This window comes from Crinia signifera, chromosome 1, assembly GCF_055691185.1.
Source record: "Crinia signifera chromosome 1, ASM5569118v1, whole genome shotgun sequence".
Taxonomy (NCBI): Eukaryota; Metazoa; Chordata; class Amphibia; order Anura; family Myobatrachidae; genus Crinia; species Crinia signifera.
In genome coordinates, this window is record NC_139217.1 from 429084153 (window position 1) to 429143983 (window position 59831).

Sequence of the window (59831 nt, forward strand, 5' to 3'; positions counted from 1 at the left end):
GGGGGTGCTCCATCTGATGAGGCTGCTCTCGCACCTGTCACCTGGGAGAGGAGAGGGGGGAGAATACAGCCTCACCGCATGGTCCGGGGGTGTAATAAAAACTGGAACGTTCCAGACCACACGGGGAGGCTGTAATCTCCCCTTCCCCATGTCCCTGGTGTGAGCAATCACAGGCATCCCCCCGGACAAGACACCCCCCGCATGGGACACCCCTCGGACCAGACACTATAAGCTCCGGAATGCAGAGTTTGATGTCTGGTCCGGCGTTCCGGTGTCTTATCCGGGTCCGGTTTTTACTTAGTCCCCCCGCAAGGAGGTTAGTGACTGCACGTTACCATATCCCTCCATCTAGGCTAGCACACGTTACATATATTGCTTGGCACTGGAACCTGCGCTTAAGGACACGTGTGTTTGTGCTAGTACAGATAACTGATGATGATGATGTTCTGTGTATCTAGTCTGCAAACATCGGGACAAGGGAAGGTGGGCAGAGAACCCACCAATCACAGAGAAGAAAACAGCCCAATACGGCCACGCCCCCTCCTGCCCATTGATATAAAAGCTGGGGCAGTGATTGGCAGTGAGACACAGCTGCTGCACACATCTCAGCAATGGCACCAGCTAAGAGAGTAAGTGATTCCTTATCTTGTTTGCTATCTAACTTGCATAGAGAGGAGATCCCTTATTATGGTGGGACAGTTACCACTTTCCTGGGAATCAGGCACTGGTGTAATGTGGAGCAGGGGTACTATGCTTTTGTTAGGTTGTGCCTTTTCTAAACTTGGACATGACATCTGATCCAGGGGACTGTACTTAATAGGTTGGGTACTGCTGCTGGTCAATATACTGTACCAGTGATGGGGGAAGATCTGGGGGCGTCCTGGGTGGTGCCCCCATCCTGCTGTCCTTTTACTTTAGGCTGCTTGCCTGTCAACTTGGACTTGCTTTTGTCTGAGCTATTATAGCCAAGTGCTGCATCCCCAGTGCGAACACTGACAGGGGGCACTGACACGTGTAACAGATGCTTCTAGCATTGCCGGCTTGGTGGGGTTAGGTGGCAGATGCATTTAGGCTTCTATAAGCCTTGTAGTTTCTGCATGTCATATAACTACTTGTGAAGAACGCCTACAGTATGTGCAGAAGGGGAGAACATGAAAGCTGCATATACAGTAGATGGGTCTCTGGGTGGGTTTATTCATGTAATCTACTGAGCAGTGCATGTACTGTATGTAGACTATTTGGTTCTTAAAACTTGCAAAAGGCTCACTCCCTACTCTTTCTAGGATCCAGACTTTGGGTTGAGTAAGTAGGTTGATCAAATTTGGACGACATGGTCACTAGGTTGACACAATAGTCAACACAGCACATGGTCAACATGAGTCTTTCACATTTTTTATTTTCTCTACTCAACTGGAAATTTTACTTTAAAAAAAATAGAAATCTCCAAGATGACATTAGTGAAGGTTAAAGACAAATGACACTTTCACATGGTACTGGCACATAACCTGTCATATGCAGTAGAACACAGAAGCCGTCTGTCTGTCTGTTTAAGAGGACTTTAAACCACCACAATTGGTTTAGATCTGGGGTAGCCAACCCTAGTCCTCGAGAGCTACCAACAGTGCATGTTTTGCAGGTCTCCTCACAGAATCACAAGTGAGCTAATTAGCTCCATCTGTGTATCTTTTAAAATGTGTCAGTGATTAATGAGTGCAGCTGTGCAGCAGCTAGGTTGTCTGGAAAATGTGAACTGTTGGTAGCTCTTGAGGGCTAGGGTTGGCTACCACTGGTTTAGATGACTACTGCCCAATAGACCTTGCCTTATTCGGGAGGGGAAGGCCGGGGGGTGGGCATGTCTAACTTTTGGTGTCACCCTATTGACTGTCTGACTAGACTACCTGTCCGCAGCCCAATGTAATGGCGCAACCATTTGCTTCAGCACACAGGAAATATTTTTGGGCAGAACTTATTAGACCTTGACCTAGAAGTTTGGCGCTGTAGAACTAGTTGCCATTCCTTGGCACATCTGGCCAGACAGTGTTAGAGCCTCACAGACAAGACCTACAAAGGTGGACACCTTAGGCAGGAGTTACGCATCTGGGATGGTCAAATCTTGTCTCTGGATGGACAGCGGTGGCCCCCGGAGGGTTTATGTCATGCTCTGAGAAGTGAGGACTGAAGTAAGGCCGTGCTTCAGACATGCGCAGTGAAATCGGACCCTGTGTCATTTCTCCTAGGGCCTACTGGAACGCCTGGATGCCGGAGAGGTTGTTATCGGAGATGGGGGCTTCGTATTTGCCTTGGAGAAAAGGGGTTATGTGAAAGCTGGGCCATGGACACCAGAAGCCGCTGTAGAACATCCAGAGGCAGGTATGGTCATCTGTGTAAGTTCTTATGTACAGTTTGTTTCTTTACACCATATATAAACATTAAAGGTATATTTGTTGGCGTCAGTGGGAGATTTGTGGTGAAGGGATGCCATACATCAAAAGCCACAGACAAGTGTGCGGTGAAATTCCATAGCCGGGGCTATTTTAGCACAAATTCCATGTGAGGAATGCAGCACCGTGTGCCGGCAGCCTGTATGATGAGCTGAACCAATCCAAATCCAGTACCACTGGTGGCTGGAAAGGCACTATAGAGTTTCCCCATTCATCTGCTCTAGTGCCTTAATGACCAAAGGATTATTATATTGTATGAATGTGATCTGCAATGTTGAATAATCCAGCTTTCTTGTCCCCTCACAGTGCGACAGCTACACAGGGAATTCCTTAGAGCTGGGGCCAATGTCATGCAGACGTTTACTTTCTATGCCAGTGATGACAAGCTGGAGAACCGAGGGAACTATGTTGGAGAAAAGATCTCTGTAAGTGTCTGGTAAAGGCGAGTCGCACTAATCACAATCATGCACGAGCACTGAGAACACTTAACCCCCGGTCCTCACACAGCAGGTTTTCAGGATTTCTTTGTTTCTTTTTTTAAATTGTGCCCAGTTGTCTTTCTGTACTAGGGTGGGCCAGTAATTATCCTGCCTGGGTAAGATAAGTAGTTGTGAGTGCATGAGGACTAGAGTTAACCTGTATTAAGATGCATACACACTAGATGACCTTTTTAACTATATACATGATAACAACCTTTTCCTGTTTATAACTTTTGAGTATTAATGTTCACTCCAGGTGCAGGGGGCTGATCAGTAGCCAGCAGCACTGCCCCTGGCTGCACAGGAGATCTGGCCCAATGGGCTTGCCGGGAGTAGAGACACGTGCGGTCCCTACCCAACACATCATACGGGCTGTTTATACATCTACTCCGTAGTGCTTGCTGCTTCAGGTTAGAGGCGAAGCAGGAGTTCTAGAGATGCAATATGTGCCACATAATACATCTGCTCCTCAGTCTGCCTGATGGGCCACAGTCATAGGATGTCCATGCCTGAACTGGTGGCGTAACTAGTCAAGCATGGACATTGTTAGAACCTGTACTATAAGTGTGCCTGAGGACAGAGTTCTGGAACCACTGGCTTATGCACTGAGTACAATGTAACTTATTACATAAAACTATAGTTGCCAATGTTTTTGATCTGATGTAACCTCAGTTCTATATGTAGCATCACATCTTTCTTATACTTTGATACAATTATCTGTATCTAATGGTTGCGCAATACTTTATCTAACAAAAGTATACCAGTCACAATGGGGCAGATGTATTAAGCCTTAACAAGAGATAAATGCAAGGGTGATAGAGAGATAAACGTCCAGCCAATCCGCTCCTTACTGACTTTTTTCAAACACAGTCTGTAACATGGCAGTTAGGATGTGATTGGCTGGACGTTTATCTCTCTTTATCAGCCTTGCATTTATCTCTTGTTAAGGCTTAATACATCTGCCCCATTGTCACATAGCTGTTGGGTCTTTTCTGAACCTCTTAACTGTCTAATATGCTAATGAGTTCAGATTCTGCAATTCTTTTATGGATCCTAGAAAAAAGATTGAGATGTCTACCACTAGATTCTCAAGTCTCAGTATACACATACGCGACATCCGTTATGGTCACGTTTTCTGTGCACAAACTGTCAGTTGTAGGCTGATGCCCAATGAAAAGGATCGCCCTATGTGCACAAGCACCTTTTATACTAAGTTTTGGTTTTATAGTGCAGCCATTTAGACTCCAGTTGATTAGTGTGTCTTTGGCAATGGGTCTGTTCCAAAATGCTCATCCTCCACAATGGAAAGCTCTTATTTAATGTCAATTATACTTCTAATAGAATGCTGCCCCCTTCATTAATCCATCTTAGATAACTTGTGTGTGTTCCATAACTGACATGCATGATACAGTTGAGACTGTGAACCTGACATAATTGTGCATATTTCCAGGGTCAGAGAGTCAATGAGGCTGCATGTGACATCGCCCGGGAGGTGGCCAATGAAGGCGATGCCCTGGTTGCTGGCGGGGTCAGCCAGACTCCATCGTACCTCAGCTGTAAGAGTGAAGTGGAGGTGAAATCTATTTTCCGAAAGCAGCTGGATGTCTTCGTAAAAAAGAATGTGGACTTTCTCATTGCTGAGGTACCAAGAACATAGGGCCTTATTCTGGTTCACTCTCAGACGCAAATTCCTTCTCAAATGGATAAAACCATGTGCACTGCAGGTGGGGCAGAGAGAGTTAGATTTGGGTGGGGTTTTACTTAAAAGTGAGATCTATATTGCAGTGTAAAAATAAAGCAGTTAGTATTTACCCTGCACAGAAACAAAATAAGTCGCCCAAATCTAATTTACCGTTCACCGTTTACCATTCACCAGTACATTGGTGCTTCATATTCATATTGACAAATTGTAGTGTCCTCCTTAGGGTCAAGTATTCTCCCAATAATTGTCATGGGAGTCCCACGCAGTGTTCATGGGGAAAATCTACTAAAGCTTCTAAAAAAATAGAGCTGATGTTTCCCATAGCAACCAATCAAATTCTGCCTATCATTTTCTAGGATGTAATAGAGAAATTATAGACCGACTCTGATTGGTTGCTATATGCAAATATCATTTAATTTTTAGAATCTTTAGTAAACTTACCTCATAGGGGATGATTCAATGGGGGGAATTTACTAAGATGTGTATTCTACTTCACATGTAATGTTGCTATGGGCAACCAATCAGATCCTGTCTATCTTCTAAAGGGTGCTAAATAAGTAGATTCTGATTGGTTGCCCATAGCAACATAACACCACATTCCCCCAATGTGTGCCGCAATTTCCTACAGCCAGAAATATGGGCACACATCTATTCAATCTCAGCTCTCTTTCCCACATGCAGATTCGGCTCTTTAAAAAGTGGAATCTACATAAAATACTTTTAAATATTTAAAAATATATTTTTTAATTCTTTTTTTGGGCGATCCACATGTTTTCCGACTGTCAAAGTTGCCGACAGTCAGAGAGGGAATAGCTTTGGTTGAATTGGATGATATTTCTGACTGTTGGAGATATTCCAACAGTCTGAATACCCCCCCCCCCCCCCCCCAATAGTCTCTCCCAAATGGTGCATGCAGTGTCCTAACACATACGCTACAACGTGTGTTTGGAATCCTTGTCCTTGTACTGGCTCTATTTTATAGTCCTGTGTAAGTAGCTGTTGAAATGGACCGATGTCTGTTTTACTTCCATTATTAATGAAGGTTAAAGCCTACCGGCATACGTCTGTAATAATTGGCTTAGGTAATGGTTTCCCTTGTATGTTTTTCTAATTCCAGTACTTTGAGCATGTGGAGGAGGCTGTGTGGGCTGTGCAGGTGTTGAAAGAGGCTGGAAAACCAATTGCTGCCACCTTATGTATTGGGCCAGAAGGAGACTTAAATGGGGTGTCAGCTGGAGAGTGTGCTGTCCGGTTGGCAAAAGCTGGTGAGTTGTGTATTTATGTGCGCTAAGGGGAACAGTGGTTGAACAATAAATCTATGGTGTGTTCACACTGCGCCATGTGTGATATGAGGGGAAAACAACGCTTGCTACTACACACTTTTTTTTTTTTTTACGCTTTCTACATCTGGCCCAGAGTCCTTGTAGCAGGCACACACATCCCAACAGTATGGGTAGGGACCAAAGTCATGGATAAACACAATACAAAATTGATCTATGTAGGAACATAACAATTCCTCTTCACCTGAACTGTGTTGGCACGCTCAGGGTTAGTGTGTTTTGGTAAAAGGTAGTTCTTTAGGCTAAAACACTACTGGTGTACTTGACACACCTAAAATCATCTAAATCCTCATGCACTGCGATACAAACTCCTTAACACTACATCTAACTCTGCAGAGTATTAGTAAAGACACTGCAAACACTCAGCAGACGACTATGTTGCAACCAGCACAGTGTGTAGGATGTCTTCTAGAATGTAATATTGGCTCTTATTCAGATCGGATCGCAGTACAAACTTGTTCTCAAAATGGGCAAAAGCATGTGCACTGCAGGTGGGGCAGATGTAACATGTATAGAGAGTTAGATTTGTGTGATCTATTTTGTTTATGTGCAGGGTAAATACTGGCTGCATTATTTTTACACTGCAATTTAGATTTCAGTTTCAACACATCCCACCCAAATTTAACTCTCTCTGCACATGTTACATCTGCCCCACCTGCAGTGCACATAGTTTTGCCCATTTTCCCATTTGTACTGCTATCAGATCTGAATAAGGGCCATTGTGCAGCAGGTGTTCCATGCTACCTGTCACATGGGGAGGTATGGCATGGAAAAAGTCTGACACTTAATAATAGGCGTTCTCCTCTTATTGATAAGTGTGAACACTTACCTTAGTGATCAGAGCCCCAGCTGTCCTCTCTACCTAACTTGAACACAGAGCTTGGAATAGAATGAAGTACATAGGATTACACTCTTACTAGTGGCAGACTGTAAACTTGAAATATCTTAGTACTGTCACGTAACACTGTTCATGTCACATCTCCCTTGAACTTATTGTGACACCTGTTTCTAGAGCACTGTGTAGCTCTCTTGGGTCTAACTGCTGTCTTGCTAGATGCTAAAGCGATCTGACTAGGGGCTACTGTATATGTAGGGGTCCTATAAGGAAGTGCAGGGTTATGTATTCCTCTGTGTTCCTGGGTATTCTACTATGGAAAGTTCTGTAAGAACAGGCAGTCACTGGCCTCTGTATTTGCACAACTGGGACATTATTGAGAAACGACTGGGATTGTGGCCAGAGAGTTGTGGTCACTAACTGCGTGGCTGATTGTCGGCTGCATACTGGGACTGAGCCAGTTATTCCAGCGATGACCTTCTAACCAGACTCCCTGTTCCCTGGTGTAGGTGCTTCTGTTGTGGGAGTGAATTGCCATTTTGACCCTATGACCTGTGTGGCAACGGTAAAGCTCATGAAGGAAGGTCTGGCAGCAGCCAATGTGAAGGCGCATCTGATGACACAACCACTTGCGTATCACACGCCTGACTGTGGAAAACAAGGCTTCATTGACCTTCCAGAATTTCCCTTTGGTAAGTCCAAAGGGTAACACTATTACAGAGTTTGATGCTGAAGAATAGCTGGTTCACACTTTCTGCCCAATACACAGAATCGCTGATCAGTTCTGAGATGTCCCTAACAGATGGAGGCTTCTTCAGGCTTTTATTCATGACACTGGCAATGTCCCCATATGAGTTATTGCATTATATCTATTGTGTTCTCCTCTCTAACAGTGATGTTGCTGAGAAGTTTTGTTATGTCACACTCTGCATATTTTAGGTTTGGAACCAAGAATTGTGACCAGATGGGATATTCACAAGTATGCCCGGGAGGCCTATAATCTTGGGGTGAGGTACATTGGTGGCTGCTGTGGGTTTGAGCCGTATCACACCAGAGCGATAGCAGAGGAGCTGGCTCCGGAAAGAGGGTTCTTACCGCAAGGCTCGGAGAAACATGGCAGCTGGGGCTGTGGGCTGGAAATGCACACTAAACCCTGGGTCAGAGCAAGGTACGGTACTAACAGAGCTCTTTGTGCACGCCATCATCTCTTCAATCCTCTGATACCTTAAAAACAGAATACAATATCTATGTTATGTGATTTCGCAGTGGGACCTAAAATACATGTTTTAAAAACCCTTTGAAACAATCCTTATTTAATAGAGGGAGAAAGGTGATCTCGTGGAGCAGAAAAGCTCTGGGGTGAGAATGAGAGATCTTTGTAATGGCTGTGTACACTACAAGCTGGCATGGTACGGGTTGCCATCTTTTCCTTTATCTGCAGACCCCGTGCTGATGGGATATATGGGTGAAATTTAATAGGATGAGAGATTCAGAAATTGAGAGATTTGGTAAGAAATCTCCAGGTGTTTTTTTTTTTTTTTTTTTTTTTTTTTTAAAGTGGCAACCATTTACACGGCAAAACCACTTGGATTTTGAAGTGTAAATGATTGCCGCTTTAAAAACTGGAGATTACTTCCCAAATCTCTTATCCTATTCCATTTCCCCCTATGTCTCTGCTCAGCCATGGGATAGTTTTGCGTCCCCATTGGCTAACAAGGATAAAATCCGCCAACACAGAAGGCAGAGATTTCCACTAGTATCTGAATTTTAACTAATTATAATAAATGAATACTGCTGTATTTCACCACACCTAGAACCTGAAAGCACTAAAAAACAAACACTTTGCAGCAGTTCATTATCTGCATTATGTCTTTGTTGTAATTGTACCCGATACCTCTGTGCAATTGTGGCCAACCAATAGTCATAAGGCTGCCACCTGTATAATTACAGTGCAGTCAGGTCACAATCATGTATCTCTGTTCATGCCGCAGACCTTCTGTGGCTGGTAACAGGGAGGTTTTGCTTGGGAAGGCACCTGCTTTACGTCTGCATCCCATTGGTGTTCTTGTGTTACAGAGCCAGGCGAGACTATTGGGAGAAGCTGCACCCTGCATCTGGAAGACCGTACTGTCCTTCTCTGTCTAAGCCAGATTCCTGGGGAGTGACCAAAGGACACACGGAGCTGATGCAGCAGAAAGAAGCAACTACTGAACAGCAGCTGAGGGAACTATTTTCCAAACAAACCATTTAAGTCAGACTAGTTCTCCACCGTATAGGTGACTTCAGTAGGATGGTGACCTGTGCACACAAGTCCTGTAACCCACTGGCCTTGTCTGACACCGCAATGGATACGCTGGGTTACAGCACACCATGCACATTACACAGGCTAATAAGCAGGCCCCAATGTGTCCCTGACTGTCCTCCTTCTATAACACTGTGTCAAATGATTCCTGTAATGAACTACAAAGAAAACTAAATGCCAGTGATGCTGATGTGTAACAGAATTGCAGCTAAATGCTTACATCAAAAAAATAAACATTTCTTTAAACAACTTTTTTATGGTCTGTGGATTCATTGGTAGGAAAATAACGCGGCCATTGGCCAGAATCACACACTCATGAGTGCTACATTAAAACAACATTGCCACCAAATGGAAATTGTGTGTATTGCAGTACAAAAGCTAACACCAAGACAAAAGAGTATTTAGCATTGTGGCAGGTAAAGTAGTCACATAAATAATAATAAAGCAAAATGCACAATATTAAGTTAAACATTTAATTAAAAAAAATACAGATATCCAGTGCTCCCATGGGTGACACCTGGACCCGTCTCCCTATGCCCCCTCCCCCCCCCCCCCCCTTCCTCCACCCACACTAACAGCCCGGCGACATTGTGAATCGCTGTGGACTTGCACATGTGCACAAAAGACTGTGTGCGTCAACCATCAGAATTACCCACCCCTTCCCTTCTGTGGTTTCAATTAGTATGGGTCCTGGCATTTGCAGTCTACATACTGGTATAGTACAGTGGTTCCTAAACTTTTTTTAATCACAACACCCTAGAGCAGGGCTAGCCAACTCCAGTCCTCGAGAGCTACCAACAGTTAACGTTTTCCAGGTCTCCTCACAGAATCCCAAGTGAAGAAATTAGCTCCACCTGTGGATCTTTTAAAATGTGTCAGTTAGTAATGAGTGCACCTGTGTAACTGTGAGGTGAGCTGGAAAACGTGCACTGTTGGTAGCTCTCGAGGACTGGAGTTGGCTTCCCCTGCCCTAGAGCATAAAAATGTTTTAAAGGCACCCCTAGGCCAAAAGTTTCTTATTGAGAAATTCAGAAAAAATATTAAATTAGGTGCATTGTATTTATATGTCAGTTATGTGGTGAGGGACAGGATTTGGTTTTGGTAACCACCAGCACTGGGTTTGCCTGTTACATTGCCCATGAATAATACTGTAACTTGATCCTGGTCCACCAACCCAAGGCAGCCCTGCAAGTGTCCTGAGGCACTCAGCTTGTCTAGGCACACAGTTTGGGAACTACTGCTATAGGCACTCAGGGGTAGATGTATGGGGATACAGTCACTAGGTCTAAAACCATTAGGTCGACATGACTGAAGGTCAACAGGGTCATAATGTCGACATGGGCAAGGTCGACGTGGGGTTTTTGGTGCCGACAGGCGGTATTTCATGCCCTACCATCCACTAGGGCATGGCGGGAGAACAAAATAGTGTGCCAAGCGTAGCGAGTGCAGTGAGCCATTCGAGGGGACAAGTAGCTACGTTTTGTCGTCCATGTCGACTGTTTTGGTGTTCATGTCGACTGTAGACAATCAGGACAAAATAATTGAAAAAACCCATGTCGAACGAACCACATGTCGGCCTTCAGTCATGTCAACCTTTATGCGTGTTGACCTAGTGGTGTTGACCTAAAGCTTGCCAACCTAGTTGCTCTCTATCCATACCCGATGTATGAAGCAGTGATAAGTGAGAAGTGGCCCCTGGCAACCAATCAGCTGCTCTGTATAATTTTATATTATGCAAATGATAGATATTATGTCAGTGCTGATTGGTTTCCACTTCTCCCTTATCACTGCACATCTACCAAAAGGTAAGCACTAGATACACTTCTCTACTATGTCAGTAATGGGTTTGGGGTTAAAGTGAGGGGGAACGGGGTGGAACTGAGTTCCACCACCTCTAATGGTGAGGTGGAACATTTTAACCTCCACATTGGCCCTGCACAGTAATTCTCACAGAAAACCATTCTAGTTTGCAGGTGCATGCTAAAACCCTACCACTGGTCCTGTCTCTGTCTAATGGGGGGGAGGGGGGTCATTAGGAGGCTTAGAGAACTGAGTTCCCCCACCTATGCATGACCACTTTAAGCCCTGGGTGTAAAGGCCCCCCATACATTAGGCCGACTTGTCCTTAAGACAAGTCGGACCCAATTCTCCTGTGAGCCGCCCGGGAGCTCCCCGGGAGGCTCACACACAATTTGGCACTTGATGAGCCAAATTTGACATGTGATAAATCGCTTGCGATTTATCACATGTCGGGGCCGGCCAGGTCAGCCAGCAGCACTCACGGCACCCGGCACCACGTCCCCTCCCGACTCCCGCAGCGCTGCTGATATATATAAACATCACCGCCCGGCCAGGTCAGCACTCCCCGGCGCTCAGGGACCCGCTGCCCACCCCACTGCTCCCCCGGTGTTTGCATGCATATGCCTGTCAGGTGGGCAGGCATATGCATACAGGGAGGTCGGACGTGATCATATGTACTGACCGTCCGACCTCCCTGATCCGGTCCGATGCGCACGGGACCGCGCATCGGATCAGATATCACACACCTGCGATTTTGGGCCGATTTCACCCAATTATCGGCACAAAGTGCCTTTAGGCCCCCCGATTGGTTATGATTCAGAAGTGCAGGATTCAAATCCATGCACACACACTATGTAGCATTGTGTCATTGTGACATTTGTTGATTTAACTTGTATCAACTCAGATTATGGGTGTCCTATTACATGATCTAGCCAATCCATTAATTCCATTAGTGACACCCAGAGCCACAAGATTTTCCCTAACAGCATAGAAAAATAAGTAAAGAGAGCAGGGCAAAATATTTTTTACCCAAAAACTGATTTCGTCCTATCATCTGTGGGCCAACAACTCCACTGCGTGAACTGTGGAACAGAGTGTTTAAGGACAGCATTAGCAACTTGTGCATTATAGAAACTGTACAGTCATATGTAACTCAAACCATCTTGTGATCATTAAAAAAGTAATAATGGGTACTTATGTATTATCTGGGCTCCCATGTTAAATGCACACCATTTTTTCATACCCCTACTATCCAACTACGCATGGAGTTGATTTTATATAGTGTGGCGAGCGCAGCGAGCCACCGTGCCTGAAGCGTGGCGAGGGGACGCGGTCTCATAAGAAAAACGGGAGCCCAGATATTACATAAGTACCTAATAATGGGATTTGTGTTCTTTCCTAGTTACATTGTTTCCTTTGACTCCTTAGGGGGCACACGGTTACAATGTTTCAGTCTGGTGATGGTAGGAGCAGGCACCATTTTAAGGAACCTCATTCCACGTGGCTGTGAAAAGCCAGGCACAGAGGCCTGAGACAGGGATTAAGCTGTGTACACACGGGGTGATAGGTGCTGAAATCTCTGGAAATATGGTCGCTGGTGGGAGCGCGCACCCGGCGATTTATCGCTGGGGCACACTGCCATCACTGGCAATATGGTCGCCTGCGACCATATTTCCAGCGATTTCAGACCCTATCGCCCCGTGTGTACACAGCTTAAGAAGAAAGTACATTAGTAGAGGGTCAACAGCCAGGTAATATAGGAACACCCCACCTTCCAGGGTGCATAATTCTTTGCAGACGTTGTCAAGCCAACCAAGAATGTCCTAGCACACCAATGAAAGAAACAAAACCTTGGTGTATAGCATATGGGGCCCTTCACTGAATGGTAAAGCACCACAAATAGAGAAATAGGTGAGGCTATAGGGCCACATTTATCAAACAATATTTGCGGCTAATTTCCCGAAAATAGGTATTTTTGGGGGTTAGCCGCAAATATTAAGTACCTTTATCCCCCGAATGTATCAGGAGGGACCGCAGCAGGAATCTCTGATCCCTGCTGTAATGTCTCTTGTACTGTCTGATGTATTAACATCGGGCAGCAGCACATCGCATTCCCGGGCTACCGCCATTCTGAGATAGCGGTAGCCCATTGTAGTCTATGGGCTACACACAGCACTGCCGGGACAGCGTGGTCAGAGCTAACCACGCATGCGCAGACCCACTGGCTTCTGGCTCAGCACATCGCAGGGACCGGCTCCTTTCGGAGTCCTGTCCCTGCCAGCGGGGAATGATACATTTTACAATAAGGTAATATTCCATCCAGATCACATTGCAAATGGATCAATGATAGATGGGCCACTAAATACCCAGGTCACGGGTATTTAGCTTTGTATGATTGGCATATAACATACCCTCCAACATCCGCTGCAAGTAATGCACAGGCTTTATGCACACATTGCTGCAACTGGGACACACTGCAGCCAGCATGTGTCAGCCCAGCAGTCTCCATGGGAACGGGATGCCGATGCCTTGGCCGCGGAAATGTGGCTATCCCCGCAGCAGCAGGACATGGCATATGCTGGCTGCTGCAAGGACGCTGGGCTATGGTGCATTTTAGGGGCCGCTGCCATCCCGCTCCCCTAGACCCGCAGCCAGCAGGGAGCATTCAGCCCGCGGATACTCAGCAGCATGGACACAGGACACAGACATCAGCTGTGAAGGGAGGAGCCGCCTGTGAAGCGCTGAGCTGCAGCTAAATCCAGCACAATTGGTACAGGAATGTTTAGTCAGTACAGACCATTAAAAAAGGTACTATACCAGCTATATCAATACAGTTGGAGTCTGTGATATAATATCTGCTTTTAAGATGGGAATTTCATTGCTTTCTAGTTTTAGTGGTACAAATTAAGTCGTTTTGTGAATTTTCAGATGATGCCTAAGTAGCCTTAATTTGACATGTGAAACCGTAAGGTTTATGTCTATGTTTTTACATCTATAATAGGACATAGATCTTTAGGTATACATAGGTATTATTGTTTTCTTTCTGGTAGTGCTGCGCTTTGCTCCTTGGGGTTGTGTGGGTGATAATGAATGGATGATTGCTAAGTGGTTATGAATTACGTTTTATTTGATCAAAGTGCAGGTTTATACAGGGTGCATACAATGTGGATACAAAGTATCGGTTTACCTGTTACATAACGTGCAGTTGTAATTATATAATAAAAAAAAAAAAGGGTAAATACAATCAATGCGTATTATGGGCTTAAATAATGCGGGTTTGGCAGTGGTGACTGTTGTTTTATGTCACCTGCCGGTGGGTCAGGTAGCGGCGTCCCGCTGGCCTGTGCCCTGAGTATCCTCGATATCCTTCATGCGGTGGTGGTAAGTGGCAAAAAAGTTTCTGAGTCTTTGAGTGCCCAGGTGTGCTTTTGTAGGTGGGGGTACAGTTGTGGTTGGGGGTACAGTCAAGGAGGAGCCGGCGATGTTCTTATACCTCCTCGTATGTTCTCCTGACAGGTGTTTTGGGGTCAGGGCTTTCAGTTGATGGTTGCGGACGGGCAGGGCGGTTTGCTATGGCCGGTCTGGATTTACCGTGTGCTGTTTCCCCGCGGGTGGGTCTCCCCGTTGAAGGCTGGATGGTGTCCTGCCTCCCCCGGTGTAACTCGCTGCGTGCCGGACGCAGCAAGCCACACACGCCGAACCCGAAGACGGATCCAGGGGAGGTGAGTATTGACAGGTCCGTCGGCGGGAAACTACGGGCGGCGGGCTGCGATCACAAGCATCACCCGCCCGCGACCCCCGCCAGACACGCCACGCTAGCGGTACCCACGGCGAGTTACACCGGGGGAAGCAGGACACCATCCAGCCTTCAACGGGGAGACCCACCCGCGGGGAAACAGCACACGGTGAGTCCAGACCGGCCATAGCAAACCTCCCTGCCCGTCCGCAACCATCAACTGAAAGCCCTGACCCCAAAACACCCGTCAGGAGAACATACGAGGAGGTATAAGAACATCGCCGACTCCTCCTTGACTGTACCCCCAACCACAACTGTACCCCCACCTACAAAAGCACACCTGGGCACTCAAAGACTCAGAAACTTTTTTGCCACTTACCACCACCGCACGAAGGATATCGAGGACACTCAGGGTACAGGCCAGCGGGACGCCGCTACCTGACCCACCGGCAGGTGACATAAAACAACAGTCACCACTGCCAAACCCGCATCATTTAAGCCCACAATACGCATTGATTGTATTTACCCTTTTTTTTTTTATTATATAATTACAACTGCACGTTATGTAACAGGTAAACCGATACTTTGTATCCACATTGTATGCACCCTGTATAAACCTGCACTTTGTTCAAATAAAACGTAATTCATAACCACTTAGCAATCATCCATTCATTATCACCCACACAACCCCAAGGAGCAAAGCGCAGCACTACCAGAAAGAAAACAATTTGCCAAACCATCCGGAACGGTCACCAGATAAGTGCAGCAGCTAGCACCGCGCCCCCCCCCCCCCCCCCCAGGAAAAGCCCAGTGCGCAGGACCCACCCCAAGAAAACCATACATAGGTATTAACTATATGCGCACAGAACATGGAAAGGGTAGACACACGTGAAATCTGTCAATATGGACCCCGATTAGTGTAACATGTAGCCTCACATGGCTCACTGCCAGGCTTGCCTACCCTCCCGGAATGGCCGGGAGCCTCCCGGAAATCGGGTCCGCCTCCCGCCCCCCCGGAAGGTGGGCAAGTCTCCCACATTCTGGTAATTGCCCCTGCTCCCTCCTTGCCCGCTGGTTTAATTACCTGAAATCGCAGGTCCACAGAGAGGGGGCTGGGCTAAAATGACGCAATTGCGGCATTTCGCATCATTTAAGCTCCGCCCCCTCTTTGCGGCCCGCAAATCACTGAGTTTTCCGGGATGAGGGGGGGGGGGGCAAGTGATGTCACCCTTGCTCCCGCCCCCCTGCCGTGTTGCCAGGGGGGCAGGAGCAAGTATGATTGCTGCCTGCGCACTATTATATTATCCCTCTATGCCGACATGGATGGTGAAGCAAGAACAAGCCAGTTAAATGTTATGTAGACACTGTAGATCTATCAAACAGAACCATGGGGAGGCACTAACATGATGTACCTGCCTCCCTCTCTTGTGAAGACCCTCAGGGGTATAGTTGTCACCGCTAATTGCAGTGTCCTGTTTTGAGGTGCCGCTGGGGGTCCACAGGCGCTGGATGTTGGAGCACCTGTGAGGACATTCTATAGGACGTCTTACACAGATCACTAGGACAAATTAATGAAAGCTAATAAAATTAATTAGAAGTAACACCGGTACTTATGTACTAACTGGGCTGCCGATTTTGAAATCGGGTCCATCGCATCGCATCCGACCATATCGCATGCGATGCGATGGACCCGATTTTTCCATAGGATTCAATGTTAAAATGAACTGAGTCCATTTTAACATGGAATTCAATGGGAAAAAGAGGTCCTTTTCATACCCCTACTATCCAAGTGGGCATGGAGTTGGATATAAACCTGTGGCGAGCGTAGCGAGCCACCGAGCCCGAAGCGTGGCGAGCGTAGCGAGCCCCGCGAGGGGACACAGAATACAGTCCGCTCGCCACGCTTCGGGCTCGGTGGCTCGCTACGCTCGCCACAGGTTTATATCCAACTCCATGCCCACTTGGATAGTAGGGGTATGAAAAGGACCCCTTTTTACCATTGAATTCCATGTTAAAATGGACTCAGTCCATTTTAACATTGAATCCTATGGAAAAATCGGGTCATCGCATCGCATGCGATATGGTCGTATGCGATGCGATATTGCATCGCATCGCATCTGATTGTATGCCTTAAGTTAAGGCATACAATCAAAAAATCGGCAGCCCAGATAATACATAAGTACCGTAACACCACTTAATAACTAAAATCCTATAGATTGTAAGCTTGCAGCAGGGCCCTCTTACTTTCAAGTCTGTCTGTTGTTACCCAGTTTGTTTTATCTCTGTCTACAATTGTAAAGGGCAATAGAATCTGCTGCGCTATATAAGAAACTGTAAATAAAGAACTAAAATGGTTCCCGGCAATTGCTTCTGCCAAAACAAAACTGAAAGATTGTATCCCTGTGCCCCCTGGTGGTAGAAGAAGAAAACTACATTTTATTTTGTTTGGAGTACAGTGTGTAATTACATTGTACAGTATGCATATCATGAGTATTCAGATAGGCGGCCGGCCCATCATGTTATTCATGTGTCACCATCGCATCGCTGCAGAATTCCAGATCATTCCAAACTGAAACTAAGGTTTAATTTGGCATCTTGGCACCCATGTCATTTTGCCAGCCTAGACACTAGATAATTTTATTAAATATACCCATTTTGTATCTTCATGAAAGAAAAATATGTTCTATAGATGTCAAAATTGTATTGTATAAAATAACATGCTTTACACAAAAATGGCAGTCCCCACAATACTTTCTCTCAATCCCACAATACAGCTTATTCTTAGCAGTATAGCTTAAACTAATTCCACTTTCAGACATAAGAGCCCCAACTACATGGGTACGATCAGGGTCTATCAACCTGGGAATTTCCCGGGTCCCAGTCCGAGACCCCCATTCACACTAGACCAGAAACCCAGTAAATTCCCAAATCAGAACTGTGTCTGCCTCGGAATTTGTGGTACATTCAGGGCAGCCATCGGGGTGGTGGTGGTGGTAGTGTGTGGGGGGGGGGGGAGGGAGTCTCCAGTCATGGGCACAGATAGAAAGGGCGTCCAGGATTAGAGTTTATAAAGTATAATTAGTCATAAACAAGTTCATATTTCCCTTGAAGTAATGTAGAGGTTGAGTAGTGCGGCCAGTGCTGCAGACACAGGTCTCACCAGGTATCCCAGGTGTTCGGAAAAGGGAAGGGGGGGCCCTGCCTATTTTGTTAGGGGACCACAATTTCTGATGGCAGCCCTGGGTACATTTTAAGGGGACATATACTCAGCCTTTGATATTTGTTAATGCAAATCTGTAGTTTTATTTCCTATTTAAATACATTTTGCTTAAGAACTGTGCTATTTACTAGATAATTATTTTTTATTTTCTCTATCTAAGGTGCTCCCACTCACATTCACCCTCCCACATGCAGCTATCAGCCAGTATTACCATTCCTCAATTTCAGATATACCCTTCTTGTGTGTGAATTTCCTGTAAGTATACAGCATCTGCTGTGTAAGGGGTCATTTACTAAAGCTTCTAAAAATCAAAAGTGGTGATGTTGCTGCTTACACATAGGGCCTTATTATAGTTCACTCTTTCTGACAAAATCCTTCTTAGATGGACAAAACCATGGCCCTTATTCTGATCGTTGCGTATATTCCCGAATTGTTACGGTGCGGGCCGCACGCCACGCTGTGCGGCAGCGTGCGGCCATCGTCCGTAGAAACGCCCACGTGTCCTCCGCATTCGGACGGACTCACTCTTTAAGAACAGGGCGTGTTTACGGACGACATACAAACCATGCGTGTGCGGTGGACACACTCAGATTCTGCACGGTATTACAGAGTATGCACTGTGATACCGCATCCGAATGGATGGCAAGCGGTGCATCCGCACGGAAGCGGTGTATTTACGCAGAACTACCCACTATTATGTCTATTCTGCAATACATCACATGAGCCACTTATTCAATTACCTATCCTCATAAAAAAATGTTTATTTGTAATTGGAATCAATTAAATGCCAATATATACTTAAACCCATGCCTAACACATCCATTGCACACATTAACCCTTACATCAATTCAAGTGCAATGGTTTGTATTTGTCCCTGTGTAAAATATTATAAACAATCTACACATATACTGTTTAATGTGAAAAGAAAACCGACAACTTCGAACTTGCATAAAACATTTATTCTGACAACTTTTTAACATTTAAATATAAAAAAATACAAAAAAATTACATTAGCAAGTCGCTAAGGTCCTGCAGGTCTGCAATTAGCAGCTGTAAATGGTGGCGCATCCGCATGAGGGCCCCACGAACACCCTCATCTGCTTGTGTTGTGGCATCTGTGGGCATGTAAAAGGGGCAAAAATTAGTCATGATATTCATGCATACATTTCACATACTGCTACATAAATCAAAGAAATGCAAGGTGACATGTATGTATGTATATATATATATATATATATATATATATATATATATATATATATATGTAGAGAGATAGAGACACACATAGATAAATATATATGACACATACATATATACATACATGCAAACTTATTTAATTAATACTGTGTTTTTGTCCCTCTACCCTTTACTCTGCAGAAGACCTACCAGTCGTAGTGTTTCTTCTGATTCACAACCCACCCATGACTAACCAATGACAAGCATGTCATGTCCTCCGTCAATAACAACTTGTCACAATCTCCTCAGTCTAAGTTCAGTGATGGTTTGTTGCATGGGAGTTATGCAAATGTCAGGAATGCACAGTACACATCCTCAAAATCATAATTCAGTCTAAACCAACCTACAATTCTGTGAGGGGAAAAAAACAATCTGAACCACAGGGGGTGTTTAGGTAGAGGAGGCTCCAGGGACACTGACAACTTGTGACTCCATTCTAAGGCAGGCCTGGCCATACTCCATTTATAGCATACATCATATAGTTTATAAATATCATTCACCTAAAACATATATTCAGCTATATGATGGGACAGAATCTACGCTTGCAGCAGGTGAATTTAATCCAAAAATGATAAACTCATCCCTTTACTCCAGGATCCTGTTTAACTACAACGGTTATGTGGCAGTCAAAATGGAGCTCCAAGCCATCCCACAAACCTGTGTAATTAAGATGTGTCCTGGATGAAAGGGATGCCTTGGTCACCCCATCTAACCCGTACCTGTATCTGTAGCTACCCACTTTGTGTTATTTATTAATAGTATTGTAACCAAATTTTTCCTCACCAGTGCTACATAACAAATACAAGTACAAATAATTGATGAATGATGCATTATGTATACATACCGATCTGTTCTGCCTCCACCACCTCACACGCCTCCTCACCCTCTGAATCGGCCGCCTCCTGGACATTCCTGGCCTCCTCAATAGGCCCGACCGCCTCAGCCACCTCCTCCACATCCTCCTCCGCCACCAACACCTCGTCAGCCACCTCCTCCACATCCTCCTCCGCCACCAACACCTCCTCAGGCACCTCCTCCTCCTCCTCCTCCTCCACCACTTGCTCCTCCTCCTCCACAACATACTCCTCCTCCTCCACCACCTCCTCCTGCACTTGCTCCTCCTCCTCCACAACATCCTCCTCCTCCACCACCTCCTCCTGCACTTGCTCCTCCTCCTCCACAACAACATCCTCCTCCTCCACCACCTCCGGCACCTCCTCCTCCACATCATCCTGTTGCATCTCCTCAGGCACCTCCTCCTCGGCCTGGGCTGCCTCTGCCTCTTCCCGTGCCTGTCGTGCTCGGGCTCGTGCTGTGTGGGAGAAAACAAACATCATTGTCAATGTCGGGTCATTGGGGCACATGTATTAAGCCATAACAAGAGATTCATGGAAGGGTGATAATGATCGAAAACGATGCTTGAAAGTTGCTCCTTACTGTTAATGGACTAAAAAATCTGAAATTTAAGTTATTATGTGATTGTTAGTAATTTGTGAAATCATTACAACCCTTGCATTTATCAATGGTTAACACATATTACATCAGGCACATTGTATGCATCAGAATCAATAATGCTATGTAATTACATATAAAAGGCACATGACTGCATGTTAACCAGGAAGAAGCACACATAACAGTCTATGGACTTTGAAACCCATGGACACCCACTTAACATTCTACAATTTTTATTGCTTATATATGCTATGATGAAAGTGCGAAATTTCATAGCGAAAATACTCACAATCAGCTATTTCCCTCCTAATCTCCTGCAGTAGCTCTGGCTGGCGCCTGCGGAGGTCTGACCAGCGCCTCTCCAATTGGGCAATGCTCCTCCGCACCCGGGTGCGGGCGTAAATACGGCGCCCTGCCGCAGCATAGGCTCGCCATTTCTGCCCATTGGTAATAAAGGGCCCTGCACGGCCCAGCCTTGTCTCCATGACGGAGACCAGTGCCCGAAGCTCCGCAGGCGAAAATGGCTCTGCTCTGCGTGACTCCGCCATGTTAGCACTGGCATCAATCAACCAATCATGTGCTGTAATAAGTTTATCACAGTTATTTGTGTTAATAACTTTATTGTTCATCTTTACATGAACAGCGTCTCTGCGCCAACACAAATGGCGAAAAATTCGCATGCCTTAAAAACGGTAGTGCTGATGTATGGCAATGAACAAATCTGATATATATTAAACACAGTGTGTATGCACTTTGCAAATCGAATAACGCATCGCACCGCCAAGCAACGCGTGCTATAGCTTGGCAACGCATAGCTGTACTTCGCATTACTTACTCTATGCATCTATGTGTATGCGTACATTTATGTTTAAAAGACACATACACATACGTGCAGGTATCCTGAGTCCACCATTATACACCAGCGCTGCCTGGCTGCCTGCCTGGCTGCCTGTCTGCCTGCCTGCCTGCCTGCCTAAACATGTTAATAAATTCAAATATCATATATATATATATATCTGCAAACAAATCATACATCAACACAGAAAAAAGTCACCAACACATAACAAACATACATGTGTTAAAAAGAGAATAAATCAATGTACTCACCAGACATCAGTGATAGTATCAACTACAATAATGAAGATATAACAAACACATAAGATCCCTTGCACAAGGTATAATTATGAGCAGCTATATTGTACTTCCACCAAAACTAAGCACATATGATAATTATCTCCTATTTCTTTGCCATTAGGAGGGCAGGCTGGCTAATTGTCGTTTTGTAAGACTGACAACTAACACACTGTACTTATTTGAAGGGGTGATTTTTACAATAATTGGTGTGTTCTGGTCAACTATATAAAATGTACCTAAAGAATCTTTGCACCACAGAGTCCCGCAGCTGGTATCCCCTCCGGCATTCTGGGGCGCGGGATGGGCGCATGGGCGGATCTTGCGGCTCAGATGGAACCTCCCACTCATCAAAGGGTATCTCACGCCGCACAGCAATGTTATGCAAAAATACACACAGGCCCACGATCCTCGACACCATTTCAGGCGCATACTGTAAGTCACCACCAGTGCGGTGGAGCACTCTAAATCGACCCTTTAAAAGGCCAATTGAGCGCTCCACCACTTGCCTGGTGGCAACATGCGCCCGATTGAATGCCTCCTGTGGGCCAGGTGCTGGGGAGCTGTACGGCGTAAGTAGCCAGGGCGTACATGGGTAACCGGAGTCACCCAGAACCCACGCATCACGGCCTTCCAGCTCTTGTAGTCTCTGCCAAATCCCGGTTTGTCGGATAACATGAGAGTCATGGGCACTTCCGGGAAACTTCGAGTTGAAGGCGAGAATTTCCATGGATGGGCCACATACCACCATCACGTTGAGTGAGTGGAACAATTTCCGGTTCCTATATATCTTCTCACTTCGTGATGGAGGCACAAATGGTACATGGGTGCCATCCACAGCCCCTATCACATTAGGGAAGCCAGCAATTTGATGGAAGGCCTGCTGGCTTCTGCGAAGGGTCTCAGTGGCAAATGTCATGGCCATGAAGTGCCCCTTGCGCCTAAACATGGCCGACGTCACACGCCTCAGGATTCGGCAGAAGGCCGGCTGAGATATTCCAGCAAGTACTGCCACTACTTGTTGGAATGATCCTGAGGCGCAGAAATGCAACACCGCCAGCAGCTGTGTGTGAGGCGGAATTGCTATCGTGATCCCGTGAAGAGGTTCCAGATCACTCTCAATTAACGAGAGAAGTTCCAGAATGACATGTGGCGGTAACCGGTACCTAGTAAGTACCTCATCATCGGGCATACCAAACAGAGTCACCCGTGTGCGATAGATTCTAGCACGTCCTGGCCTCCTTGGCCGACGAGTGGGGAGAGCCGCAAGTGCCCTTAGCCTCCTAGCCATGAAAGCCATCATTGCTTCAGCAACCTATAAATAAATGAACATAAATAATGATGCACCTATGCACATAATGGCCATAACCGACAACAAATATATTTGTAGGCTTCAATACGTACAATAGATGGCCGCCCAGTGAAGTCACGAATATCCATTTGACTCTATAATGATGTAACAATAATATGAACTCAATACACACCGTCCTAAACACACAGATGCTTACAACATCTAACTACTAAACACTACTTGAGTATCATAGGTGTCTGCATTTGTTGCCGACATCATGTACTATGAGACATTTCAACTATTGCTGGGACATGTTGTCCTGCAATAGATGGACACACACAGGTTTAACACCTGTGAGTGAAATAGTGAACATGTGACATGTTGCAATAATGGTACCAAGCCTTTGCTGGCCCAACAATCTGTAGTCAGTGAGGCAATGGTGCATACATTAATACACTTACATTGTTAATGGATATCATATCTACAAGGACCATGGAAGAGCTTACCTTAGACCCTGGACAACTACAGATCTGGAGACAAATGATTCTAGCAGCAATCCACTATTTATAGGCCTCTCACATGTGTTGTCTATAACATTAGTGATGAGTATTGCATGACTTGTGGCCTGGATTTTCTAAGGGATTGGGTTACTTTTAGATTTCAATCAAACTCAACAATACCACAGTAGTCATGAACAATCCCAAATAGCATGTAAATTGTGCGATACTCACAGGTGTATCAGAAGATTCTATGCAATGTTAGAATTGGTGACCGATATTTAATGTAGAAGTGACGCCAGGTTTTACACAATGGAATTTCCGCAACTATGGGCGTGGCGTATGCGGCGCGAAAAAACCACGCCGTACGCAGGCGGCCGTTACGCTCGCGCACGGAACGCAGCTGCCGCTGATGTACGCCAAACAGGATACATAAACAGTATATAAAGGTGTATTAGAATGTGACAAAGTTGCTGGTAACATGGCTGGATCGCAATCTGAGGTGGACCAGGAGTTGCATCAACTGTTTTCCAGGATGGACTCCAGCACCTCCTATGTGCCACTGCACAGGCAGGCAGTGGGAAATGATGAGGCTGCTGGCCCATCAACAGCAGGGCAACCTGCAGCTGGCCCATCAACAGCAGGGCAACCTGCAGCTGGCCCATCAACAGCAGGGCAACCTGCAGCTGGCCCATCAACAGCAGGGCAACCTGCAGCTGCCTCATATGCAGCCTCAGCAGAATCATTTGAAACACAACCGGGGACTTCACAAGATAGTACCATGGGCAGCACTTCAAGTACAGCGACACGTGCCCGTGGGCGTGGGCGTGGGAAAAAGAGGGCAACAGAGGAACCAAGTTCCAGAAATATGGCATATGAAGCACAGGAGCTTGCCATCCTGGTTCCGCGAGCACGTGATTGGATTGAGTGTCCACCGGATAGGCTGACACACACACGCAGATGGAAGATTTGGGAAGACATAACTGCAGAGATTAATGAAGTGGCGCCACAAGTTCGTGAGGCGGAGCACGTCAAGAAGAGGCAAGTTGTTTTGTGTTACATGTGCCCAGTAATAGACAAGTAATGTTTGAATTCATGCTTAGATGGATTTTGCAAATGGCCGGTGAGGTTGGTACGATACACAGACATGATTGACATGTCATTTAGTTGAGAGTTATAGTAGGGTGAGTGTGAATGTGTATTGTAAGGGTTGATATCATAGTTGAATGTAATGTTATGTTTTTGACATTAAGCACATGTCGTAATATGTGGCACATAGCAATGGCTGCAACAGCAAACATCTGGAGTGACATGTATTAATATGTCAACTTACATTGCAGGTGGCACGACTTCAAAACCAACCTGAAGAGGAAGATGACCAAGCGGTGGGAACACAGCCAGAGATCTGGGGCCGGGCCCATGCCATCACGCCTACAGTTCACCCCCCTGGAGTTGATGGCCGAGTGCTGTGTTGCAGTTGAGGAGGTCAGGGGGGTGAGCACCATGGATAGCGAGGCCCCAGCTGAAGTGTTTGCGTCTTTTGTGGAAGGTAAATATTTGTCATGCCATAAGATTGTGGAAGTAATTATCTTAGAATGTGTCCTAATTGTGTTTATCATTTTCAACAGACACCCCACTGTTTGGTGAAGAGTCTTCTCAGGAGGTGGAGGAGTCCGTGCCACCTGGCCCCAGTGGTAGGCCTGTGCAGCAGCAGGCATCGGTCCAAGCCGATTATGCCAGCTTGGCCCAGATGCTTGGAGACATTAACCAGCAGGGAGAGTTGGCATCAGAACGGATGCGTAGGACAGAGGAGATCATGGCGAGCTTGGCCAGCACCCAGCAGTCCATCGCTGTGAGCATGCAGGCCATGGCTGAGGCGCATCAGGCCATGGCTGCAAGTGTTCAGGTGCTGGCCGAGCAAGCCACGCGTCAAAATGATCTCCTCCTCCACCATAATGAGCTTATGGTGGAGCTAGTTGACAGCAATAGGGTCCTAATGTCATCCGTTTCTGGTGCATTACCACCAGCAACACTCCCTGCTGGCAGGAGGGGTAGACCATCCACCCCCTCACCAGCATCTGCTCCACCTGGGCCAGCATCTGTCCGTGGCCGAAGAGCTGCTGCACAGGCCAAGGAGCCTACCAAGGGCAAACGTGGCCGCAAATGAACTTGTGGCTGCATTAATCTCCACCGTTATGTGGTCCCAACTCTTTCATTGTGCTGTGTGTGTCAGCTTCTTGTGTCCAATCACGTGCTGAGGGTAACCAGATTAGCCCTTGCTTCAAATGTCATTTTTGGTTCCCCTGTTGCCCTCTTTTGCCTGCCATTACTGTCTGCTGTACTTGAAGTGATGTTGCTAAGTCCCTTTGTGTTCCAAATGATTCTGCTGTGGTTATGAATGTGTACAATTATATTTATTTTCTATTATAATTTATTTATGTACATTCCTGCCATGCTTTTTGGTATTTTTTATTGCTTCACAGTGTCAGTGTCTGTGAAATGTATTGAAATAAATGTCTTTATTTCACCAAAATTGTGTGGTTTAATTAGTACATGTAGAATACACATGTGTATTGATAGTACAGGTTGAGTATCCCGTATCCAAAATGCTCGGGACCAGGAGAATTTTGGATAACGGATTATTCCGTATTTCGGAATATTTTAATATTTCAATGATGTATTTTGAAGTATCTTGCATTTATGCTGTATAAACACATAATATACACACAAATATATTTTATTACCACATAAAATACACACAAACATATTTTAATTGTTCAAAAAACAAGGTTTCAAAACGTGAAACAAAATGTGTGTACTATCTCAGCACTGAATTTGAATGCCAAGCAATCATTGTCTTGCACATATATAGTGCCAGTTACATATCATGTCCCCAGTGATGCTGTTACATATGTCCCCAGTGAGTTTTTAGCAAAAAAAAAAATTTTTCTCACTTTCTGGAATGTCCGTATTTCGGAATAATTCGGATAACGGATATTCGGAAACGGGATACTCGACCTGTATTAATATTCAGTGATGTCCATTCTTAGCAGTTTCAAAGTGTGTGACAAGTACAGCATATGTGTGTGTTTAGTAAAGGTTCCTTGAAGCAGCAATGGTTTCAATTAAAGCACTGACAAGCGTGCCATTAGTGAGTAATGAGTAAAGGAGTCGATTGTATTGTGTTCAGCTGTTAATGCTTGTAGTCATTAGGCGTTCCGTTCGCCTACCGCAGGACCGAGTGGTTTCCGCAAAGCAATACTTGCTTATGGACACCGCACATTTCTATCGGTTTTGTTCGCGTGCATTCGGCGTGCTATCCGAATGCACGCCCCCCAACATAAGTGTACTCCCCCGTGTCCGCCCATGTTTCCACCCAGTTTTGCCCACTTTGAAACTACGCCCATGTGTCATTCCGCATGACGCCCATAATACGCCCATATTTCCAGACTGATTGCGGTGCACAGTTTTGTACGGGATTAGCACGAACAGGTACGGAGTCAATGCTTGGCACATGCGCCTTGCGTTCCCCACGCATGCGCAGACGCCGGAAACACGCTATCCGAAAGTATTCGGGAAAGTACGCATCAATCAGAATAAGGGCCCATGTGCACTGCAGGAGGGCAGATGTAAAATGTGCAGATAGAATTAGATATGGGTGAGTTATTTTGTTTCTGTGCAGGGTAAATACTGACTGCTTTATTTTTACACTGCAATATAGATCTCACTTAAAAAGTAAAACTCCACCCAAATCTAATTCTCTCTGCACATGTTACATCTGCCTCACCTGCAGTACACATGATTTGTCCATCTAAGAAGGATTTTGTCAGAAAGAGTGAACTGGAATAACCCCATAATGCCCACAGTAGTAGTGCTAATTGGTAATGGCCCTTATCCTGGTTCCCTCGCAAAGGCAAATTCCTTCTCAAATGGACAAAACCATGTGCACTGCAAGTGGGGCAGATGTAACATGTGCAGGGAGAATTAGATTTGGGTGGGGTTTTACTTCAAACTGAAATCTATATTGCAGTGTAAAAATAAAGCAGTCAGTATTTACCCTGCACAGAAACAAAATAACTCACCCAAATCTAACTCTGCATGTTGCATTTGCCCCACCAGCAGTGCACATAGTTTTGTCCATTTGAGAAGGAATTTGTGAGTGAACCAGAATAAGGGCCAATGTCCACAGTAGTAGCGCTGCTTACACATAATGCCCAAAGTAGTAGCCATGCGTACATATAATGCCCACAGTAGTAGCCATGCGTACACATAATGCCCACAGTAGAAGCCATGCGTACACATAATGCCCACAGTAGTAGCCGTACGTACACCATACTTGCCGACTTTGGCATACTCCTTTCCGGGAGAAGCCCGGAAAGGAGTGAAAGGGGGCGGGTAGAGGCTTCGTTTTGGGGGCGGGGCACGAGTGATGTCATCAAGCCCCGCCCCCATGACGGGCTGAAGCCTCAATTTGCGGGTCCGTGGGTGGGGGGAGGGGCTAGAAATGCCGCGAATTGCGTCATTTAGCCCCGCCCCCTCCCCGCGGACACGCGAAAGTCATAGTTTTTAGACCGCGGGGAAAGGGGGAGCCGGGGCTGTAGGGAAATGCGGGAGACTTGCCCCCCTTTCCGGGGGACCGGGAGGGGGACCCGATTTGCGGGACCCTCCCGGCCATTCCGGGAGGGTAGGCAAGTATGACGTACACATAATGCCCACAGTAGTAGCTGTGTGTACACATAATGCCCACAGTTGCAGCGCTGCTTGCACATAAAGCCAACAGTAGTAGCGCTGCTTATCAGTTGCGTAACTATAGCCCCGCAGCCCCTGCTGTGGCGGGGAGGTGCTGAGGGACTGTGGGCGCCGGTCTGTGGGGCTATAGTTACTAGTATGCGTCTGTGTGGCCGGGAGCGGGACATATCGGCAGAGCCGCCCCCCTCCCCCTCCCCCCGCCCAAGTAAAGTTAAACACCCCCCCTTACCTCTTCGCATGGCGCCGCATTCAGGGTTCCGCAGCGTAGATCTCCTGCAGTTCTAATGAAAAATAACTATCACAAAATGGCTGCCCCCATACAGCAGCCAGTTTTTTTGGGGTGCTAGAGGAGGTGTGGGCCTCAAATGTTTTAGTTACGCCTCTGCTGTTTATACATAATGTCCACGGTTGCTGATAGTAGTAGTGCTGCTTACATAATGCCCAGCGGCGTAACTAGATTTTCGGCGCCCCCCTGCCGACAAGTCAGGAGGCGCCCCCCTGTAAAAAAAAACGGAGGGGAGCCGTGGTACGGCGGTGGGGAGGGGGGGTTGTGTTTCTGTGTGTGTGTTTGTATGTATGTGTAACGTGTTTGTTTGTGTGTGTGTGTGTGCGCGTGTGTGCGTTACCTCTGGCCGGCTGGCCGCATCCGTCTGCGCCGGGTCCCGGGCGGCTCTCCCGTTACTGCTGCTAATGAAAAAGTGACACTTGGAAAATGGCTGCCCCCATACTGCAGACGAAAAACTGTCTGCGGTATGGGGGCAGCCATTTTCCAAGTGTCACCTTTTTGTACTAGAACAGCGCTGCGGCTGCCGGGACTCGGGAGAGCTGGGACCCGGTGGTGCACGGTACGGCGGCAGAAGGCAACTATCATCCCGCAGCCCCCCGGCGCCCACATACCCTCAGCGCCTCCCCGCCACCGCGGGGGCTGCGGGACGATAGTTACGCCACTGATAATGCCCACAGAAGAAGCGCTGCTTATGCATAATAATGGTTGCTGACAGGCATCTTCTTGCGGATTCTTGCGAGACCCGGACTTTTTATAAGTCCCGGCTTCCGTCGCCATCTTCAGTTTGCATGTGAAATTCAGACAGCACGGATGTGTCCGTCCTGTCTGCAGAGGGGAAAGCTATATGGTTGCAGGGAGAAACAAATGGAGGACAAACTAATGGGGGAACTATCAGGCTGCCTAACTTAAAGGGGGCTGCTTAAGAGGGAAAACTAAAGGGTACATCTACTAAGGGGGAAATAGTGAGCTGGAAACTATTAAAGGCCAGGGTACAACTACCAAAACACAAAACAGGACCTTTAGACTTTCGACCTTACCCATGTCGACCAACTTTTCTACCATATGATCCATACCCCATACATAACACTTAGCTGCCGACAGTAGTGCTCTCTCTCACACACACACACACACACACACACACACACACACACTTTACCTAATTTTGTATGTCAGCTCATCCTTACCTCCTTACTTTCATCAACCCTGCTCCTGTGCAGCTCCGCCCCCTTACCCCATGTAGCTCCGCCACTTTTTCAGGCCCTGCTGCTGTCACAGGAGGTTAGGAGCCTTAGGGTACTTCATGCTGCCCGCACCGTTGCCTGTTATACAGTGTGACAGGTGCAGCAGCAGCCACATATTACAGCAGCAGGGGATGCAGTGTGCCTCTCCAGCACCTCTCTGAATCAAGCTGTCCATAAAATAGGGCACGTTGGGACGAGAATCGGGGGGTGACAATACGGTTGCTGGAGCTATCCTGATTTATGGGAGTGTTGTGGGCATGTATCAAAAGCTCCACCTGGTTCTGCGTCATACATACGGGGATGCCTGTAAGTGCCAATATTAGTGACTGGCAAAAAATAAATGGGTTAATGCTGGTACATTAGCCCTATGGATTCTCACGGTAGCATAAGGTAGTGAATCTGACACGTGTGCCTGCACAGTACACTTTTCCAGTGCGACGCAGAATCAGCCCCTACCTGTATATGACATACAAACAAGCAACACTGCCTATGTGAAAACAAGGAAAGTGCATGATTTTATGAGCAGTCTATGAAAAACATAGGACACCTTATTTAATAAAGTCAAGGTGATTTCAGGATAGCATTCAGATTACAGCAGAGATGACTGAACTAATATTGGTACAGATCGGAATGATAGCTCCGTTCTCAAATGCTCTTTCATCAGGTCACTAATGTTTTCCTTTTGCTCACTAGAAAAATAGTGACATCCTGCTTTACCAGTCTGTCACTAAATGTGAATATTGTTTTTAAAGCTTGTTTTTTTTATTTTTATATATGTGTTCTTATTTTCCTTCCTATGCAGACATCATAAAAATACATAATCATGGATGAATAATTAACAGGCCAGCTATGCGATGTGTATTCATTACAGCCATAGTATTCCGTAAGTGGTGATCTGGTTTCCAGATAATAGACATGCATTAGATCGACAAGTGCAAAAGGTTGACAGTGCTTAAGGTCGACGGGTGAAGATTGATAGGTAGGAAATGTTGAAATGACAAGGCTCACCATAAATGGTCAACACCTGTTTTAGTGTTGTTTTTCAGGTTCTATCAACATTTGCTTGATTGATTATTCACGTGTCAACCATTAGTGTGTCAACAATCCTATCGACCTGTTGACCATATCAACCTTTGACCTGTTGGCCTTTCTTCTGCCAATCTTTTGTGCCTAACCCATGTCGGACTCAACCTAATGACTGTCGGCCAGGACTTAGGGCCTTATTTTAGTTCACTCTTTCTGACAAAATCCTTCTTAGATGGGCAAAACCATGTGCACTGCAGGTGGGGCAGATGTAACTTGTGTAGATATAATTAGATTTGGGTGGGGTTTTACTTCAAAGTGAGATCTATATTGCAGTGTAAAAATAAAGCAGCCAGTATTTTCCCTTCACAGAAACAAAATAACTCACCCAAATCTAATTCTCTCTGCACATTTTACATCTGCCCCCCTGCAGTGCACATGGTTTTGTCCATCTAAGAAGGATTTTGTCAGAAAGAGTGAACCAAAATAAGGCCCCTAATGTGGTCCTGGAGAGGTGGTGAAACTAATTTCCCCTGCCCCCCCCCCCCTTCTTCCACCCAATAGGAGGAACCCGTACCACAGCCAGGCTTTTCAGCACCCCTTGCAAACTGCAATATTTGTCCCCTACCTTCCCCAATTCACATTTACTATTGTAAAGCGCAATGGAATCTGCTGCGCTATATAAGAAACTGTAAATAAATAATTAATTAAAATATGCCACACATTAGCACAATCATATTCACCTTACACCACATGTTATGACCCTGATTCATATTACACCATAAAGTAGAGCCCCTTATTCATGTTATGACAAACAGCAGTGCCCCTTATTCAAGTTACACTACACAGTAGTATTCCTTATACATATTTGCCACACAGTAGTGTCGCTTAAAAATAATGCCCACTGTATTGCTTATACACATAATACCCACAGCAGTAGAACCCCTTACACAAAATGTCAGCAGTAAGTGCCCTTTATACACTTATCTATGTCTGTCCTTCCAGCAGCTTCCACTCCTCTCTTGTTCACATCAGCATCGGAGACAGCATGACATCACATTAGCTGTGCCAGAAAAAGAAAGCCGCTGGGACAGGCATTTCTGTTATAATTGCTATGCAGGGCTGTGGTGAAGGTGGAACTGGTTTCCCCTACCATTACAGGTGGTGGAATGTTCCACCCCACTTTAACTCCTGCCGTGGACCATAACATTGTCCATCCATTAATCCACACCCAGTGATCTACAGTAGTATAGTGGTTAAGGAATCCTCTTAGGGATGGCCATTGACCATCGATGATTTCAAATCATTGATGGTTTATGGCTGATGTTGAATACTTTTGTCATCGATGTGGGAGAACCAGATGGTTTCCCTACATCGATGGCAAAGGAGTACCGATATTTCCTGTTTTTTTCAAGGTGCAGGGACACAGACCATAGCTCCGCCCCCTGACACCCGAAAGTCCCGCCCCCGAGTTCTGATTGGCCCACGGGTCATTCAGTCACATATAATGGATGACCATTGATAGCTAAAACTTGGCTATCCATCAAATAGTTTACTACTATCGATGGCTGGGTGCAGAATCACCATCGATGGAAACCATCGATGGCATCTGCATCTATGGCCATCCCTAAATCCTCTTTGCTCAGATTGCATTGAGCAGCTGCTACATTTCCACATTGTTACATCGCATAATAAGTTCATTGTAAAGATAAAGGAAATATGCTTAATGCAAAAGGTTGGTTGCTAGAATGAATGGAAAGAACTGAATTATATTCTCTTTCTAAGTAAACAGAAAAAATACAAATACTTTTCTTTGCCCTAGTCAAATACTTACTAGAGATTTGCAAGGTTTCATTTATTAGCAATGCACTATAACAGCATTATAAGTGTAGCAAAAGGATTTCATTCACAGACAGATCAGATGAAATTTAGTGCAAGACAAACTTGTGGGCTGGCTTTTATGTACCATCAATAGGTCTTTCTTTGGCCAATGCACAATGGTATTGTGCTTGTTATCATATTACAACCTTTATATTTCTTGGCTCGCCATATGTGTGATGCTCATCTCATTAGTTATGATGATTGCCGTGTTCTTTGAAATGTCATTGCTTCTCCTTTGAGAATGAAGACCCTCTGGGAGTCCAGTTACCACCCTTAGGGCATCACGTCGACAGACCATATGGTCGCAGGATAAATGAAAAAGAACAGAACCTACAAAGCCTCATTTATCTACCTAATATATCTATTTAATAGCAAGGTATTGCTGACCTGTGTCTCGTCATCTGTTGCGCAACAAGGGTGAACTTTACTAAGAGTTTTTCAGGTTTTATTTAATAGATTTTAAATCTCACCTTATGTGGTGTAATCACATTACACCGCACAACACAGTGGCCCTTATTCAGATCTGATCACAGAATAAATTTGTTCTCAAAATGGGCAAAACCATGTGCACTGCAGGTGGGGCAGATGTAACATGTATAGAGAGAGTTAAGGCCCCCATACACTATGCGATTTTGGGACGATTTCATCCGATTTCGGCACTTTGTGCCGATAATCGGGTGAAATCGGCCCAAAATCGCAGGTGTGTGATACCTGATCCGATCCGATGCTAGGAAACAAGTACCAACAATTTTTTAAGGTGCTCTAGTCAGTGGGGCAGGCTGGGATTTACATCTGTGAATTTCTTGCCCTATTATCAATCATCTATGAGTGATAATTCCAACACCTCTCAGCATATTTGTTTACTGTCAAGATGATGCTCTGAATTGCCTCGCTGTCTGTCTTCTCTGTCCCACGGGTGCAGCCAAAAGGGGTCATGGGGTAGACGCTGACAGTAGCAGCGCAAAACATGTACTCTTAGCCTGTAGAAACTGTGCATCAAAAAAATGATGTAGGATTGCAGGGGTTATTGTCAGATGGGGATCGGGGGCTGTCAGTGGCAAAAGGGGATTAATGGGACATGACAGTGCCAGGTTCTGTCTTTCAGGAAAAGCTTGGTCAGAAATCCAGTGCTGACTCCTGAAGGTAACTGCGTGTGAAGCTGATGGCGAGATGTGATGACTGTAGGATGTTACTGTGTTACATCACACACACACATACTTATAAACATACTTATAAACATATACTATATGTACAAACACACACACACACGCCTTGAAAAGTAATAAAGTGGAAAACATGTAAAGTACCAGCCAATCAGCTCCCAAATGTCATATTAAATGCGGTATTCAAAAATTGACCTTTACGGGCCGATTGGTTGGTATTTTATCTCTCCCCACTTGCTCTAGTTGTATAGATGGTTCAGATTCTTGATCTGAGCAATGTACGCATCTGTGTTTGCAGCCCTCCCATAAAACACCCATGCGTCTGCTTAGCTACCTACCTGTAACCACCCAGAAATTTCCAATGCCGTTCAAGACATTCCTGGGACCATGCATCTCAATCTGTGACTGTGGGCATGGACTGTGGACCTGTGTGCATTGTGACATAGATGCGTAGGAAGAACATCACTCAGCTGCATCCCACATTCACTCAGGTCAGGCCCTAACTGTCACGCTGAACACAACAATATCAAGTTTTTAAAAACAATTGAATACTATATACATTATGGGGGGAAATTTACTAAGAATACGACTGCATACGTCTGTTTCAGCCATATGCAAATTCGTGTTCCGGAGGGGAATTTACAAAGCAGTCAAATACGATGTCGTATTGATTCTTATTAGCGGCCGTATATACGGCCGCTACCACGAATTAGTATGGGCAGTCTGCACGGATCAGTGATATCAGTCTGGCTTCTGCCAAATACGACAGGAAAATGAAGTGTATTTTCCTGCCGTATTTGCCCGGCCATACGCCCATTAGCAAATTAGTAAATCAGGAACTTTTTTGAATGGTGATTCCTGTCGTATTCTATCGATGGTGTATTCATTCGTATTTGTAAATAATAATAATCAAAACGAATACGAAAATTCGTATTTTTGGCATAATAAATGCCAAAAATACGAATACTCCCAAAAAAAAAAAATCGTATTTTCCTATGATATGGACCTCACAACCACGAGAATTTGCTTGGTAGGTATTTTCCCGGATTTTCACCTGGTTGGTAGGGAGGGAACCAGGTCATGTGGTCAACTCTATTTATGTCAACATGCATTGAGTCGAACCACTGAAGGTCGACAAGGCTTAGGTTGACACTAGGTCAACATGGCTATGGTCGACACGAGCATAAATGCACTATACCGAACTATCTTGTTAAGAACACATTCACCTAAACCAACCTGTTCACACACAAAGCCATGGTTTCCTGTGACTGATATGTACCTGGGGGTAAATAAGATCACATCCAAGGCCCCTTGAATTATGCAGCTTCCACACCCTCGTGGAACCTATTTGGGGCCTTTGCTTTGCGGGGCTACAAACAGGTTATACTGGCTCTAAGACACAGGTGTATGGCTGTATGAGCAAGCACAGAAATTATCATGTTACTGCAGTAAGTGACAGCCAGTCGGCATAACTGGTATTAATGACAAATACTCCATACTCAACATACGCCTGCCCTCTAGTGAGAGATGGGACTGTCCTCCTGAATGCAGGACAATTGGGAGCAGAGGCAGAACTCTGGGAGGCAATGGAGTCATCTGCCGCCGGGCTCCTGCTCCCAAGGGGGCACCTCTCCTCCCCTGTAAGTTTGAATTAGTTAATTGAAAGCAGTTGATATTGCAAATGTGGCTGATTCCCACTTCTAACAGCATTTTTGCAAGTGTCACACCCTGTATTAGATAGATTCCATGACCTTACCGGAGACAGGCACCTTACTGATTGAGCTATTTGGGGGGGGGCACCAATACTTATCTTGCCTCCGGGCAACTGGGATGAACTTTTGACACTGATTGGGAGCTATGCTCTGTAAACTGACAGCCAATAAGATGACTTGTGTAACACATATCAGATGCTGAGGCCAGCCTAGATAGCTTCTTTAATGAACCACCCAAGAAGTTACATGGGTTATTGTACAAGAGAAGGCAATATCATGAACAATCTTTGTGCAATTACACAGCACAAAACATCAAGAGGGTAAAAAAAAACACTTGGCATTGTGGGTCCCATCAAGGTGCCCATCCAAGATGAAGTAATGGCTATCAGCATGGAAAATATGTCCAGAGATGTTGGCTTTCAGACTTACATTATCCTGTGACACCAGAGTGAATACAGTATGGGCAGATGCTGTTATACACATAGGAGTCCAGAGAGTAGTGCTGAATTCTCCTACACACTTCTTGCTATAACTGATGGGAAGTTATGGACTAGAGACTTTGAAACATGCTACTAAACATTATCATGGTTCATTTCACCACCCATAACGGACCCTAACAATGGCCCTTATTCTGGTTGGTGCGTACTTTTCCGTATACTTTCGGATGGCGTTTTTTAGCCGTCTGCGCATGCGTGGGGAACGCTATGCGCATGTGCCACGCATGGTCTCCGTACTTGTACTCACTAATACCGTACAGAAATGGGCACCGCAAACACTCGGGAAATATGGGCGTATTATGGGCGTCATTCGGAATAACACAGGGGCGTACTTTCAAAGTGGGCTAAACTGGGCGGAAACATGGGCGGACACGGGGGAGTGCACTTATTTTGGTGGGCGTTCATTCGGACGGCACACTGAATGCACGCGAACAAAAAGCCTAGAAATGTGCGGTGTCCATAAGCAAGTATTGCTTTGCGGACACCACTCGGTCATGCGCTAGGCAAACGGAACGCCTAATCACTGAAACCATTGTCAGGTGAACACAATACAATCCCCTACTTTACTCAATCCTTGTTAATTACACGCTTGTCAGTGCTTCAATTGGACCCATTGCAGCTTAAATGGAACATTACTAAGCACACACATATATGCTGCACTTGTCACACACTTTTACACTGCAAATAATGAACACAACTTTATATAAATAATACAAATACACATGTCACTTCTACATGTATCAATTAAACCACACATTTGGGGGAATCAAAAAAACATTTATTAAAGGAACTTATAAAATAAATTAGAATTCAAAACAAAATAAAAGGTACCATAGCAGGAAGACAATGAAATCATATATACAAAATCCATGTATTATAGACATACATAGCCACAGCAGAATCATTAGGAACACATCAGGTGGCTTCACAACAAAAGTACAGCACCAACACTTCAAGTACAGCACACAGTAATGCTAGGCCAAACAGGGCAACAGGGGAACCAAACATGACATTTGAAACGAGGGCAAATGTGGTGACCCTCGGCACGGAATTTGACACAGGATGCTGACACACACAGCTCAATGGAACATTTGGGAAGACATAAGGGTGGAGATTAATGGGGACACAAGTTCATTTGCGGGCACGTTTGCCCCTGGCAGGCTCCTTGCCACGTGCAGCGGCTCTTCTGCCACGGCCACGGCCAGATGGTGGGCCAGGTGGAGCACATGCTGGGGAGGGGGGGGGGTCGTCTTCCCCCTCTGGCAGCAGGGAGTGATGATGGTGGGAATGCACCAGAAACGGTTGACATTAGGACCCTATTGGTGGTAACTAGCTCCACCATAAGATCATTATGGCGGAGGAGGAGTTCATTTTGCCGCAGGGCTTGATCAGCCAGCACCTGCAGGCTACCAGCAATACATTGCTGGCTGGCACTCATAGCCTGCAGGCTAGCAGCAATAGATTGCTGGCTGGCACTCATAGCCTGCAGGCTCGCAGCAATACTCTGCTGGCTGCTGGTCAAGCCCTGCAACACCTCCTCGGCCCTACGCACCCGCTCTGATGCCGACTCTCCCTGCTGCACAATATTTTCAAGCACATGCCCCCACGTGGCAAATTCAGTGGCGGACATTGGCGGCTGCTGCTGCACGGGCCTGCTACTGGGGCCAGGTGGCACAGACTCCACAACCTCCTCAACAGATTGTTGACCAAGCGGTGGGGATGCTGTTGAAAGAGAAATTTCCAATTAACACACATTCCATGCAAAAATCGAAACATCTACTTATGGCCTGCCAAATAATTACCTTCAAGCAAAGAAGCCATGACTTCCGCTGGGGCCTCGCTGTCCATGGTGCTCACCCCCCAGACCTCCTCCACTGCAATGCAGCACTGTGCCATCTGTTCCAGGGGGGTGAGCTTCAGCTTGGAAGGCATGGGGCCAGCCCCAGAGGTGTGGCTGTGTTCCCACCGCTGGGTCAATTTCTTTTTAAGGTTTGTTTTGAAGTCGTGCCACCTGCAATCAAAGTGTACATATTAATACATGTCACTCCTCATGTTTGCTGTAGCACCCATTGCAATCTGCAACACAATACAACATGTGCCTCATGACACCAATCTTACATTATATTAAATTTGAAAACCAACCCTTAGAAGATACACTCACCCTACAATAACTATCAATTCAATGACATGGCAAACATGTCTGTGGCTTCAATCAACGTCACAGCCCATTGACCACCTCCATCTAATATGTAATGTAAACATTACTGGACTTGTACTGCTCAAATGTAACACACATGAACTTGCCTCTTCTTAAAGTGCTCCGCCTCACGAACTTGTGGAGCCACCGTATTAATCTCCGCCGTTATGTCCTCCCAGATCTTCCATCTCCTTGTGTGTGTGTCAATTTTTCCGGTGGGCACTCGATCAAATCCCGTGCCCGGGTCACCAGGATGTCAAGCTCCTGCGGTTCATATGCCATGTTTCTGGTGGTTGGTTCCTCTGTTGCCCTATTTCGGCCACGGCCACGACCACTGGCATCGCCACTGCCACTGGCACCGCCACGCCCACGGCCACCTTGCGCTGTACTTGAAGTGCTGGCCAGGCTACTCTGTTGGGAAGCCACCTGCTGTGTTCCCAATGATTCTGCTGAGGCTGAAGATGGGCCAGCTAGCGATTGGCCTGATGACGATGGCCCACCTGCCTGCTCTTCCCCCAATGGCTGGTCTGGGTTGAGGGGGACATAGGTGGTGTTGGACTCCATGCGGGCTAAGAGGTTCTGCAACACCTGGTCTTCCTCTGAATCAGAGCCAGCCATGTTAGCAACAACTGTGTGCCTTTGTAGCCCAACTTTAAATACTTTTGGTGTCATTGGCGTAAATCAGCTACAAGCTGCGTTCCGTGCGGCAGCGTCACGCACGGCAGCGTACGCCGTGGTGTGTGTGCGGCGCATAGGCCACGCCCATAGTAGCTGTAAGTCGCTTGTACAAAACCTGGAGAAACATCAAACTATTATGTAGGTGACCTGTTTAAAGATTTGTTGTCATGGACACCTGTAACGTTATGCAATCCTAAATGCTATCTGTCAAATGTTCAGTAGTACTGTGTTTGTGTGGAGATTGACCATAAAAAGGAATTTCCACAATCCATGTTCAAATCCGGACCAGAAGTCATGCAATACTGATCACTGATGTCATGCACAACACATGTGCTAGGCCTATAAATAGTGCATAGCAGCTAGGTGCATTTGTCTCCAGAGCTGTATTGGGCCAGGTTGTAAGGTAAGCATTCTGCTGCTCCAGATTGTTGGAACAGCAAAGTCTTGTTAGCATTACAGAAACATGTTAGCTGGCCACCATTTAACTGACAGATGTTAAACGTGTGTGGCACCATATAATGGTGAACTACATGTCCCAGCATTATTGGATTTGTTTGTATTTAGTTATTGAGCAGATGAGCACACCTGTAATACTTACTTTGTGTTTAGTTGTTACATGTTTAAAATAAATGTGTCTTTAACAAGGTGTGTGGTGAGGTAATATTATTGAAACTTCTTTCTAGATTACTATGGATCTGTGGGACTACACTGGGCGCCCCTGTATTGTACGTATAGTTGCATCAAATGTGTCAAATTTTGAAGTATCACCAATCTTGGCATAGGTGTATCCTTCTTTTTTAACCTTTTGTTGTAGCTTGCTGAAGCGGTAATGCACTACATGGCTGAGAGGCTAAGGTCACTTGCGGCTCACCCCACTCGTCGCCCAAGGAGGCCAGGACGTGCTAGAATCTTCCGCACACGGGTGACACTCTTTGGGATGCCCGATGATGAGGTACTTACTAGGTACAGGTTACCCCATGTTATTCTAGATATACTCTCTTTAATTGAGAGTGATCTAGAACCTCTTCATGGGCTCACGACAGCAATTCCGCCTCACACTCAGCTGCTGGCGGTGTTGCATTTCTGCGCCTCGGGATCCTTTCAATAAGTAGTGGCAGTACTTGCTGGAATATCTCAGCCGGCTTTCAGCCGAATCCTGAGGCGTGTGACGTCAGCCATGTTTAGGCGCAAGGGGCACTTCGTGGCCATGTCTTTTGCACAAGAGACCCTTCACGGAAGCCAGCAGGCATTCCATCAAATTGCTGGCTTTCCTAATGTGATAGGGGCTGTGAATGGCACCCATGTACCATTTGTGCCTCCATCAAGAAGTGAGAAGATCTATAGGAACCGAAAATTGTTCCACTCACTGAACGTGATGGTGGTATGTGGCCCATCCATGGAAATTCTCTCCTTCAACTCGAAGTTTCCTGGAAGTGCCCATGACTCCCATGTTATCCGACAAACCGGGATTTGGCAAAGACTCCAAGAGCTTGAAGGCTGTGATGCGTGGGTTCTGGGTGACTCCGGTTACCCATGTACGCCCTGGCTACTTACGCCGTACAGCTCCCCAGAACCAGGTCCACAGGAGGCATTCAATAGGGCGCATGTTGCCACCAGGCAAGTGGTGGAGCGCTCAATTGGCCTGTTGAAGGGTCGATTTAGAGTGCTCCACCGCACTGGTGGTGACTTACAGTATGCGCCTGAAATGGTGTCGAGGATTGTGGGCCTGTGTGTTTTTTTTCACAACATAGCTGTGCGGCGTGAGATACCCTTTGATGAGTGGGAGGTTCCATTTGAGCCGCAAGACCCGCCCATGCGCCCATCCCGCTCCCCGGAAAGCAGACGAGGATACCAGCTGCGGGACTCTGTGGCCCTGAGATACTTCAGGTACATTTCTGATTGTTGTCCAGACCTAACATGTTTTGGATCTATTATCCCCATCAAGGTTGACAATGACTTAAATTTTGTGTCCTCCAATTTAAACATTAGGCACCATGGGCTCTTAATGGCAATAGCAATAGCACTACGTATTGTGTTTGAGGTGTATTGGTTTAAGGCCAATATTGCACGTATTGTCCATAGATTTGAAATAATATTTTATGTATTCATTTTTTTAGTTGAGCTTATCATCCGAGTCTGGTGAGTACATTGAATTTCTTACTTTTTTCACCATGTATGTGTGGGATGTGGATGTGAATATTTTTGGTTTTGATGATCACATATATATATGTTGATTTTGGGGGGTTAGTTAAAAATATAGAAGCAGTAGGAGGTAGGCAGGCAGGCAGGAAGCCAGGCAGGCAACCAGGCAGGTGTCCAATGTAATGGCCAAGTGCTAGTATGTGTATGTGTTTTTTTCTCATAAATGTACGCATACACATAAATGCATACAGTAAGTAATGCGAAGTACAGCTAAGCGATGCCAAGCTATAGCACGCGTTGCTTGGCGGTGCGATGTTATCGCCGATGTTTGGGCGCATACACAACGTCCATGTCAATATGGACAATAAAGTCAATACCAAATAGTGACCTTACCAACCAATCACAGGACATGCTAATTTGTCATACGCCACTCATAAAATGGAAGCTTACCAGAGAGCACAAGCCTTCAGCACCGCGGAGCTGTTATCTCTGGTGGCTGTGATGGAAAGGAGGCTGGGGCGTGCAGGCCCCTTCATCACCAATGCTGACAAGCGCCGGGCGTACCTTGCTGCCCGGCGCAGGATATTCGCCCGCACCAATGTGCGGAGGACCGTCGCCCAACTTGAGCGGCGATGGTCCGATCTAAGGAGGCGGCAGCCGGAGCTGCTACAGCGGCTCAGACGCCGAATTGAACGGTGTAAGTTTTTTCGCAATTAATCATGAACATTAAGGGCCATCAAGCTTCATAAAGTGATAAAATGGAGAGTGATAAACAACCAGCCAATCAGCTCCTGCCTGACATTTTTCAAACACAACCTGTAGCATGACAGGAAGGAGCTGATTGGCTGCGTGTTTATCACTCTCCATTGTATCACTTTTGAAGCTTAGTGCATCTAGGCCAGTGAGTGTTTGCATTTTCACATTATTGAATAATAACATTACATGAGGTCAGTTGGGTGTTTATGACATAGAAATGCCATATACTATATGTGTGATATATAACACATATATAATGTGGTTAGGATATGTACTTGGTCAATTACAATGCCAAATGACACTGACCCATTTTGTTTGGTTAACCCACAGCACGGGAGAGAGCCAGACAGGCCAGAGAGGAGGAGGCCCAGGAGGCGGTTGAGGAGGCCCAGGAGGAGGCCGAGGAGGCCCAGGAGGAGGCCGAGGAGGGGCAGGAGGCCGAAGATGAGGGCCAGGAGGCCGAAGATGAGGGGCAGGAGGTCGGCCAGGAGGAATCCTCTGACGCCCTGGAGGTCCAGGACGTGGCCCTGGAGGTGGAAGTGGAGGGCCAGGTTGAGGTGGAGGCGGGACAGGTGGAGATGGAGGAGGAGGTTGAGGGCCACCATGAGGTGGAATACCTCGCCTCCACCACCCCTACACACACCCTTCCCCCTAGCCAATCAACAACCTCCACTTTGTACCTCCCCCCCCGTGTATCAAGAGGCCGTACCCCTTGAAGAGCTGCCACCGCCTCCAAGTGGGGAGGAAGAAGAGCCGGTGGAGGTGTCTGGCAGGGGTAAGTAGATGTAATGACTCATGACTAACTTAGGGACAGTTATTTATGTGGCAAAGATGATGCAATTTTGGTATAATAGAGTAAAGAGTAGTCCAAAGAAATTTAAACCAACTGACACACTTTGGCCTTATAGGGCCATGCGGCAACCGTGCAATGTGCAGGCTCATGTAGGTGATGAGTGTTTCTTTAAGCATTTGTATAGAAGACAAACAAAACATCAATGGAATATCGGCAGGCCAGATTTCTAACGGAGTCTCAAGTGTCCAGTTCTCCTGGGCCACCCTGTAGCCAGTGGTCCTGTGTTGTTGCCATGTATTTTTGAATGTACTTAAGTAGGATGTATTGAACTTAGCAATTGTTTGGTGTATGGAAGCAGATTAGTGATGCACTTTGACCTGTCTGGCAATGTGACAAGGAATCATAAAGTAATAGGTTAGAGTGAGTAGCTTAGGCTTTTAATGTGTTATCTCTTATCTATCTATCTATCATGCAGTTTAGCTATTAAGCAGTAACATGCAGGTATATATGTATGGCTAAATGTGGCATGTTGTAGTGGGTGTATGTTTCGAGTTGAGTGGGGAGTCTTTGGCCAGGACAACTGTGAGTGATCCTCAAGTGTGGTTGTGATTTTGATATATAGATTGTGAAATGTATATGTCACAAAAGTGTGTGTGTGTGTGTGTGTATGTATGTATGTATGTGTGTATGTGTGTGTATGTATGTGTGTGTGTGTGTGTGTGTGTGTGTGTATGTATGTGTATGTGTGTGTGTGTGTGTGTGTGTGTGGTGGCAGCATCATGATCATATATTTGCTGCCATTACATACAGGATTGGCTAAGTATTTGTTTGTATGTATGATTTCTCATGGTGTAGGTACTTAGGATTGACTGTACAAGGTGTACCTGAGTAGCATAATTAATGTTGTACCCCCTTTCTCATGCCCACAGATTACCAGGAGGCAGCCCAGGGTGTTCGAGGGGCCCTCATGAGGTTGCGGGAGGACCTCATGAGGATGGCTGGCCATGTCCAGGACCTATGCGACCTGCTCCTCGATTAAGTTTATTTTTTTTTGTTTTGTTTTTGTAAATAAAAGTTACCCTTTAATTAAGAAGTTGTCTGTGTTATTTTAGTATTTTACATTAAAAGTATAAATAGCATATCTAATAAAATCATGGTGATGTTTAGTTATGTACGCAGCAAAAGGGTAGATCACATTTTTATCCCCATAGGGAATGTTAGGGTTAATGTATAGTGCTTGTAAGTGTTTAAGGATCAATTAGATAAATAATAGATGACCAGGAGCAACAATCCCTTTTCAAAGTGGTTTGATAATTGCCTAAAGGCCCATACACACTTGACGATTTTCAGCTGAAAATCGGTCAAAACAGCCGTTTTGAGCGATTTTCGTCTGAAAATCGCCCAGTGTGTATGCCCCAGAGATTGCCGACTAGCGATGATGCGCGCTCCCGCATCATCGCTAGTTAAGTGGTTCATCTGCTGGTTTTACCAGCAGATGTGGCGATGATGGATGGTTTTTCATCCATCATCGCCATGTGTGTACGCCGGCCGGGCTGAAAGATTAACCACTTTCAGCCCGGCGGACCGCCCCGCTGCCCCCCCGCCGCCCCGCCCCTCGCCTGTCATAATACTCACCCTGCAGGATTGGTCCGCGCTGCCCCGCTCAGTCTGCTGCTGCGGCTGGATGCTGCAGAGCTTCGCTCCCCTGCCGTCCTCCTGTTCTCCTGGGTCCCAGCTCTGCCGCCCGGCCACACTGACTGACACGCTGACGCCCCGCCCCCCTACACCCTGCTCCCTCCGCCTCCCTTTGTCCTGCTCCACACGGAGCACCACTGTCCACCAATGTTTTCATTTTTAAGCCAGTAATATATACATTGCTGGCATGTGCCAGCAATGTATATATTACTGGCACCGCTGGGCACCAATGAGTTTCATAAGCCAGTGCCATTGGGCACCAATGATGTTTTATTTATTAGCCATTAATATATACATTGCTGGCACAGGCCAGCAATGTATATATTACTGGCACCACTGCCCATTAATGATATGCATTGAACAGGAGTGCTATGGGGACAACTGTCCCGGGCCCCGCCGCTCTGACAGAGGGTAGGGTCCAGGCAGCTCTATCCTCAGCACCCCCGCAGTGCCGGTGAGCCGAGCCGCTGCACCCAGCAGCAGCAGAGACTCAGTCGCCCGATGTCAGACGCCAGCGTAAAGCTCAGGAGCGGAACCACTAACCCATCCGTGTTCCACCGCACCCCCCTGGCATCCCACCGCACTCCCCTCTCCCTCATCACAGATGCCGACAAAGGTACCGGGGGGGGGGGGGGGGGGGGGGCAGACTGAAAATCAGTCCCAGACCACAAAATTCCTAGTGGCACTGAATTATTAGATGGCTCTTGCTCCCACCATTGGAATTCAAACCCGCGCATTATGTAAATAGCCTTTAATATGAAAGATTTTCAGCAAAGTCTTTCGCCTCCTGAAAATCTCTTGCTCTTTGGGGAAAATAGCTCAGTGTGTACGCACTACTTTGGTGAAAGGTATATCTTTCAGAGATTTTGGCAAAGTCTTTTCAAATGAAAATCTTCTAGTGTGTATGGGCCTTAAGTGTGTCATGTGATCTATTTGGGAACTCAGATAAGAGTAGTCTGTTTTTTTGCGGAAGTACACCGCATCTGTGCGTAGTGGCCGGGTCGCGTGCGTTCTGACATGGGAAGGCCGTGCATACGCGGTCAGACCGTGCAGAATCTGAGTGTTTCCCCCGCACACGCATGGTTTGGATGTCGTCCGTAAACACGCCCTGTTCTTAAAGAGTGAGTCCGTCCGAATGCGGAGGACCGGTGGGCGTTTCTACGGACGATATCCGCACACCACCGCACAGCGTGGCGTGCGGACCGCTCCGAAAGAATTCGGAAAAGTACGCACCAACCAGAATAAGGGCCAATGTCAGGTAGGCATACTGTAAGTCACTTAGGTTTATTGAGATTTTTTTTTTATTATTAAATGATCTTTGGGGTGCCGAGAAAACAATGCTGATACTCTAGGGTGCCGGGATTCAAAAATGTTTGGGAACCACTCCTACAGGTATACTGTATCAATATGTCTGTACATTTCTATGACTGGGTTACAAATGTTCTATGTGTGAATCGTTTGTCACATGATATCAATATGATAATCCAATTTGTTCCAAACACACCAGAGCATGTCCTTGCCAACACTTGCAATGGCCGCTGTAATGCATGTGTAGATCTAATGGACACGAGCCACTTGTTCCTATGATATAGGTGGTGTCCCTGAAAGTTTAATTTTGCATAAGCAACCAATGTTTGTAAGTTTTGCTAATTTTAGCACACAAAAAGCTTCTCTACCAGGCTCATGGCAGATGGTCAGAATCCTGACACCTTTTAGGTGTGTATACTAACCGCCCTGCCTAACCTTCCCAACATTTAGCCTAACACCCCCCTCCTCTGCCTAACCCTATGTCTCCCACCTTAGTGCGCCTCTTTAGCGCCCAACCCTTTAAAACCTAACCCTAACAAACCCCCCACACAGCCTAACCCTAACTTCTGCACCCCACAGCCTAAACCTAACCCTTCCTCTAATGCCTAAATCTACCCCCCATCCCAACAGCATAACTCTAGCCCTCCCCTACATACGATTGAGGTGCCAATTTGCCATTATATTGTTCCTCACTTCCTGTAAGTGTAAACTATCTGAAACAATGCAAGACAGCAGTGCTGAGGAGGTACATGCTTTGGTGTATTTGGATTGGAATGAATTAGATTAAGGCTCACACGACTATAACCTAGTCATAGAAACTTACAAAGGGATGCGGTCATTTGGTCTACAGCATGATGGTCAACAGTCATTGTGTCGACATGGGAAAATGTCGACATGGGAAAAGGTTGACATGGTTCTAGGTCAAAAGGTCATTATTTCGACAGCTCGTTACCAAATGATCCCAACCCCTTACAAACATATCATATATAACAGTTTGGTTTATATAAAATGTTAAAAGCACCCACAGTATTTCCTTTATAGTAACCATGGCCCTTATTCTGATCGGTGCGGATATTCCCGAATTCTTACGGTGCGGTCCGCACGCCACGGTGTGCTGCCGCGTGCGGCCATCGTCCGTAGAAACGCCCACGTGTCCTCCGCATTCGGACGGACTCACTCTTTAAGAACAGGGCGTGTTTACGGACGACATACAAACCATATGTGTGCGGGGGAAACACTCCGATTCTGCACGGTATTACAGAGTATGCACGGGAATCCCGCATCCAAACGGGTGGCAAGCGGTGCTTCCGCACGGAAGCGGTGTATTTACGCCAAACTACCAACTATTATGTCTATTCTGCAATACATCACATGACCCACTTATTCAATTACCTATCCTCATACAAAAATGCTTATTTGGAATTGGAATCAATTAGATGCCAATATATCCTTACAACCATGCCTAACACATGCATTGCACACATTAACCCTTACAGCAATTGAAGTGCAATGGTTTCAATTAAAGCACTGACAAGCGTCCTATTAGTGAGTAATGAGTAAAGGAGTCGATTGTATTGGGTTCAGGTGTTAATGCTTGTAGTCATTAGGCGTTCCGTTCGCCTACCGCAAGACCGAGTGGTTTCCGCAAAGCAATACTTGACTTATGGACACCGCACATTTCTATCGGTTTTGGTCGCGTGCATTCGGAGTGCTATCCGAATGCACGCCCCCCAACATAAGTGTACTCCCCCGTGTCCGCCCATGTTTCCTCCCAGTTTTTCCCACTTTGAAACTACGCCCATGTCTCATTCCGCATGACGCCCATAATACGCCCATATTTCCAGACTGATTGCGGTGCACAGTTTTGTACGGGATTTGCCCGATCAGGTACGGAGTCAATGCGTGGCACATGCGTGTTGCGTTCTCCACGCATGCGCAGACGCCGTAAAGACGCTATCCGAAAGTATGCGGAAAAGTACGCATCAATCAGAATAAGGGCCCATGTGTATATAAATGTACAGGGCTGGTACATTTCCATTGAAAAACAAAATTCTTATCATTATCAACCCCCGGCCCATAGCTGCATAGAAAAGAGATTATTTGAAATCAGGTTAGGTTTGAAGATTGTATTGTATTATATTACCATGTGATGTGTGGTTTTCTGGTTTTCCTGACCAAGATAATTGTGTGGCCGACAGTCTCAAACTACATTTCCTTCCTGATTAATACATGCAGTACTGTGTGGAGCTGTGTTTTCCACAGATAAATGTGTCTAGTACTTAGACAAAACAGACAATGAGCTCAAGTAAAAAATGACCAGAGCTGTTGGCCCTTTAGGAAGGGAGTTCATCTTAAAAAAAAAATGGGTCAATTTGTCATGTAGATGTGAATAGACTAGTGCCTTAACGAGCAAGTAATTTACAGCTATCTGTCATACCACTAGCATGCTCAGATAACAGACACGATGCAAGTTCAAGAACATACTATATTCAGTTCAACGGGAGCACGCATCGGACCGATATCGGCAGATTATTGGTAAACATCGGACCATATATCGTCCGATTTATCGGAAATCGGTCAATCGGCCCAAAAATTGTTCTAGTGTGTGGGCACCTTTAGGTGTGTGGATTCATTAAGGGTAACCAATATCTTGCATGCCTGAGTCTCCTGTAATTACAGTATAACCAAGGCTTACGCAGTGAGGGGAAATTAATCAACTGACCTGCTCTGACTGAACTTGGGAATCTAGATAGTGAGCTCCACAAAGGAATATAACTTATTATAAGTCCCGATACACCAGGCATTCCCAACCATGGTCCTCAAGGCACAGCAACAGTGCAGGATTTGTAGATATCCAGGCTTGAGCACAGGTGACTTAATTAGTACCTGAGGGATTCTGATTAAACCATCTGTGCTGAAGCCTGGATATCACTAAAACCTGCACTGTTGGTGCGCCTTGAGGACCGTGGTTGGGAATGCCTGCGATACACACTAGACAATAATTAACAGTGCATACACACTGAACGATATCGGTATACAATATCGCTCAGTGACATCACCAGCACCCATTGAATAAGTGGGTCATTTGGCTATGTAAGCCACATTGATCTGCATGTTTATCAGACACTAATCATCATTAATGACGCATCAGAGCGCACATCATTAACCATATTGAGTGTGCACACTAGAATATATATCGTGAAAGATATCACTCAGAAGTCCCTTTCCGAGCAATATCTTTCACAATATCCTCTAGTGTGCATGGGCTTTAGAGATCTCTTGACTACTGTAATACAGTGGGCCATTGAGCACATATTGATGCAATATGAGGTTCTGGTGCTGAGGGTAGCTGATGTTGTTTCATTAAAGGACAACCAAATAGCTAATAAAATTGAAAGTAGATACATGCCTGGGTTTATCTTTGTACATGAAGGTGAATATTGAATTGTGAGTGTTCATTCAAAAAATCTCAAGAGATACTCCAGATTTCAATGCCATCTCCCACTCCCCCACATAGTAGAATGGTGGGCTGATGTTACCTTATGCTGATTCAGAAGACTCTCACCGCACCTGGGTATGTAAAGGAGGCATCTATGGCAGGACAAGACCAAATCTCGCACAATCAGAATTTGTCTGATGACCTCAGAGTGACCTCACTACAAACTTTTCAGGATGCCCTACATGGTGATGATAACCGTTGTGTGTGTTGCCCATGGAATATGTATCCAAAACCACTGGGTATCAATATCCAAATGGCTCCATTTTTTTAAATGGTGTTGGTGGGGAATTGGTGGGTATTCAAAGTCTTTACAACCATGTCTGGAGTTTTCCTTTACGTATTATGAATGTGCAGTATATGTAATATGTGTGTTGAGCTTTGAATAAAATGGACCATGTGGGAACCTGTCTACTAGAGATCGCTGACAATGGAAAGGAAATTGTTTGCATCTGCTCCTAACATTGATGATGGTCATTATATGGATGAGCCATTCGTTTGTGAGAAACATTCAGTCGAAGCCAAGATTTTGGTGGAGTTCCCCGCAACAGCATTATCCAAGTTCTATGCTGATTTTGGCAGCGGTAACCCGGCAGTGGCCTATTTAGGACGTGTATGTTATTTTTTACTCTCTGTTGCAGGATTATAATATTTCTCAGACACCCACTAGGGAACGGAATGCCTGGCTGCCTGAACAACAAGTGATTCACACAGGATGTTTTACAGGCGCTTGGAGTCATTACTAAGGGTGTGACATGACCTGGCTATAAACTCTGTGGATGCCTTGTGTGCCACAGACACCCTATTATTTCCACATGCCATATGGTTGTTTATGTTATCACATAATGACAATACAAATTAAAATATTAATAACAATTTACATTCACACAGTGACCTGTTATTATTCCATACGGTATAGATTTAAATAGAAATTCCTTTTCAGTGCTTATTTGCAAATTGATATGTCATAGTCAAACACTTTTACTCCTGCCTCTGTATGTCACTCCTACCTCCGTATGTTACACCTGCCTCCGTATGCCACCCCTGCCACCGTATGTCACACCTGCATGCCACTACTGCCTACATATGTCACACCTGCCTCCGTATGTCACTCCTACCTCCGTATGTCACACCTGCCTCCGTATGTCACTCCTGCCTCCGTATGTCCCACCTACCTCCGTATGTCCCACCTGCCTCTGTATGTCACTCCTACCTCTGTATGTCACACCTGCCTCCGTATGTCACTCCTACCTACCTCCGTATGTCACCCCTGTCTCTGTATGTCATACGTGCATGCCACTACTGCCTCCATGTCACACCTGCCTCTGTATGTCACTCCTGCCTCCGTATGTCCCACCTGCCTCCGTATGTCACATCTGCATGCCACTACTGCCTCCATATGTCACACCTGCCTTTGTATGTCACTCCTACCTCCGTATGTCACCCCTGCCTCCGTATGTCACCCCTGCCTCCGTATGTCACTTCTGCCTCCGTACGTCACTCCAATCTCCGTATGTTACACACATGGCTCCTTATGTTACACACCTACCTCTGTATGTCACTTCTGCCTCCGTATGTCACTCCTGCCTCCGCATGTTACACACCTGGCTCCGTATGTCACACTCCTGCCTCCGTATGTCACACACTGTTTTGAGCGGCTTTCATCTCCAAGTTGCCCAGTGTGTATGGGCCTATACTGAACATATAGGGTATATTCAATTGAACCTGTTATGCCCCCTCTTCCAACAAAAATTGAACCCTAGAACGAATGTGTGTGTGTACATGTGGTAGGGTATATAGATCATGGTTGCCTAATTTTCCTGTCTCCTCTCCGGGGGAAGCACGGAGAGGAGACTTTCAGCAGCACGTCGGGGGGCCGGGCTTGAGCGTGACGTCATCAAATGACGCAACTGACATTTTAGCCCTGTCCCCTCCTCGGAGACCCGTGGATTGCGGTATTTAAACACCATGGTCGGGGGGATGATGCTTCAATCGGGGGGGGGGGGGGGGGGGGGGGGTGAAGCGAGAATCTGGGAGGTTTGCCCACCTTTCCAGGGGGGCAGGAGGGGGACCCGATTTTCGTGAGCCTCCCGGCCATTCTGGGAGGGTAGGCAACCCTGATATAAGATTGTAAGCTCCACTGGGGCAGGGATTGATGTGAATGTTTAGATATTCTCCTGATGCTGCAGAGTTTGTATATTCTCCCTGTGCTCGCATGGGTTAAGGCCCATACTCCAACTGGCAAATAAATATTGTTAGGTTAGTTGGCTCCTAACAAAAATACCCCTAGTGTGTATCAGTGATGTGCGGTCAGGGGACATATTCTCCATAAAGCTGGGTAGACATTAGATTATATTTGGAAAGATTGGCTGATTTCCGACAGATCGGAATGAGAAATCATTCAAATCGCCAAATGTGTTCGCACTATTGCATGTTCCCATGGGTTGTCCATCACATCTTCAGATTAGTGATATATGTAGGTCAGTGGTGTCAAACTCATGGCCCTCCAGCTGTTGTGGAACTACACGTCCCATCATGCCCTGCCACTGATTTTGGATTGCTAAAACTGTGGCAGGGCATGCTGGGACATATAGTTCCACAACAGCTGGAGGGCAATGAGTTTCACACGACTGATGTAAGTCAATCTGCAGATGTGGTGGTGCAGTGGTTCACCAGATCGTGCAGTGTGTATGGACCGCACGGTATATGGAGCCATCGCATCTGCCATCGGCTGGGTACACATAGGGACATCACTTTCTCTCAGGAGACCCGGTGCGGGCTTATAGAATCCAAGCGTAGTGCAAAAAAAAGGAAGTGGCTTCGTTGGAGGCGTGGCTTCACTAGAGGGGCAAGCATTTGTGTCTGGTAATAGAAGACTTTACATTATATTATTAGCCATATAGCAAATTGCTGAAGCTCCACACTTCTGTATCTGCACCTCCCAATAACTACTTACCTCTCGGGAAGCCACTATTACACTTACCTCAAAAAAGCAGGTACTTGTGTAGTTTCATGGCGTGCCGCTCTAGCTCTGTCTGACTGTGCTCGTGCCGCTCTAGCTGTAAGCTACGTATTGACAGCTACATTAACAGCGTAGCGGCCGGGCAGCAGCAGCAGCGCGCTGCCCAGGCGCTGACAGGTCACTGTGGTACTTGTAGTTCCACAGTGAAATAGGCAGCGCTGACAACGGGGGCAAGTGGAGACACCCCGGGCACAACGCTGACGTGCCGGGGCTTCTAAACTACACACCCCGGCACACCGCTGTGTCCCCCATGTACACACTAAATTCAGACGCAAAAGCGTCTGAATCCAGCCTTACCTGCAAGCCGCTAAGAAGGCTTGCAGTCTGGATCTAGGTGCTAAAGCCCCTGGATTAACACTCCCTGCAAGCCGCTAAGAAGGAGGGGGGGCGCCTGGATTTAGGTGCAAAACTGTCTGAATCCAGGCGCCTTGCAAGCCGCTAAGAAGAAGGGGGGTGCCTGGATTCAGACGCAAAAGTTTCTGAATCCAGGCGGCCCCCTGCAGGCCGCTAAGAAGCTGGGGAGTCTGGATTTAGATGCTTAAGCGTCTGAATCTAGGCTCCCTGCAAGCCGCTAAGGTGTTGGGGCATCTAAATGGATTTAGTTGGGTGTAGGGGTACATCTAAATTTAGACGCAAAAGCATCTAAATTTAGCTGGGTCTAGGGGTACACTATTAAAACCCACCCACAGTGCCACTAGTCGACGCAACAGCTGTCGACCTTGTAAATCCCACTATCCACGCCCACCCGAAGCGTGGTGAGGGGCGGCGGTACGTGTCCTACGACCTTTTCATACCCCCACTATACACGTCGCCGTGGAGTTGAGAATAGAAAGTGTGGCGAGCCACCGAGCCCGAAGCGTGGCGAGCGCAGCGAGCCCCGCGAGGAGACGCGGATACCTTCACAGGTATCCGCGTCCCCTCGTGGGCTTCACAGGTGTCCGTGTATGAAAAGGGTACGCGAGCGAGCCCCGCGAGGGGACAGGGAAACTTGTGAAGCCCGCGAGGGGACGCGGTATCCACGTCCCCTCGCGGGGCTCGCTGTGCTCACCACGCTTCGGGCTCGGTGGCTTGCTGCGCTCGCCACACTTTCGATTCTAAACTTCACGCCGACGTGGATAGTGGGGGTATGAAAAGGTCGTAGGACGCGTACCGCCGCCCCTTGCCACGCTTTGGGTGGGCCTGGATAGTGGTGCTGATTCAGGAACACATTCACACCTGCACACTCACACACCTGAGACAGTAATGACGACATTTTCGGCAACTGTTAACTTTTTTTTTTGTTGAAATTTAACTGGAAGATAACTTGAGAATATAAATGATTTGAATGACATGTAAGTAATCAGCCTAACAAAAAGTCCAACATTAATTAAAAAGTCATGATTGGTCGGTAGAACAGGAAGGAGCTTCTGCGTTGACGTCACCGCCAGCACTTTCAGAGGAGTCGGCCGGCTCGGCGGTCTCATCCTCCTTCTCGACCAGGGGGAGCAGGGTCAGAGCATGCAGGATGCGTAGGAAGGGGTCCTGGGCGCCTAAACTCTGCCTCCACATAAACTCCTGGAGGTAGGAGTCCAGGTGATGGTGCGCGGTACCCCTTTGGCGCTTATTACGCCACTTGCAGCTGCCACACAGGCACTCTATATTTTGGGTGTGCACCCCAGTGTCCGGTCAACAAAGTTGAACTTGTGATTGACCTTTCCGTGGACGTAACCGGCCTGCTGGTGCTGCTGGGTGTTGTAGGCCCTCCAACAGTCCGTGTAGATGGTGGTGCCGGGCTCAACATGGGCCTCGATGGCAGCCATCAGGGTGGCCGCATTCCGCCGCTCCACCGCAGTCATGAAGCACTGCCCGGTCTCCCTGGATATGCCCCCGAACACCCACTGCTGGGGCAGGAGCCGTCCGACATTGCTTTTCCTCTTTACATAGAGGCTCTCGACGATATGACCCGGGCCTCCGATTCGCTGCTGAGGCTGCGCCAGCAGGTCCACCGTGCAGGCCTCCCTTATCAGTTGTTGCACGGCTGTTTTCTGTGAAATGTTGAGCTGTCTGTCGCAGAATTTAATGCTGGTCAGCTCTTCTGCCCAGCAATATAGGAAGCGGATGAGGGTCACGAAGCTGAGGTGAGAACCCCGAAACCACTGTGCAGACCTCACGCTCACCTTCTTTCGGCAGCTGCGAATGTGGCAGTGCCACATGCGCTCTTTCACACTGAGCCTCATGGGGTGGCCATTGGGGCAGGTCTGGGTCTGCGGCAGGAACTGGCGGGCCTGCAAGAAAGCCACCGCATCCTCCTCCGTCTACGGCAGATTAAACAGCGTCAGACGCTCCATCGCCATAGTCAGGTTCGCCACTGCCATTATGCACCTCCGTCGCTCACACAGGGCTACTACTGATTGACTGACTACGCTAACTGCATAGCGCTCTGACTGACTACGTTACGCTGTCCGTGCGGGGCTAAGCAGCAGACTGGAACTGAGACGCTAAATGCGTCTCAAAGCTCATAAAATGTTAGCGTCTACATTGGGGACACCCCCTGTGGTAGCGGTGTGCCGGGGTGTGCGATTTAAAAGCCCCGTTTGTGTCCTGTGTACACGGTACATTTCATGACATTATAGCTAGAGTGGCACGAGCAGCGCTACGTTACATCACGTTACATTATAGCTAGAGCGGCACACGAGCCTCTGGCAGGCTGCCAAGTTTCTGTAACAGACTGTGCACGCGGTGGCGCCGTGAAACTACACAAGTACCAAAAAGCATTGTAAACCGTGGAAGGTTCTAAATTATTTTCTCATTCAAAATGTTCCTCTCCCATACAAAGAATTGTTACTATAAATAAAAACATTTGTAGGCACGCAGACTCATGAATGTCGGGTAGTTTTACCAATTTTCAAACATTCTCATCTGTACTTCATTTCGCCATCATTTAAAGGCATGTAGGTGACGTGGATGGACCCTTCCGGAAACATCATTTTTGATCTGGTTGCCATTTTATGCTCCTGGATACTTGGGTACTTCCTCATCTTTGCGGCCACAGTTTACACTACGGAACCTACATAGCCTAATCTGCACCACCCTGGGTCCACGCTACCCTCCTGTGTCCACGCCACCATCTATTACCTTTAGTAAAGTTGTGGCGAGCGAAGCAAGACACCGAGCCTGAAGCATGACGAGCGGACAATGGTTTGGAAAACGGCTAATGTAACTGGAGTAAGATGAGGAATACTGATAATTATTTCAAGGCCCATATACTCAGGGGCATAACTAACTATTTATCCCCCCCCCCCCCCGCCGCACGTTTATTCGGCGCCCCCCACCTAACCGCCCCCCCCCCCCCCTTCTTACCTGCGGTCTGCGTCTCGTCCGGCTCTCTGTCGGGACCTTCCTGACATCACGGTCCCGGCCGGCTCCTGCTGCTACAATGAAAACGGACTCTTAGAAAATGGCTGCCCCCATACTGCAGACAGAAAACTGTCTGCAGTATGGGGGCAGCCATTTTCTAATTGTCAGCTTTTATTGCAGCAGGAGCCGGCCGGGACCGTGACGTCAGGAAGGTCCCGACAGAGAGTTGGGCGAGACGCAGACCGCGGGTAACTATAGCCCCACCGCCCCCCTGGCGGCGCCCCCAATTTCTCTGTGGCCCCCCACCACCGCGGGGGCTGCGGAGCTATAGTTACGCCACTGCATATACTGTAGGTCCCAATGGTTTCACATATTTCCCAGAAAAATACATGAGAAAACAAAAATGTGTCGGTGTAGTCTTTTGAACATTATACACAGAAAAAAAAACCCAATGGAACAAGAAAACAAAACAAAACAGAATATGCCAACCACAGACTTTCCTTTAGATATATATTAATGACAATTGTGAATGGCACACAAATATCATATTACTGCAGATTTAAGATAACTATTATGCTTCTATTTCTCTGTTCTTAATAAATAATTTATTAAAATGACGTTAAAGGAGCAAGTCCTGTGCTATTATTAGACCCAGATGGCATGTACTAAGCTCGGAACCTGTGCGAGAAAGAAATGACTGCACTGCTAATGATGAAATGATCAGTTCTGACAGCTGGCGCTACGTGCGGCTTACAGATTAGCACAAGCTAAATCTAATGCTATAGACAACATGGAAGCATCGAGTGTATGAGCCATCCCACCTGGTAAAGTGTGGGGGATGGAAGACTGATGAATACACAATGGAAACACAGATCACATATACACTGGTCGGACGGCTAAAACCACCTATGTCATAAAAACAAAGCGATACCAGCTCTGAGCCTTGGATTACTACTAGGCCAGCCATGTAATACCATGCACACACACGACGTGCACAGGTACTAAGAGCTGCTCAGATATAGAGGCATGCTGCAGGCTATATCAGCAGGGAGGAAGCAGGGTGTCAGGTGAGCTAAATGCAATTCAGCTGTAGGGCCATCATAGTCTGGGTATTACGTATGTGCTGTTTCAATAGGTCACCTGCTAAGTATAAGTCTATGTTCACATGGTTATTGTTATTACTTCTGGGCGGTGCTGCAATAAAAAGTTGCATAGAAACCTGTTTGTGTTTTTTTTGTTTTTCATACACTACACATGGCCAAAGTACAAACAATTCACACAAATGTTTCCAGTTGTTATGTGTTATAATACATGATCCTAATGGGAGGATTGTTTGTCCCAGAACCCCTGTAAACAGCACTGGGCCTGACACACTTCAGACCCGCTGGCTAGGCAGTGTATATTCGTATATTTTCAAACACATCCTGTAAAATGACAGAGACTGGTTATTATTTTACTTCTCTTCACTTTATCTCTCGCCAAACTTTGAAAATTATTCCCAATACCCTCTTCATCACTAAACTATGCAGCCTGCTTTGTTAAGTTTTCATCTGTCCTTGACAGAGCCGGCCCTAGCCTAAATGGTGCCCTAGGCAAGATTTTGGCTGGTGCCCCCTAGCACCACCACTAGTTCCACCTCTGACCTGCTCCCCTTTCCCAGCACCATCAACCCTCATCATAGCAGTCATCATTTTGGTGCTCCTACCCGCAATATTTTAAATAGAAACAGTGCACACATTCGGTGCGCAGCCCAAACAGGGGTGTGTTCTTGCTGGGAAGGGGCATGGCCACACAATTGTACCCCCAATTCAAATGATTCCACACAGTAGTGCAACTTTATTCACATTATATCATGCGATGTGTCCTTTATTCACGTTATATCACACAGTAGTACCACTTTACCTTATATACATTACACCTCACATTATTCACATTATACCCTTAGAAAAAAAATCCTGAGTAAATATTGTACCTCCATGGCCACACTGTGTATTTGTATCCAGAAATATGCTTATTTTTGACATTTACTATCCCAAAAATACGGCCATTCGTATTAGTATTGATAGCACATTAATACGACTACGAATTGCCGTATTTTCGGGATAGTAAATGTCAAAAATAAGTGTATTTCTGGATACAAATACACCTATTTTTTTTTACAAATTTCCTTTAGTAAATGTCCCCCACAGTATTAATGTCCTTATAAACATAATGCCCCTTACACATTTTGCCAACCTTTATTAATGCCCTTCATACACATAATGACACACATAATGCCCCTTACACATATGTTGCACATTATTAATGCCCTTATACACATGACACAGGTAATGCCCATTACACATATGTTGCACATTATTAATGCCCTTATACCAGGGCTGGGCAATTGCGGCCCTCCAGATGTTGAGGAACTACACATCCCAGGATGATTTTCATTAGTTTTGCTATGTGGCAATGCTGAAACTGATGCAAGGCATGCTGGGATGTGTAGTTCCTCAACATCTGGAGGGCCGCAATTGCCCTGCCCTGCCTTATACACATGACACACATAATGCCTGTTACACATATGTTGCACATTATTAATGCATTTATACATGACACACATAATGCCCCTTACACATATGCCGAACACTATTGCACAACAACCCACCCGCAGACAGCACTCGCACAGCCACTAACACTGTGACCTCTGCCTCTGCTTGGATACAGATGTTTCCTCATACATCTTGCCTCAATAGGCCATGCAGCTCCTGGCCAGTTCTGCTAACGTTGGGTGCCTTTTTTGCTGAAATTTCGATTTATTTGCATTGTTATGTGACCAGGGCACACAAGGAGATTCTGATGATTAAAATGATATGCGGCATGCCTATATTCTGTGTGCGACTGTGGCTGTACCTGCATACAGAATGCTATGTTACAGTGATTTCCATATACACTATTTCATATGCAGATACAGCCTCACACACACACAGAATATAGGCATGCTGCATATCATTTTAATCAGCAGAAGCTGCTGGTGCCCCTAGGCATTCCAAATGCCCTAAGCAGTTGCCTAGTTTGCCTATGCCTAGGGCCGGCTCTGGTCCTTGACCCTGTTATGCCCCCCTTACTCAGTTGTATATCCCTTTTTTTTTTCTTATTTTTCATCTGTCTTTGTTCTGTCTCTAAAGTCCCATAGCTGATATGCTCTGTGCGTAATATTGGAAGTTTTTTCCCTCTTAGCTCCTGGGCAAACGATATTCAGTGCACACATAAAACAATATCAGTAAACAATATCGTTCAGTGACATCATCGGAAAATGCTGAACATGCGGGTCGATTGATATATAGGCAAAATTAACCTGCATGTTCAGCAGATGGGGTGGGGCGCAAGTTAAAGTGTATCCTTACCAATATAGAGTGTACATACTACACTTTATTTTAAAAGATATGGCTCAGAAGGGACCTTCATACTTAACTCAGATTAATTTCACCTTCATTTAGTTATCCTTCATCCCTAACTTACTCCCTCCTTCATTGCACTTTCACCATTATACTCAACCTTCTCTAAGTTCTACTTCCTCCTTCACTAAGTTATCATTCACTTAGTTATACTTCAATCGTCACTCTGCTATACTTACTCTTCCACTAAGTTATCTATCATTCAGTCAGTTATACTTCCATCGTCACTCTGCTGTACTTACTCTTCCACTAAGTTATCTATCATTCAGTCAGTTATACTTCCATCGTCACTCTGCTGTACTTACTCTTCCAATCAGTTATCTACCATTCAGTCAGTTATACTTCCATCGTCACTCTGCTATACTTACTCTTCCACTCAGTTATCTATCATTCAGTCAGTTATACTTCCATCGTCACTCTGCTGTACTTACTCTTCCACTAAGTTATCTATCATTCAGTCAGTTATACTTCCATCGTCACTCTGCTGTACTTACTCTTCCAATCAGTTATCTACCATTCAGTCAGTTATACTTCCATCGTCACTCTGCTATACTTACTCTTCCACTCAGTTATCTATCATTCAGTCAGTTATACTTCCATCGTCACTCTGCTGTACTTACTCTTCCACTCAGTTATCTATCATTCAATCAGTTATACTTCCATCGTCACTCTGCTATACTTACTCTTCCACTCAGTTATCTATCATTCAGTCAGTTATACTTCCATCGTCACTCTGCTGTACTTACTCTTCCACTCAGTTATCTATCATTCAGTCAGTTATACTTCCATCGACACTCTGCTGTACTTACTCTTAAACTCAGTTATCTATCATTCAGTCAGTTATACTTCCATCGTCACGCTGCTGTACTTACTCTTCCACTCAGTTATCTATCATTCAGTCAGTTATACTTCCATCGTCACTCTGCTGTACTTACTCTTCCACTCAGTTATCTA

At 46.2% G+C, this 59831-nt stretch overlaps 1 protein-coding gene across 1 annotated transcript; it reads left to right on the forward strand.

Moving 5' to 3' along the window:
• The first annotated feature begins 474 nt into the window (after positions 1 to 474).
• On the forward strand, positions 475 to 9348 carry LOC146019743 (betaine--homocysteine S-methyltransferase 1). Its single transcript, XM_083152273.1, has 8 exons — positions 475 to 629; positions 2238 to 2370; positions 2748 to 2866; positions 4371 to 4562; positions 5740 to 5887; positions 7307 to 7489; positions 7737 to 7965; positions 8874 to 9348. The coding sequence occupies exons 1-8, from the start codon at positions 612 to 614 to the stop codon at positions 9046 to 9048; spliced, it is 1197 nt and encodes a 398-aa protein (XP_083008399.1). The 5' UTR covers positions 475 to 611; the 3' UTR covers positions 9049 to 9348.
• The last annotated feature ends 50483 nt before the right edge of the window (positions 9349 to 59831 follow it).

Bases quoted from the DNA above. Each gene is read 5' to 3' on its own strand.
- LOC146019743 (XM_083152273.1), top strand. The intron at 2,371-2,747 runs GTATGGTCATCT...GTCCCCTCACAG, and splicing joins TGTAGAACATCCAGAGGCAG to TGCGACAGCTACACAGGGAA. The intron at 2,867-4,370 runs GTAAGTGTCTGG...GCATATTTCCAG, and splicing joins ATGTTGGAGAAAAGATCTCT to GGTCAGAGAGTCAATGAGGC.